The 65,832-nt window shown below is 34.9% G+C and overlaps 4 protein-coding genes across 6 annotated transcripts; 2 read left to right on the top strand and 2 right to left on the bottom strand.

Moving 5' to 3' along the window:
• The first annotated feature begins 13,991 nt into the window (after positions 1-13,991).
• On the top strand, positions 13,992-25,674 carry LOC107465355 (putative UDP-glucuronate:xylan alpha-glucuronosyltransferase 4). 3 transcript variants are annotated; one of them, XM_052254584.1, is made up of 3 exons: positions 13,992-14,801; positions 19,174-20,173; positions 25,614-25,674. In XM_052254584.1, the coding sequence occupies exons 1-2, from the start codon at positions 14,024-14,026 to the stop codon at positions 20,154-20,156; spliced, it is 1,761 nt and encodes a 586-aa protein (XP_052110544.1). In that variant the 5' UTR covers positions 13,992-14,023; the 3' UTR covers positions 20,157-20,173; positions 25,614-25,674. The 3 variants fall into 3 exon arrangements, with proteins under 3 accessions (XP_052110544.1, XP_052110543.1, XP_015939822.1); XM_052254583.1 differs by lacking the exon at positions 25,614-25,674 and adding an exon at positions 21,654-22,138; XM_016084336.3 differs by lacking the exon at positions 25,614-25,674 and having other exon boundaries at positions 19,174-20,206.
• Positions 25,675-32,029: 6,355 nt separating this feature from the next.
• Positions 32,030-37,338, top strand: LOC107465393 (mannosylglycoprotein endo-beta-mannosidase). The gene is made up of 11 exons (XM_016084361.3): positions 32,030-32,319; positions 32,856-32,994; positions 33,182-33,409; positions 33,493-33,551; positions 33,643-33,691; positions 34,018-34,248; positions 34,583-34,752; positions 34,873-35,077; positions 35,267-35,956; positions 36,038-36,265; positions 36,498-37,338. The coding sequence occupies exons 1-11, from the start codon at positions 32,117-32,119 to the stop codon at positions 37,221-37,223; spliced, it is 2,928 nt and encodes a 975-aa protein (XP_015939847.1). The 5' UTR covers positions 32,030-32,116; the 3' UTR covers positions 37,224-37,338.
• Positions 37,339-37,340: 2 nt separating this feature from the next.
• Positions 37,341-42,042, bottom strand: LOC107465394 (uncharacterized). Its single transcript, XM_016084362.3, has 9 exons — positions 41,624-42,042; positions 41,175-41,262; positions 40,620-40,733; positions 39,553-39,635; positions 39,219-39,333; positions 39,027-39,118; positions 38,425-38,490; positions 38,044-38,137; positions 37,341-37,581 (listed from the first exon to the last, which is right to left on the bottom strand). Exons 1-9 carry the CDS (start codon positions 41,905-41,907, stop codon positions 37,477-37,479), a joined length of 1,041 nt encoding a protein of 346 aa, XP_015939848.1. The 5' UTR covers positions 41,908-42,042; the 3' UTR covers positions 37,341-37,476.
• A 5,670-nt stretch (positions 42,043-47,712) lies between these two features.
• Positions 47,713-49,400, bottom strand: LOC107465354 (uncharacterized). The gene is made up of 2 exons (XM_016084335.1): positions 49,179-49,400; positions 47,713-48,537 (listed from the first exon to the last, which is right to left on the bottom strand). The coding sequence occupies exons 1-2, from the start codon at positions 49,398-49,400 to the stop codon at positions 47,713-47,715; spliced, it is 1,047 nt and encodes a 348-aa protein (XP_015939821.1).
• Between the last annotated feature and the right edge of the window lie 16,432 nt (positions 49,401-65,832).

Here is a 65,832-nt window from a genome sequence, read left to right as displayed (position 1 = left end):
GAATGGCCAGCCTCCCAATGATCTAAGATAGCATCAGAACAAAGATAACTACCTAGATATCTCAATACAATGGTAAAAGGTCCTACTTATAGAGAACTAGTAGCCTAAGGTTTACAGAGATGAGTAAATGACATAAAAATCCACTTCCGGGCCCACTTGGTGTGTGCTTGGGCTGAGCATTGAAGCATTTTCGTGTAGAGACTCTTCTTGGAGTTAAACGGCAGCTTTTATGCCAGTTTGGGCGTTTAACTCCCATTCTTGTGCCAGTTCCGGCGTTTAACGCTGGGAATTCTGAGGGTGACTTTGAACGCCGGTTTGGGCCATCAAATCTTGGGCAAAGTATGGACTATCATATATTGCTGGAAAGCCCAGGATGTCTACTTCCCAACGCCGTTAAGAGCGCGCCAATTGGGCTTCTGTAGCTCCAGAAAATCTGCTTCGAGTGCAGGGAGATCAGAATCCAACAGCATCTGCAGTCCTTTTTAGTCTCTGAATCAGATTTTTGCTCAGGTCCCTCAACCAGAAAATACCTGAAATCACAGAAAAACACACAAACTCATAGTAAAGTCCAGAAAAGTGAATTTTAACTAAAAACTAATAAAAATATACTAAAAACTAACTAGATCATACTAAAAACATACTAAAAACAATGCCAAAAAGCGTACAAATTATCCGCTCATCAGAAGCTAATCGACTTATCGCTTGATTTAGTTGATATAGAGTTGCATGAAATCGATCCGCTGATTCCTTGAGATGATCCCTTGATTCTTGTTTCACTTGGATTGCATGATTAGGATCATATGGCTCTTGGGTAGATGGATATGGACATGGTGTATATGGAAGTGGTTGTTCCTGGGAGTAATTGGGTTGAAATTGGGGTGGTTCTAGATATGGTTCATATGGCTCATAAGGTGGTTGGTGTGGTGGATAAGGGTTAGGATCATATGAGGGTGTTTGGTGGTAAGGGGCTTGTGAGTATGGTAGTCCAGAATCATGTTGAGGAGGGGGTTCATAGGCATATAGTGGTGGTTGTTGATAATCAAAAGAGCGCTCACCATAGCCATTGCCTTGATATGCATTACAAAATGGTTGTTGATAGTCCATTGGAGGTGGTTGTTGCCATGAGGGTTGATCAAATCCTTGTGGCTCCTCCCATCTTTGATTGTCTCACTTTGATGCATGTTCTCATTGTAATCGCCTCTTCCTGCAATATAATTGTAACCAGACTCAAAGCCAAAGGGGTGAGAGTTCATAGTAGAAGGAAAAAATAGAAACAAAAACTAACAAAAAGAAAATATTTTGAAAAAGATATGAATTTTGAAAAAAAAATAAGATAAGATTTTGAAAAAGTTATGATTTTTGAAAAAAACAAAATAAGATTTTGAAAAAGATATGATTTTTGAAAAAAAGATAAGATAAGATAAAAATAAAAACAATATATTTACAATAACCAATAATAAGGCACACGTTTGCAATTCCCCGGCAACGGCGCCATTTTGGCGATCGGAATTCCTGCTCGGTCTAGAATTTTCACAAAATAAATTCTTGTTGCAAGTATACTTCTAAACCAGCAAAGAATCCCTTTGTACAAACGTTTGGTTGTCACAAGTAACAAAACCCAATAAAATTTATAAACCGAAGTATTCAAACCTCGGGTCGTCTTCTCAAGGAATTGCAGGGAAGTATGATTTATTATTGGTTATGGAAAACAGTATTTTTGGGTTTTTGAAAAGGTTTGAACAAGAAAAATAAATTGCAGGAATTAATAAATTAATAACTAGAAAACTCTTGGCAAGGTATGAGAATTGGAAATCCTATCCTAGTTATCCTTATCAGGTGTGATGAGTATTGTCCGTTGCTCCCACTTAGTTAACCCTTACTAAATAAAGGAAAGTCAAGTGGACCAATTAATTTGATTCCTCAAGTCTTAGTCAACTCCTAAGGAAAGACTAGCTTTAGAGGGATCCAAATCAACCAGCAAACTTCAAATATTACTCAACTGCTGAGTTTGATAACTCAAGAGTTACCAATTACTCAACCAAAGGCAAAAGGGAAAAATCCAAATTATTTATATAATAAATAAAAGAAAGCAATCATAAGTCTGAAATACCTCAAATTGTATTAAATAGAAGATTAATCTAAACATAAAGAGTTCATAAACCAAATTGAGAAAATAAATAAAAGGAATATTAAACCTGGAAATTGAGAAGAACAAATCTTAAATCCTTTAAGAGGAATCGTAATCCTAAATCCTAAGAGAGAGGAGAGAACCTCTCTCTCTAAAAACTACATCTAAAAATCTAAAATTGTGAGTTATGAGTGTTGTATGAAGTATTTTTTATGAATGGATGGACTCCCCCACTTTATAGCCTCTAATTTGTGTTTTCTGGGAACAGCCCAGAAATTGCTGGGGACGAAATCTGCCACGCTGATTTTCGTCACTGCGATGCATCCGCGTGAAGCATGCGTTCGCATCGCCTAGATATACGGCCACTATTGCAAATTATATATCAAATCGAAGCCCCGGACGTTAGCTTTCTAACGCAAGTAGAAGCGCATCATTTGAACCTCTATAGCTCAAGTTATGACCATTTGAGTGCGAAGAGGTCAGGTTGGACAGCTTTGCAACTTCTTCAACTTGTTGTATTCCTTCCACTTTTGCATGCTTCATTTCCATCCTCTGAGCTATTCCTGCCCTGTAATTTCTGAAATCACTTAACACACATATCAAGGCATCAAATGGTAATAAGAGATGATTAAAATACACAAATTAAAGACTCTTGGAAGCAAGTTTTCAATCATAGAACAAATTCTCGGAAGAAATTGTAAAACCATGCAAATAGTATGAATAAGTGTGCAAAGGCTTAATAAAAACCACTCAATTGAGCATAAGATAAACTATAAAATAGTGGTTTATCACGGTGTACAACAAACAGTTTTATACACATTCATTAAATTATTGCATTTGTAAATTTAAGATATTTACACAGAAATACCTTTGTATATAATTAGATATTTACACAGAAATACATCCAAAATTAAATCCAAGATCTCAATTCCGTCACTTGTTTGCATCATTTCACCAGTAAATATTTGTATATACATCATGAATTTAAATTTGTATCTACTATTACGTTTTTGGACTCTCGAGTCCCTTTAGGCCTCTTGTGAACTGGCCCACCCAAAGTTATCCGAGATCCTAACTAACTCGTCTAGAATCTAGTGTAACGGGATCCACTTTATCTATAAGAAAGATAACTTATGCCATATATAAAAGGAGAGCTTAGCTACTCTTTTAGGTACGATCCAACCCTACCTTAACACTAAAACCTTACTCAATAACTATTTAATTTGCACATCGGAGTGTCTTTGTAGGTATTAGCACCGCCGTTTCAGAGATCTAGTCACGACATCTGTCGAGACCAACGAGTTCTCGATCCGTCTCTTCAACTCGTTCAAGATCATCTTTATACATTGACACCGTCTGTGGAGACGTTGAGATCCCAGTAGCATGGCAGACGAACATGAGGAGCCACCCAACCAAAACTTATAACCTAACCCCTATCAATAGCCTAATCAGCTTGAACATTAGAACCACGATCACCCCCAGACCACGAGTGGGTGTTCAGCATGGTCCATAACCACGCGACACCTAATCAACTGAGATAGCGGTCACGAGAAGAAGATCATCGGTCTAATAGAAACAGGCCATTCGGCGGCCTAGGAGAAGATACAAATCGCATAATCCAGGAGCTCTGCCACCAGATTCAAACCCTACAAATGACCGTTACAAACTAGAGCACATGGGTGAAGCGGTCTCCCGAATCGCCCTTAGAAGGGAGCACAGAGCGAGAACCCCGGAGCGACACCACAAGGGACATAGGAATCGCAGTCGATCTCGAGATTCAAACCAAGACAACCGTGGAGAAAGGTACCAGAGAGATTCCAAGCGAAGGCGACACAAATGAGTGGTAATGAGAGCAACCCCATTCACCAAGAAAGTCTTAAGAGTGAAATTATTAAAAGGATTCGACAAACCAACCGACATGAAGTATGACGGTACCAAAGACCCCCAAGAATACATAACGGCCTTTGAGGCTAGGAGAACCTAGAAGGACAGTCGATGCCGTCTAATGCCAAACTTTTCCGGTAACCCTAGCCAGCCTGGCTATCAAGTGGTTCAATGCACTCTCGAACGACTCGATATCATGCTTTGACGACGTCTCCTGGAAATTCCGGGCGCAATTCACCACACGTATAGCCAACGCAAAGCATCTGATCAGCCTACTAGGCATAACACAACACTTAGAAGAGACCACCAGGAAGAACTTAGACAGATTCAACGATGAGTGTCTAACCATCAACAGTCTAACTGACTCAGTAGCTAGTCTATGCTTAACTAACGGGTTCATGAACAAGGACTTCGGGAAACACCTCACAACTAAACTAGTCTAGACAATGGATGAAATCTGGAATATGGCAATAGAGTACATAAATGACAAAGAAGTGAGCCATGTCGTGGTGACCAATAAACGGCACCACAACAACACGGCACCACGAACCAACCCCTACCAAAAGAACAGAACAGAGATCACCCGAGATTTTCTGTCCATAATCGAATACCAAGGGTGGGAAAATTCATCAATTACACCCCCTACCATCCCCAATCTTCGAAATTTACTATCAAATAGAAGAAATAGGTGTGCTCCCGAAGGCTAGACAAATAAAATAACGCACAGGTGGCAACAAAAGTCTATACTGCGATTATCACAGAGGATACAGGCATAGGATCTAAGATTGTTTTGACCTTAAGGACGCACTTGAACAAGCCATCCGAGACGGCAAACTCCCTGAGATCACCAAAGTCATTCGAGAGCCCTATAGAATGGAAAGAGAAAATTCTCTGGAATAGGAAGGGCGGAACCTAAGAGGTGTAAAAATAGTCTGTCGAGAAAGCCTAGAGGCTGATCCAAACATAGTAGTAAACATCATTACGGGAAAGAACACTCTTGAGAAATCCAAGTCAGCATTGAAAAAGAACCTCCAATTAGCCATCAAAGACAAACAAGGAGGTCACCCTACCACACCAACCATGACGTTCTCATTTGACGACTGTCAGAACGGCATGGCCGAGGAAGACACCCCTTTCGTCATGTCGGCAAGTTGGAATGGGTATAGTTAAATGGATATTAGTACACATAGGTGCAGACTCAAACTTCCTCTTCAGAGGGGACTTCGACAAACTCGGCCTCTGAAACGTGGACTTGCAGAACCATCTTATCGGGGTAACTCAACTCAGGGACAACTTCATTAAACCGGACGATTCCGTGGTGCTCTCAATCACTATCAAAACCGGAAGCCAGAAGAAAACAGTGCTTTTCGAGTTCATAGTCCTAAAAGACTCCCAAACCTACAATATCATTCTTGGAAGAAAAACCATCAACGACCTCACTGCTGCTATATTCATCAAATTCTTAATAATGAAATACCAGGTAGAAGTTGAAACCATCGAAACTATCCATGGTGACCGGCAAGTTGCGGTAGAATACAACAACGCAAGCTTGGTGCTCCAGAAATGGTCTTGCAACATGGCAAGAATCTTCCTCGCTGACCTAGACACATGGCAAGACGACCCGCCGAGACTAGAACCGAAGGAGTACCTAGAGAAACTACAGATCGAGCACTACACTGAAGAAGTCACCTATATTAACCGAAACCTTCCTTTTGACTTGAAAAGGCGACTCATAGAGTTGCTAAAGGAGAACAAAGACCTATTCACTTTTACTCCCGTCGACATGCCGAAAATAGATCCAACAGTAATATCCCATCGGCTGGCCATGGACCCTAAAGCCAAACCAATAATCCAAAGAAGGAAAAAGATGTCCTTAGATTAGGCAAACGAAGTACGAAAACAAGTCAAGAGCTTGCTCGAAACCAATTTCATTCGGGAACTACCTTGCGCCACTTAGCTAGAAAATGTCGTACTAGACAAAAAATCAAACAGCAAGTGGCGAATGTGCGTCAATTACATGTATGGACTTGAATAAAGCTTGTCCAGAAAACAACTTTCCCTTGCCCAACATCGTTGGCCTAGTGGATGCCGTCTCTAGACACGAATACCTCAACTTCATGGATGCATACTTCGGGTACAACCAGATACCCATGCACAAACAAGAAGAGGAAAAAATAGCATTCATTACCCTCGAGGGAACATACTGCTATATGGTCATGCCATTCAGTCTAAAAAATACGGGCGCTACATACCAGAGACTCATAATGAAGGCCTTCAAGGACCTCTCAATAACGAAAGTAGAAGTCTACATAGATGACAAGTTAGCTAAGATAGAAATTAGTGACGAGCTCATCAGCAACCTTAAGCTGATACTCAAAACATTAAGAAAGTACTGGATGTGGCTCAACCCGGCGAAATACATGTGCGAAATTGAGGCCGAAAAATTCTTGGACTTTATGATCATGCAGTGAGGGGTGGAATCCAACCCGGAAAAATGCTGAGCCATCCTCAAGATGAGAAGTCTTGAAAACCTCAAAGACGTCCAAATGTTGACTTGGCGGCTGGCCATCCTTTCCCGCTTCCTTGGAGTTTTGGTACATAAAGCTCTCCCATTCATTAAACTCATGAAAAAAAGCATATGGGAACCAAAGTGCGAAGAGGTCTTCCTACATTTCAAAAGGGCATTAATGGAACTCCCCATTCTCTCCAAATCTAAAATGGGAAAAATGTTGTACCTCTACCTATCCATAACGGAAGAGGCTCTGGCAGCAACATTAATCCAAGTAGACAAGCTGATGACCAAATAACCAATATAATTCATAATCATAGTGTTCCAGAGTGTTGAAACATGGTATTCTCAGATTGAGAAAATCGCCTATTCCATACTCACGGCTTCCCGACGTCTCCGTTAGTTCTTTCGGAGCCACCCCATTACGGTCCAAATGAACCAAGCCGTCAGACAAATACTTTAGAAGCCAAACTTGGTAGGATGAATGCTCTCTTGGTTAGTAGAACTATCCCAATACAAAATTCAGTTTGAGCCTAGAAACGCAATCAAAGCTCAAGCAATGGCAAATTTCATCGCTGAGATGACCCACGGGGGTGAAACACCCAAACCATGCATGGAAGCTACACATCAACGGGTCGTCGAACGCCAGCTCTGGTGAAGCAGGAGTAATATTGGAGAGTGAAAATAGAGCTTCCATCGACCAGTCAATTCGATAAGAATTCCTAATCTCCAATAACCAAGCTGAATACGAAACCCTCCTCATGGGATTAACGCTAGACAAGAAAGTCAGAGTAAAAACTTTGGAAGTCTGTAGCAACTCTCAAGTCATTATCCCAAGTAAAAGTAGATTACCAAACATGGGATTCCCTTTTACAAAAGTACATATCCACGGTTAAAGAACTGATCGCAATATTCGACGCAGTTACGGTGCAACACATCCTAAGAGGGAAAAATGCAAGGGCTGACCTACTCTCTAAACTAGCAAGCACTAAGCCACTCTCCGAAAACCAAACCTTAATCTAGGAAGTCATACGAACAGCTTCTATCTCATCACCAGGTCCGACCTACATGCTTTTATCCAAGTTAGCCACTTGGATGACCCCCATCATCTAATACCTAGAAAAAAGCAAACTACCCGACTGAAGCAAAGCGCATAAAGTGCAAACGGACCAAAGACACCATAATAGCATGACAACTATACAAGAGGGAACTCTCCCAATTTCCCCTTAAATGCATCGAACCAAACCAAACAGACTACGTCCTGCCAAAAATTCATGAAAGGTGTTGCGGTCATCATATCAGAGGTTGAACCCTAGTCCAAAGGATTATCTGAGCTGGATACTTTTGGCCGACCATCATCAAAGACTCCTTCCAACTAGTCAAGACATGCAAGTAGTGTAAATTCATGCCGACCTCCACCAAGCGGCTCCACAGCAACTCAACACCATATCAGCTGACTGCCCCTTTGGGACATGGGGAGTTAACCTTATGGGGCCCTCCATAATAGTCCTGGGACAACTTAGGTTCCTCATTGTGTCCATCAACTACTTTACCAAATGGATCAAAGCAGAGGCATTAGCTACAATCACAACCACCCAATGCTAAAATTTCTTCCGGAGGCACCCATTTTGGTATCCCTGAAATCATAATCTCGGACAATAGAACCTAGTTCACAGATAAGTGATTTAAACAATTCTTGGAAGGACTTGGAATCACCTAGAAATTTAGCTCGGTAGAACACCCATAGACCAACAGCCAGGTTGAAATGACCAACAAAATAATCCTGGAAGGACTTAAGAAGAGGCTAGATGAAGCCAAGGGATTATGCGCCTACGAGCTAGGATTTGTCCTCTAGTCATACCAAACTTCACTTCAGAGCTCAATTGACGAAACACCTTTTAGGATGACATATGACATGGAAGTTGTCTTCCTGGTTGAAGTTGGAGAACCAAGTCCTCAAAGAACCGTCGGAGGACACGACAAAGCCACAGAATGAGAACTCTTAGATGAGGTAAGAAACATAGCCCACCTATGAAAACTCTACTTGAAACAAAGAGTGAGCTTAAGGTATAACCATGACGTCGTGAAACGAGAATTCAAACAAGGAGACCTAGTCTTCCGACGTAATGACATCAGTCCCCCAACTCCAGGAGAAGAGAAGCTAACTCCAAACTAGAAAGGATCCTACCGAGTCAAAGCTGTGATTGGGAAAGGGGCCTATAACCTGGAATGGCTCAACAACACCGAACTACTGAGGTCATGGAACACCGCCAATTTACGACGCTATTATTTGTAAACCGAACTTCCGAGTGGGTAACTTAGGAAAGTTATTTATCTTTTCCCATATCTATAGATATTTATTCATATTACTTCCAATGAGTGATATCCAAAAACTATAAAACGGAAACTCAAAAAAAAAATCAAAAGCAACTACCTCTGGGTACCAATCACCCCCGAGGCCAATAAAAAATGGATATCCAAAACAATAAAACAAATTAATAAAAAATGGCCCACCATGAGGCCCAAATCTTTCACAATGACGCTATAAGGCCCTAACAACAAAGTATATATGTCGAACACACGTCGTACAAACTTAGCAAAATACTTCTTTTTTCTACAAAGCACTAACAAATCATTTGAATTCTAGAATCTGACCATCCTTCACAGTTCAGAAGGCCTTCCATTACTGACACAACCACATTAGGAGCCAACACATGGACTTGAGCTTTTAAAGCCTCCTTAGTCGCCAAAATAGCTTCCTTGGCATCGACGAGTAGGCTTTCTTTATCCTTCTTCAGATGGGCGATCTCGGTCTTCAGAGACTCCACCTCAGAATTGGCAGAAGATACCTTTATCTCAGCATCAACAACCTACTTTTGGGGTTGAGCCAGCTGGGAAACAAGCTTGGTCTCCCGTTCAGAAAGAAGCAGAATCTCCAAGCTGAACTCCTCCAAATCCTTCATGGCCTTCTGTTAGGCAGCCTCAACGTCCTCCAACTGCTTCTTTAGTTTACCGACCTTCGCTTGAGAATGGCAAAACTTGCCATCCAGAAGGAGCATTTGAGATAGCATCGGCTCCGTCTTCTACACAATTGCAGCAAAGCAGAGAAGGGCCCAATACACAAACTTAGCCTGGCCTGCAAGGTCACAATCACAAAAAACTCCTCGGTACCCAGTAATAGATGTTGATTAATAAAGGTAGAGCATCAAAATCCTTATCCATCATGGAGGTAACATCCATTTCCTCTTCAAAATTTTCCCCACTACTCCCCTTGACCGGCCCCTGCTCTTCTTACCAGACTGAGGGACGAGGTTCTCCACGACTTCGGCATCGGCACTACTAGCCTCGGTAGTAACCACCTCCTAAGATACCGTTTGCGAGCACGGCTATGAAACCAGAGGAGTTGATGGCAAGGCCCTGTCTCCCCCACCTTTTGAATCATGAAGAAAAGCGACATTCAACCTCACCAATGTTGTCTGCGCGCCAACCATTTCAACTACAAAAACAAAGCAAAAGTCACAAGTTATAAACCTAGAAATACAAGCAACAAAACCACAAACTTGAAAACTCAAAATGGGGGGAGACCCACCCACATAAGATCTACCCACCTTGGGATCCCCCCATAGCAACGTAGGATTCAATGACTTATCCCTGAAAATTGCCTACAAAACACCAACTCGGTGCCCACTCCTGGGTCAACCAAAAGGAGATCCCCTCATAATATCGCTAAGATCTATCCACCTCGGGAGATGAACCTTCATAAGTCACCCTAGTCAGATAGGAAGCCCCCGTCCCAAAATTCCAATAAATGTCAATTCAGCGCTCGCCCTCTTGGGTCAATCAAAATGGGTGATGATTTTAGATGGGGAGAATTGATAAACCATTATTTTATGGTTTATATTGTGTTTGATTGAGTGGTTTTATCAAGCTTTTCACCCACTTATTCATATGATTAGTATGTATTTACAATTTCTTCCCAAATTGTTCTATGATTGAAAACTTGCTTCCTAAAGACCTTTTAGTTGTATATTTTTATTTTCCTTCGTACCATTCAATGCCGTGATCTGTGTGTTAAGTGTTTCAGGCTTCATAGGGCAAGGATGGCGTAAGAAATGAAGAGGAAGCGTGCAAAAATGGAAGGAACACAAGGAATTGAGGAGATGGCCAGTGAGAAGTCACGCGGTCGCATGGCTCACGCGACCGCGCGAAAAGGAAGAAATCATAGTGACGCGCTCGCGTGCCTGACGCGACCGCGCGGACTGGAAGCTGCACGATCGACGCGAATTCGTGGACGACGTGCACACGTGGTACAAAAAATGATGAGTGACGCGATCGCATAGACAACGTGGCCGCGTGACGTGCGCGATCTGCAGAATTACAGAAGTCGCTAGCAGAGATTCTGGGCCGCATTTCAACCCAGTTTTCGGCCCTGAAACACAGATTAAAGTCAGAAAACATGCAGAGACTCAAGACATACTTCTGATCAAATCATAATTCACTTTTCATAATTTTAGATGTAGCTTTTAGAGAGAGATGCTATCTCCTCTCTCTTAGGAATTAGGATTAGGATTCCTCTTAAAGGATTTAGGAATATTTTCATCTTCTTTATCTCAGGTTCAATGTTCTTTTTATTTATCTTCTCTTTTATTTGTTTATGAACTTTTCATGTTAGGATTCTTAATTAATATAATTTGAGGTATTTTCAGACTCATGATTGCTTTTCCTTATTTTTAATTTAGATTATTTACTATTGGCTTTGGTTGATTAATTGGTGACTCTTGAGTTATCAAACTCATCGTGATTGATAATTATTATTCTTGCTGATTAATTTAGATTCCTATAACTTTAGTCTTTCCTTAAGGAGTTGACTAAGACTTTAGGTATTAAATTAATTTATCCACTTAACTGACCTTCATAGTTAGAGGTTGACTTAGTGGGAGCAACCGTATAATTCTCATCACCATTGATAAGGATAACTAGGATAGGACTTCCAGTTTTTATACCTTGCCAAGAGTTTTATTAGTTATTAATTTATTAATTCCTACAATTTATTTCTCTTGTTCAAAACCCTTTCAAAACCCAAAAATACCGTTTTCCATAACCAATAATAAATCATACTTCCCTACAATTCCTTGAGAAGACGACCCGAGGTTTGAATACTTCGGTTTATAAATTTTATTGGGTTTGTTACTTGTGACAACCAAACATTTGTAAGAAAGGAATTCTTGTCGGTCTAGAAGCTATACTTACAACGGAAAATTTATTTGTGAAAATTCTAGATCGCGCGAGAGTTTCGTTCTTCAAGAACCTTGAAATACTCTGCCTTAATACCATGGAACGAATCCTCGAACAAGTCAAAGATCCGACAATTCGACTAAGTCCGGAAGGAGATATAGCCCTTTCGATGCTTCCCCTCTTTGTGCAGAATGGTAAAGAGAAGGAAAAATAGAAAAAAGCTCAACCCGAGCTGAAACCTCCAAAAATTCACAGCTATTCGGATGCAATTGAGGTGGCACTGTAGAAATATGGTTTAGAGGGCCATGGCGAAATCAGAGAAGGGCAACCGAACCCTTAACCCTGTGAATAAAAGTTCCTGTGCCCACATCCAATCGGAAATTCAAGAGGAGTGCAAGTTCAAATAGCACACCCTCTCATTCTCATCGGCGAGCACGAGCTCGTACTATTGCTCCGCCTCACCACCACCACATATGGCCCCCTCGACCCGAAATTTTTGAAGATCGTCCTTGCCCAACCGAGAGGGTGTACCCGACACATCAGAAGTCACCCAATGATAACGATCGGGTACACCCCTGGCCAGAAAAATTAGATCCGAATTTGCCTACACTGCCCTCCGTTGCACCATACGTACAAACAAAAGGGACACTACTGTCAGTCCACTACCCAAAAATACAAAGCGATAAATCCTAACCTATGTTAATTTCACATCAACTACTAAATTCTCTATGTCAAAAATAGTGGCACTCCCTGACTACTAACACAGGTAGAAGAAATACAGAATGGCAAAACATAAAATAGACTACCGGTCAAACCCAAAAATAGTAACCCAGAAGACATAAAACAAAAATGACCAAAGAAGCAAGTAATGGGATGAAAAGCGGCGTACCTTTCGTAGAAATGCAAATGCACAAAGAGGCACAAAACCCAAAGCCCACGATGACCACAAGAAAATTCATAAATAGAGCATAAGCAGTGCATAACATATAGAACAGATGAAATGGGAAAGAAGGAGAAAAGTCTCTAAAAAATAAAAATAAAAACCCTCATGAATATATATGGGATAAAAAAATAAAAGAGGAAGGACAAATATAAAAAAATACCTATCACTTTCATTACGCAAATTTAATGTCATCTCAAAAACTGCTAAACGGTCACGTCACCGAAGAAGTGCAACAGACAGATACGAAACCCATCCGCTCACTCGATCCACCGATCTCACCACCACATGAAGACGAGAGAAATTCAAAACATCAGCGTCAAGACCTCAGCCCGTGAGCCCTTGCGCTCTAGAGGCAACTGTTACATACTTAAACTCCCGAGTCCCCTTAGGCCCCTCGTGAACTGGTCCACCCGGAGCCATCCGAGATCCCAACTAACTCGTCTAGAATCTAGCACAACGAAACACATTTTATCTCCAGAAAAAATAACTTACCCCATATATAAAAGGAGAGCTTAGTTGCTCTCCCAGTTATAATCCAACCTACCTTAACATTAAAACTCTACCTTAATAACTCTTTGACCGGGACATCGAAGTGTCTTTGCAGATACTACCTCTGCCGTTTCAGAAGTCCGATCATGTCATCCGTCAAGACTAACGAGTTTCCAATCCATCTGTTCAATCCGTTCATGATCATCCTGTACATCTACCATGTTTAAAAAGAAAAATTCACATATCAAATAGACTAAATTCATATCATATATTATATGGTAATATATTACATTTTTATTATATATCATGCTTCTTCATCACTAACTAGGCAAGGGATAATTTTCCATAAGCAGTTCACATCCTTCAAGATACCCTATCTATTGATTAGTTAGACACAAACCATCATTCACTGAAAAAATATCACACTAACATTTTGCCGTCAGTGTCTACAACCTTTCTCCTTCCTCCAAACAAAATAATAATATTTCCAATAGTATAAATATTTCAAATTCATTTAAGTTGGTCCCTTGAAAAAGTTTAGAAAGATATCTTGCATCTGCCAATTATGGTTTAATAGGAATATAAATATGGAAAAGAAAATGTATATTGTCAAAACTCAAAAGAAAGGTTATGTGTCACAAGTTGTGCTAAGATTGGTTTTGTACATTTTACCAAGAATATTTCTTATTCAATAAGTTTGTTGTTAGCAAAAAGTTTCATGCAACATTAAATTGCACAACCTTATGAACATATAAACATTACACCAATTATTCAAAGCTTAGTGCATAACGCCATAACTGCACAAAAAATAAAAACAAAAAAAATAAGAGAGAAAATGGGTTCTAAGTACTCTTCTTCCTCCCATTTTCTTTTGTCTTCAAAGCAAAAAACTTTTGTTATTCTCTTGCTTTTGTTCATAATCATCCCACTCATCATTCCTTTTGAGAAGCCAAATAGTGTTCCTAATCTCACAAACAGAATCAAGTTGGTGGAGAAAACAAATTTAAAGCCTCCTTGGTTTGATATCATAGAAAATTCCATTGGTAGAAGCAATAGCATTAACATAGGCCTTGTTAACATTAACAAAAGTGTGGAAACTACCCTTTATCAAGAACTAACTTCACTTTATCCACAAGTGGAGAAAGTGGTATTCGTTGACTTCGACCACGTCGACGGAAGCTTGACATGGAAGGATCTTTTTCCGGTGTGGATCGACGAGGACGAGATAAACAGCAAGCCGAAATGCCATGACATGCCAATGCCAACTTGGGAAGATTATAGGGACATCAATGTGGTGGTTGCAAGAGTTCCATGTGGGAACAGAACAAAAAAGGGAGGGGTTAGAGATGTGTTTAGGTTGCATGTTAATTTGGTAGTGGCTAATTTGGCTGTGGAGAGTGGTTGGGTGAAGAAATTGGATTCTTATGAACAAGTTTATGTTGTGTTCATTGGGCCTTGTGAGCCCATGATTGAGATTTTCAGGTGTGATGATTTGTTGTTGCATGATTCAATGGGTGAGTTTTGGGTTTATGAACCTGATTTGAGAAGCTTAAGGCAGAAGACATTGATGCCTGTTGGTTCATGCCAGATTGCTCCTCCTTATGCTGAAATAGGTATGCTTTTTTTGTCCTAATAAATGTTGGTGGTTCTTTTTATTTTTGGAAAATAATCATGCCATCAGATTCTTGATTTTACCACTCTTCCCATCATTATTATTAGATTGTTTGTTTGTATGAATTTAAAATAAAAAAAATCAAATAGAATTATAAAAGAAGGTTTTGTCTTCAATAAACCAACTAGAATATTGAATGAGTACGAAAGAGTCTAACAGATTTTGTGATTTATAATTATTAATTAGTCATTATAAAATTATATCTAATAGTATAAAATTATTTATTTTTTTATTGATTAAATGCTATTTAGATTTTAATAAAAATACTGTCCTAAACTTTCTCATATTGAATTTTAATAGTCCTTCATCATAAACAATTTTAAATTATATCAAATTACTCTTTTGTTATCTCCCTTTTTTCTTTTTTGAAAAAAAATTACCAAATTACCATTTTTCTTCTTTCTCGTGAGACAACAAAAAAACCATATCACATCAAACTATTTACAGAGGGGGCAGAGGTTAGTTCAAACAAGAGGGTCATGGCTCCCCAAACTTTTATTAAAAAAATTAGTAATATTTTTTCAAAAATTAAAAATAATTTAGTTGGCTCAAATATTTTATTATGACTTAAAATACCAAAGTTCAATCTTCATCTCTTACTTTTATTGCACAATAATTTTTAGTTTTAAACATTCAAAACATGTTAGATTTGGACTGAATTGAATGAACTGAGTGTATTCATATTTCGCAACTCTCTATTCAATAAGCAACATTCATTTTACCTTTGAGTTCAAATATAAAAAATTAGATTTTTTATGTAATTTAATATTATTTTATATTTTACTGTTTATTTAATTTAATTTTTTATATGATAAAAAATATTAAAATATTTAATAAGTATTGATATTATTGTATTTCTATAAATTGATAAAAAAAATTCAATAAATATTATAAATTTTAATATTTGTCCTTCTAACTTTTTTTACATATTTTACCGGATATATATTCAATTTTTTATATAAAATAATCATAAAAGATCAAAGAATTGATACATTTTTTAAGAGGAAGACTAATATTCAAGAAGGAGAACATATAACTTTTACAATATTGGCACCTGTATATAGTTCTTCTACTTTAATGAATCACGAAAAAAAGTGAGATACAACCTTCAAAAGTTTAAAGATTTGCATCTGATGAGTTTGATCTTAATTCTTTGAAACGAGATCCTGAAAAAACGGCTTCAAATTTGGCAATATTACCCAAATAAAAAAGATGAGGTTAGACGAACTTATCTTAAATGAAATCTATATCAAAAACATCTTACAATTATCTTCTATTTAATCCTCCAAAATTTCGTTTCAAGTTCCGCCCACTTATTACTTACATATTTTCTTTTTCCAGCAAGATCACCACCATATGTTCTTTGAATTATGACCACACACACTCGATCATCAACATTATTCTATGTTGACGAACCCGGTAAAAAGATCAATGTCTTCACAATTTACCAAACATAAGACTGGCTTCCTTATTATTCTTTATTTTTAAAATCCATCTATTAACCAAGCGAGACACCACGGTGGTGCAATGTTGTGGAAGTAATTAATTGGATTTTATCACACACAACATAGTAAACTACAAATATTTTCTAAGGCCGTTGAAGCTGCATTTTTTATTATCCTTAAGCAAGCATGAAATTAAAGTTGCCAAAAAGAAAAATACAAGTGGAAGATGGTACAAACGTACATCTAGATCTAGCTATCTTAGAACTTATTATAAATGATGTATTGATCAAGTTGCACAGAAACTGCATGAAAAATAGTGCACCATATCATGATTGTGATCATTTTTCTTTGAATCTTAAAGATGATTATGATTTATAGTTATAAATTTTTATTAATTTTAAAAAATTTCTTTCACAAGAATTGTTAAATAATAGTCGAAAATGGGGTTCTAATTGTATCTGGATTTTTGTGATTACAGAAAGAAAAAAAAAAGAGAAAAAGAAGAAGAAGAAGAAAAGTTTAGAAAAGATAAAGTACTATTCTGTGGAGTATAGATCCCACGCTGTATAAGAGATATATTCCATTCTATGATGATAAAATGATAACACAAGTGAATAAATTATTCTATTATTATTATTATTGAATTTCAATTCAGTTTTTCATGACAATGTTTTGCTTTGAGTCTATGAAAAGTATGGTACATGTTAAATAAAGATGTGATTGACTTTCAAGAACTTGTAGTGGGATCTCTGTTCATATGATCTGAAAATATTTTTATAAATTTTATTTATTTTTCTTTTTTCATGTGATTTGAATATTTGATCACCATGTTGGAGATCGAAAAGTAAGAAATAAAATAATAATAATAATAATAATAATAATAATAATAATAATAATAATAATAACAATAAAAGCAGTTTAATGAAGACATTATAAAGAAAAGAATATAGTACACACGTATTGTAAAAGTATGCTTTTGTTCAATCAATATAAAAATTAACTAATCACAAAACCATGCAGCGATAGAATATGATTCATTTTGGTGATTGTTATTTGTACCATCCTTGAATAAAGTATTAAAGTGTGAGTGTTAGTGAATATTAAGATACATATATATATTTATGTAGATAAAATATTATGCATATTTTACGAAAGCATAGGCTCATCCTGTCATCTATGCTAACACGTGTAAGAATTATTAATGAGTATATATGGTTAAATTAGTTTTTGAAAGGTTATGAGATCTTTTAATTTGGTTTTTAAAAGATTTTTTTAATTAAATTTATCTTTTAAAAATTTTAATTTAGTCACATTAGTTCTTTTGATATTTTTTACATTCACGATATTAACAGAAATTAACATGCATGACACGTTAAATTATATATTTGTATATTCCTCTACATTTTAGTTGACAACCACAACACGATATTTTTATAAATTTTAGTCAAATCATTCTCTAAATAACTAACCATAACCTCAAAATATTGCATATATATCCCTTTCTTATGGAGTATAGTTGCAGTGGTTCAGACGGTAAAATTTGAGGTTACCAGTATGGTTGAAATAGAGGTCGCGGTGGTTGAAATGAAGTGTGGTTGAAAAGGAGGTCACGGTGAGGTGCTGAAAATGTTTAATAAACTAGAACGAAATCCTAACTCTAAAAATATTTTTCAATTTCAGAAAAAAAAAACACTAACAAAAAATAGAATTTAACAATAGTACAATCCTAAAAAGAAGTTTAGTAACAAAAATTTTTTCTTTCCATAAAATTAAATTCCATGAAGAAAATGCAAACACCAAAACTAAACAATAAAACAAACACTAAACATAAACAACGAATAGAGAAATTGATAGCCAGTAAACTCTTTTTTAATATTCAAAAAAATAGACTCGTGAACAAATTTCATGAATTAACAAAGAACAAAACTATAACCCTATAGACGATTTTCAATTCTAACAAAAAAAAAATACTAACAAGAAACAAATTTTATTAATGGCACAGTCCTAACAACAAGTTTAGTAACAAAAAAAACCTTTAAACAACGAGGAAAATGGCCGTCAGTCACATCTGCAATCACTACACCAAAGCCACCCCTCAATAACAAACTCACAAACACATTGCGTTGGATGCTTCAATCGGCGGCGATGATAAAAATTTTTTCGTCTTTTTCTCAGCGATGTCGAAAAGAAAGTGAGAGGGAGAGTTTTGTGAGAGAAATGTCGTTTCAATCACTACCTCTCATCCTTTTTTGTCGTCCCGTGTGTGAAACGTAAATAGATTCTCGCCGGAGAAGAGGCACACGACATCCGCCATTAATCGCGCGTCAAAATCTAACCTAGTTCGTCTTCCAGTGAGCATCACTGCTGGAATTATAGAGCAATGAAGAACAAGAGTTCTTTTTACTGAGAGTGAAGGGAAGTGTGGTTGAAGAATGAAGACTAATCCATACGACACCGTTTTAATGAATCAGTTCTCCTTGACTTAAAACGATGTCGTTTTATATGGTGAGATGTAATTTAACATGCTAGATCAGTTTTCGTTAACGGCGTTAGTGAAGAAAGTGATGAAAGGACTATCATGACTAACTTAAAATCTTTCAAGGATGAATTTGATTAAAAAAATATTTTAAAAACCAAAACCGAATGTGTTTACTCAATTATTAATTGTGTTTTATCTTATAAATAACTATCAAGAATGTGTTAAGTAAGTTATTCAAATCTGGTGTTCTATCTAAAAAAAGTTGTTTAGAAAAATCATAAAAGAATACTTTATATTTTCATTTTTGCTTTCACCTCTAATTGTCTTTAAAATGCTTAAGAAAAGAGTTGGACAAGTAACAATTGTTGATATGATTGATGATTTGCAAGGCAAAGAGGTATGGAGGGGCTACATGTCACAATCAGCAGCAACAGAAAATTACAATCAAACCATGATGAAGTTACCAAGATTTGCCTATGTTACAATTCTTCACTCATCAGAAGCATATGTTTGTGGTGCAATAGCATTAGCACAAAGCCTCCTTCAAAGAGAATCAAGCACCCTTCAATACAACAATTACATCATAGATCTTGTTCTTCTTGCAGATGATTCAATTACTCCCAAATCCATAAGGGGTCTCAAAGCTGCAGGGTGGAAAATCAAGCGCATAGAAAGGATCCTTAACCCTTTTGCTGAAAAGGGTACCTACAATGAATGGAACTATAGCAAATTAAGAATATGGCAACTCACTATGTATGACAAAATCATATTCCTAGATTCTGACCTATTAGTCCTCAAGAACATTGACGATTTCTTTAGTTACCCTCAATTATCCGCCGCGCCTAACGATTTCACGTTGTTTAATTCGGGGATGATGGTGATCGAGCCGTCGCAATGCATGTTCAAACACTTGCTAGACAAAACTTTAGAGATCAAATCATATAATGGTGGTGACCAAGGTTTAATCAATGAAGTAATAACATGGTGGCATAGGTTACCAAGAAAAGTTAATTTCCTTAAGATCTTTGAGCCTTTGCCAGGGGAGAATGAGAGACATGAGATACCAAACGAGTTGTATGTGATGCATTACTTGGGGTTGAAGCCATGGATGTGTTACAGGAACTATGATTGTAATTGGGACATGTTAAAATTACATGTTTTTGCTAGTGATTCAGCACACCAAAGGTGGTGGGAGGTTTATGACAACATGCCAAAAGTGTTGCAAAGCTATTGTGGACTTTCTAAGAAGATGGATGAGAGGAACATGAAGAGGAGACAGAGGGCAAGAAATAATAGAAATTTCAATGATGATCATTGGAACATTCAGGTTAAGGATCCAAGAAGGAACCGTCTTGCGGATCATTATAATTAATTAATGATTAATGTTAGGTAATCAATTTATTATTATTATTATTATTATTAGTCCATTTTTTAAAATTAATTTATTTATTTTAAATTTTAAATTTTAAATTATAGAATTTTAAATTTTGTATCCTAAATTATAAATCCTAAACTATAAAGTTTTTATAGGAAAAATATAGATAGACAATTAAAATATTAAATAATATGAACAATATATATGTCGGATGTTCATTTTACTAGTGTACAAATGGTTATTCTAATATTAAGATTTAGGTGAGTAATTTAAAAATATATGTAGTATATTTTTATTTTATTGGTAGTTATTCTTGTTGTTCAAAAAAATTATTAGTTATCTAACATAACCCTATTTTATATGACTAAATTTTAATGGATACATAATATAATTATAATATAATAAGATCATGATATGTATCTATATATAGATTCTGATCACACTTGAAATTTTTTACAACTTATATATGTATTAATTCATGTTTATACCAAAATATGGTATTATATAAAAAGCTTTACACTATAATTTTTTATTATTATTTTAGAAAATTATAAGAATTAAATAGTTTTTTTAATAATTCAAAATGTTATAATTAAGTAGTGGTATAAAATAGTTTTAACTATTCCATTAAAATTAAAATTTAAAAAGGTAGCTAGTTGTAGAGGTTATAAAGAAAAAGAAAATATAATTGTTGTTGTTAAAACTATATGCACAAAATTATTGCCGTTAAAACTATTATATTATTGTAAAATAAATAAAGAAAAGGTAATAAAATATAAATAGAAAAAACACTACCATTAATATTTACTAATACTATTATGTTACTATAAAGATAATAATATAATAATATTATATTAGTAGTATATGAAGAGAGAAAGTAAAGAAGTATTTTATAGTATAAGAAAGAGAGAATATTTGTTTTATTATTTCTATGTGTGTTTGCCTGAGACTTAGCCTTTTATTTATAGGTATACAAAAGGTAACATTTTCAACTTTTATTAAATTCATTCTCTCTCGAGAATGGACATCCACCTATTCAATCTTATCAAACACTCCCTCTTGGATGTCCATTTAGGATTATGTCTCCTTAAAACCTTACTAAAGAAAAACCCAATGGGAAAAAACTTTAGTGAAGGAAAAAGAATACATTATACTTTGTGATGGGAACTGTTTCGTTAAAAACCTTGTCAAGAAAAATCCAATGAGAAAAAATCTGACCAAGAAAAAAAGAGTACAGTCTCCCCCACATCATTTAATGTCTTAAAATCGGCACATCCAAATCTCATGTATCAATCTTTCAAATGAGGATTTTAGGAGTGACTTTGTAAATAAATTTTTCAGATTATCACTTGAGCGGATCTGTTGGACATCAATTGTCCCTTGATTTTGAAGATCATGAATGAAGAATGATTTGGGAGAAATATGCTTTGTTCTATCGCCTTTGATATATCCGTCTTTAAATTGAGCAATGCATGCTGTATTATCTTCAAACAGGACAGTTGGAGGTATCTTCTGATCAATCAATCTACATGATGACATAATATTTTGGATCAAACTCTTGAGCCAAAAACACTCGCGACTAGCTTCATATATCGCGAGTATTTCAACATGATTAGAGGAGGTTGCTGGTATCGTCTGTTTCGTGGACCTCCATGATATAGTTGTACCACCATATGCGAACAGATATCCTATTTGAGATCTCCCTTTATGTGGATCAGACAAGTATTCAACATTTGCATAGCCAACTAATTGTGACTTGGATTCATATAGATAATACAATCCCATGTCAACCGTTTCTCGAAGATATCTAAAGATTTATTTAATTCCATTCCAATGTCTTCTGGTTGGAGAGGAACTATACCTTGCTAGTAAATTCACAGCAAATGATATATCGGGTCTTGTATTATTAGCAAGATATATTAGCGCTCCAATGGTACTAAGATATGGTACTTCAAGACAAAGGATATCTTTATTTTCTTCCTTAGGACGGAATTGATCCTTATTCACATCCAAAGATCTTACGATCATTGGGGTACCTAATAAATACGACTTATCCATATAAAATCTCTTCGAGATCTTTTTTGTGTATGTTGTTTGATGAATAAAGATCTCATTTTTTGTATGCTCAATCTGCAGGTCGAGACAAAATTTAGTCTTTTCAAGATCTTTTATCTCAAACTCTTCTTTTAGAGATTTTATAGTTGTTGGAATCTCTTCAAGAGTTCCAATGATATTTGAATCAACGTACACATCAATCATAATGAATCTAGATGCTGATTTCTTTATGAAAAGACACGGGCAGATATCATCATTCTTAAATCCTTTTTTTGCCAGATACTCAGTAAGACGATTATACCACATTCATCCAGATTGTTTTAGACCATATAAAGATCTTTGCAATTTGACTGAGTATAACCCTTAGGAATATTCATTGGATGCTTTAGATATCTTTAGTCTTTCAGGGAATTTCATATAAATATCCCGATCTAATGAGCCGTATAAATAGGTTGTTATCACATCCGTTAAATGCATATGCAGTTTATGATATGCATATAAACTGACCAAATAACGCAATGTTATCACATCCACTACAGGAGAATACATTTTTTTATAATCTATACCGAGTCTCTGTGAAAAACCTTATGCTACAAGTCGAGTTTGGTAGTGTACAACTTCATTTTTCTCATTTCGTTTTCTCACAAATACCCATCGGTGTCCAACAGGTTTTACATCTTCTGGTGTACGGATTGCAGGTCCAAAAACTTCACGTTTTGTAAGTGAGTCTAGTTCAGCCTTCATGGCTTCTTCCCATTTTGTCCAGTCATTTCTTTGTCGACATTCTTCGACTGATCTTGGCTCAAGATCCTTAGTTTCATGCATGATATTTAGTGCCACATTATATGCAAATATTTCATTGACAATTGTCTTATTTCGGTCCCATTTTTCTCCTGTAAAGACATAATTTATCGAGATCTCTTCATTTTCACAATTTTCAGGTACCTGAACGTCTTCTGTTGTTAAAACTATATCAGAATTTTGGATAACTGCAAGTGTCTTTACTATGTCTTTTTCAACAGAAATAGTATTTACCTCTTTTCTCTTTCGAAGATTTTTGTTTTTAGAACTGACAGGCCTGCCACGCTTTTGGCGTGGATTTGTTCCAGTGGCTATTTGTCCGACAGGGACCTCAATTCGAATTGGGGCATTTTTTGCTGGTATATAAGATTTGGTTATCCTCTTTGTATCAGAAAATGTATTAGGCAATTCATTTGCTATTCTTTACAAATGTATAATCTTTTGAACTTCTAGTTCATATTGCCCTGATCGAGGATCTAGATGCATTAAGGATGATGCATTCCAATTAAGTTCCTTTTCAGGAAGCTTATTCTCTCCCCCTAATGTTGGAAATTTTAATTCATCAAAATGACAATCCGCAAACCGGGCTTTAAATACATCTCCAGTTTATATCTCAAGATACCTCACTATAGAGGGAGAATCATATCCAACATATATCCCCAATTTTCTTTGGAGTCCTATTTTAGTGCGATTAGGTGGTGCAATGGGAACATATATTGCACACCCGAATATTCTTAAATGGAAAATATTTGACTGCTGGCCAAAAGCTAATTGCATAGGAGAAAACTGATGGTAACTCGTTGGCCTCAAATGGATTAGTGCTGCAGCATATAAAATAGCATGCCCCAAACTGAAGTTGGGAGATTTGTTCTCATAAGTAAGGGTCTAGCAATTAATTGGAGGTGCTTAATAAGTGATTTTACTAACCCATTTTGTGTGTGAACATAAGCTACAGAATGTTCAACACTTATTCCATTAGCCATACAATAAGCATCAAATGCTTAGGAAGTAAATTCACCAGCATTATCAAGACGAATTGCTTTGATTGGATTTTCTAAAAATTGTGTTTTTAATCGAATAATTTGAGCAAGTAATGTCGCAAATGCCAGGTTGCAAGAAGATAATAAACACACATGTGACCATCTCGAAGATGCGTCTATTATGACCATAAAATATCTATAAGATGAATAGGTCCACATATATCGCCTTGAATCCTTTCTAGAAATTCAAGGGACTCAAATCCAATCTTTACTGGTGATGGCCTTAAAATTAACTTTCCCTGAGAACATGCAACACAACAATATTCACTAGATTTAAGAATCTTCTAGTTCTTTAGTGAATGTCCATGGGAGTTTTCAATAATTCTCCGCATCATGGTTGTTTTCGGATGACCCAATCGGTCGTGCCAAGTTATGAATTCATTTGAGCTAGTAAACTTCTGGTTTACAATGGCATGTGATTCGATTGCATTAATCTTGGTATAATACAACCCAGATGAAAGTGAGAGTAACTTTTCTAATATAACCTTTTTATTTAAATCATGGGTTGTGATATACAAGTACTCATGATTTCCCTTATTCATAGTCTCAATATGATATCCATTTCTGTGAATATTTTTTAAACTCAATAAGTTTCTTAGAGACTTAGTCGACAATAGTGCATTATTTATTATGAATTTTGTTCCTTCAGAAAACAAAATTATAGCTCTTCCGGAGCCTTCTATCACATTACCTGAGCCAATAATAGTATTCACATATTCTTCTTTTGACATAAAATGGGTAAAATATATATCACTTTTGAGAATGGTGTGCGAACTTGCACTATTCGCAAAGCAAACATCTTCACTATATGTCCTTACCATTCTCTTCAAAGACAAATAATAATAAAATGAATAGAAATATTTACGTAGTAAAATTATTTCCTTGATTGAAAATATTTTTCTAAGAAGTATAGTATATACTAAAAATTTGATTATTATTATCTTGGTACATTTATTAATTTTGAAATTCAAATGCATAAAATTTAACAAGAAGTTTCTTACTTTATTTATTCACATGAATATTTAACAAACACACATATTAAACAATTCTATCATTGATCAAATGGTCAATATTTTCTTCAAGATCCTCAAAGAAATAAGATACATCATAATGGGTGGTGGAATTTTCAGCAATATTTGAAACAAAATTTGTTTCCTTTCTTTTGTCATCCTTTTTCAAAGATGCTTGATAAAGATCGACTAGGTGCCTTGGGGTACGACAGGTACACGATCAATGGCCATTTCCACCACAACAGAAATATTTATCCTCAATTAATTTATTTTGCCTATTGTTCCTTTTTTTATCCTACTTCTGGTGAGATCCTTTCTTGTGAACATAATTCCTTTTCCTTCTATAATTTTTCTTGTTACCAAAATCTTGTCATTTACCTCTTCTGGAGTTATGATTTACCGCATTTACTTTAGAAAATGGGGCGGCGCCAGTTGGGCGCACTTCATGATTTCTTAAGAGCAACTCATTATTGCGTTCAGCAACAAGAAGACAAGAAATTAGTTCAGAATATTTTTTTAAAACCTTTTTTTCGATACTACTGCTGCAGGAGCACATTCGAGGCATGGAAGGTCGAGAAAGTTTTCTCTAACATATCGGACTTGAGGAAGTATCACCATCTTTTGATGATTGTACCTTTTTTCAAGGTCTTTCCACAGATATGCAGGACCTTTTAATGTAAGATATTCATTTTTAAATCATACGTCAAGATGACGACGAAGGAAAATCATGGTTTTGGCTTTATCCTTTTGGGATACATTATTTTCAGCCTTAATGGTATCTCCAAGATCCATTGAATCAAGATGGATTTTAGTATCTAGTATCCATGATAAATAATTATTTTCAGATATATCAAGAACATTAAATTCAAGATAAGAGAGATTTGACGTAATAAAAATTTGTTACCTAGAGTCTTCCTAAAATTTGATAAGAATCTCGTGCTGATAACATGTTGTAAAATAAATAAGGAAGAGGTAATAAAGTATAAATAGAAAAACACTACTATCAGTATTTATCAATAGTATTTGCTACTATAAAGATAATAATATATTAATATTGTATTAGTAGTATATGAAGAGAGAAAGTAAAGAAGTACTTTGTAGTATAAGAAAAAGAGAGAGAGATAATATTTATTTTATTATTGCTGTGTATTTTTACCTGAGGTTTAGCCTCCTATTTATAGGCATACAAAAGATAACATTTTCAATCTTAATTAAATTCATTCTCTTTTGAGAATGGACATCCACCTATTCAATCTTATCACAATATATATTATTTTTATTGTACATTTTCATTGTTAATTCTGTTGTAAATTTAACCAACTTGGGTTGGTCGAGTGATCATTTCACTCATCCGCTTAAATAAGTAGTGTCAGGAATTTGAACCCTATCTTATGCATGCAGTAACTCATTGGCCAATGACAGATTCTTAAATGAAGCTCAGATCCATAACGAATTAGTCCTTAATATGTCGGATTGGAGATACCGTTTGGGTAAATAAAAATAATCCTGTTGTAAATTTTTAGTATCATTATTGTAGCAAATGTATTATGATGTGTTTTTTTAAATTAAAAAAAAATTGTAGTGTGTATTTAATATATATAGAACGAGAAATTATTATAAGTCAAACGAGAAATTAATACCCCGTGTGCTCTATCCGTCCGAGAGTAATATCCTCTTCCTAATGTAATTAATTTCAGTCAATTACATCATATATTGTGCAATATTTTTATTAATCCACTTTCCCATAAAGAAAAAGGAGTAGTACTCCAAAAGTCCAAATATTTATTTTAAGAAATTTTAATTAGATATTTTAATCCTCAATAAATTTTAACTATTAAATTAGTTTACAGTTTTTATTTTCTAAGCAAATCATCATAGATCATATTTTGCTAAAATATTTAGAAAAATTAATTCTATCATTATTTAATAAATATATAAAATCTCTTAAAAACTTTTTAAAATTCTCATATCAAATTTTTAAAATAAACAAACAAAATAATGCATATTTATCTATGAACTAATAATTTAACAAATGATTCGATAATTAAAATATGTTGACACATAAAGTGCAACAAAAATTCCTTATAAAGTGTTTTCGATATTACTTAAAAAAGAGAAATAAAAACCTGCAATTAACTGATTATTATTCTTTATTCCTTAAGTCATTAGTCGTACATATTCATATTGACCTGTATTTATTTATATTTTGAACTTATTCGTTGATATAGGTATATCTAATGTGTAAAAGAAAATTATTAACTTAATTATTTATATAAAATACATTAAAAAAGAAATTAAATATGAAAAGGATGTGACCTATTATGTACGGATACTGATATGAACACAGAACACCACACAATATGGGACACGTCCTTATGCGAATTTTAAAATATTATAAGACACGCAGACACACATACAAAAATATAAAGTATTTTGAAATATTATTGTTCTTGTATGGATACCTGAAGGGAGAGCTCGGTCCCTGGGAGTCGACGCCGAGTTGTTATCTTCGGTCCCGACCTTTGAGCTTTTGTGGAAGTCCGAGCTTTTCTCCAAGGAGATGTCCAATTGCGCAGAACGTGAGCAAGGAACAAGGGGGGAGTGTACCTGCAAAGGCACTCCGAAGATTAAGTCAGTATTGAGAATTCAATGTATCCTTTGAAGATAAAATATCATACCTTTATAGGTGAGATAAAATAGGTCGGTTACGTTTCTATTGATCATCTGAATTGAAGAGCAATTAATAGGTTTTAACAAGTGATAATGTCTGATTGTAACGTATAATGCCGAGTTATAACGTAAAGTGCCGAGTTATGGTGCATAATGCCGAGTTATTGTATATAATGCCAAATTATGACATCGGATTTATAATGGTCGTATCATAGCCCCCAAACTTAGCCTGACTATATTTTGATAAAGCAGGTTGAGCTTTTTTTAGTTATAACTCGGCGATTTGAGTTATAAAAGTGAATTGGTTGGGCGAGAATATTGAGTTAGTTCACCGTTGTTTGGTGATTTGATTGAGTTTGATTGCGCATGTGTAAACGATGCGACTTTGAATTGAAGAGTTGTCGCGAATGGATAAGTGTTTGTACTTGTATGATATGTGATTGAGTTTGTTGACTGTTTATAGTCATAGTTCGGAATTGAAAACTGGGTTTGATTGCGCATGTGTAAACGACGCGACTTTGAATTGAAGAATTATCGCGAATGGATAACTGATTAAAGATTGTGTTTGATTGCGCATGTGTAAACGATGCGACTTTAAATTGAAGATTTATCGCGAATGGATAATTGATTGAAGATCGTTGATAGTCATAGTTCGGAAGATAGTTGATATAGATCTGATGATAGTTGATATAGATTTGACAAAGAGTGATAATGATTGATATAGAAATGATAATGATTGATATAGCTCAGATAATTATTGATATAAATATGAAAATAAAGATAATAGATATAGATTTGAAAATAGAAAAACAGATATAGGTCAGCGAATAGGGATAACAGATATAGGTCGACAAATAGAGATGACAGATATAGGTCGGCAAATAGAGATGACAGATATAGATCGGAAAATAAAGATAACAGATGTTGATCGACAATTAGAGATAACAGATCTGCAAATAGAGATGATAGATATGGATCGAAAAATAGATATAACAGATATAGATTGGCAAATAGAGATAACAGATATAAATCGGCAAATAGAGATGACAGATTTAAATCGGCAAATAGATATAACAGATATAGATCGAAAAATCAGATTTAGATCGGCAGATAGAGATATCAGATATAATTTGGCAAATAGAGATATCAGATATAAATTGACAACTAGAGATAACTGATAAAGATCGGCAAATAGAGATAACAGATATAAATCAGAAAGTAGAGATGACATAAATAGATCGACAAATAGATATAACAGATGTAGATCGAAAAATCAGATATAGATCGGCAAATAGAGAGATCAGATATAAATTGGCAAATAGATATAAGAGATGTAGATCGAAAAATCAGATATAGATCGGCAAATAGAGAGATCAGATATAAATTGGCAAATAGAGATATCAGATATAAATTGACAACTAGAGATAGCTGATAAAGATCGGCAAATACAGATAACATATATAAATTGGAAAGTAGAAATGACATATAGATCAGAAAATCAGATAACAGATATAGATCGGCAAATAGGGATAACGGATATAAATCGAAAAATAGAGATGACATATAGATCAGAAAAATAGAGATAACAGATATAGATCGGCAAATAGATATATCAGATACAAATTGAAAAATAGAGACGACAGATATAGAATTAAAAAATAGAGATAACAGATATAAGTTGAAAAATAGAGATGACAGATATATATTAGAAAAACATATATAGATCGACAAATAGATATAACTGATATAAATGGGCAAATAGAGATAACAGATATAAATCGGAAAATAGAGATGATTGATATAAATCGGAAAATAGAGATGACCGATATAAATCGGATAATAGAGTGACTGTTATAGATCGGCAAATAGAGATTTTTAATATAAATTGGCAATTAGAGATGACTGATATAAATTGGACAATAGATATAACATATATAAGTTGGCAAATAGGGATAACAGATATAAATCGGAATATAAAGATGATTGATATAAATCGAAAAATAGAGATGACTGATATAAATCGGATAATAGAGATGACTGTTATAGATCGGCAAATAGAGATTTTTGATATAAATTGGCAAATAAAGATGATTGATATAAATCAGACAATAGATATAGATCGGCAAATAGATATGACTGATATATAAATTGAAAAATAGAGATGACTGATATAAATCGGCAAATAGAGATGACTGATATAAATTAAAAAATAAAGATGACAGATATAGATCAAAAAACAGATATAGATCGAAAAAACAGATATAGATCGGCAAAACAAATATAGATCGGCAAAACAGATATAGATCGACAAATAGATAAACCAGAGATGAATTGAAAAATAGAGAGATGATAGATAATGATCGGAAAAACAGATAAAGATCGGAAAATAGATATACCATAGATGAATCAAAAAATAAAGATGACAGATACTGATCGAAAAAGCAGATATAAATCGGCAAATAAATATATCAGATGATTTGAAAAATACAGAAATGACAGATAATGATCGAAAAAGCAGATATAGATTAGAAAAACAGATATAGATCGACAAAATAGATATAGATCAGCAAAACATATATAGATCGGAAAATAGATAAATCATAGATGAATTGAAAAATAAAAGATGACAGATATTGATCGGAAAAGCATATATAAATCGGCAAATAAATATATCTGATGATTTGAAAAATACAGAAATGACAGATAATGATCGAAAAAGCAGATATAGATCGGCAAAACAGATATAGATCGACAAAACAGATATAGATCGGCAAATAGATAAACCAGAGATGAATTGAAAAATAGAGAGATGACAGATAATGATCGAAAAAACAGATATAGATCGAAAAAATAGATATAAATCGGCAAATAGATATACCATAGATGAATTGAAAAATAAAGATGACAGATATTGATCGGAAAAGTAGATATAGATCGGCAAATAAATATATCAGATGATTTGAAAAATACAGAGATGACAGATAATGATAAAAAAAGCAGATATAGATCGGAAAAATAGATAAAGATCGTCAAATAGATATACCATAGATGAATCAAAAAATAAAGATGACAGATATTGATCGGAAAAGCAGATATAGATCAAAAAAACAGATATAGATTGACAAAACAGATATAGATCGACAAATAGATAAACCAGAGATGAATTGAAAAATAGAGAGATGACAGATAATGATCGGAAAAACAGATATAGATCGGCCTTTTTCGGGCCTTAATGATTTACTATATGACCTTTATTTACAAAGGTGCAGGTAAGTTTGAAGCCATTGGAAGGAAATGGGGCCTATAGAAAAAAGGTTGTTTATTTCGAGGCCCCACGGTGGGCGCCAATTGTTCTTGTATGGATACCTGAAGGGAGAGCTCGGTCCCTGGGAGTCGACGCCGAGTTGTTATCTTCGGTCCCGACCTTTGAGCTTTTGTGGAAGTCCGAGCTTTTCTCCAAGGAGATGTCCAATTGCGCAGAACGTGAGCAAGGAACAAGGGGGGAGTGTACCTGCAAAGGCACTCCGAAGATTAAGTCAGTATTGAGAATTCAATGTATCCTTTGAAGATAAAATATCATACCTTTATAGGTGAGATAAAATAGGTCGGTTACGTTTCTATTGATCATCTGAATTGAAGAGCAATTAATAGGTTTTAACAAGTGATAATGTCTTATTGTAACGTATAATGCCGAGTTATAACGTAAAGTGCCGAGTTATGGTGCATAATGCCGAGTTATTGTATATAATGCCAAATTATGACATCAGATTTATAATGGTCGTATCAATTATAAAATATAAAATATTTTTTAATTAAATCGTAATAATATTTTGATATTTGTTTGATATTAAAATATAAACTATTTTTTTAATTATTTAATGTCTTATTTTAATTATATCAAATATTTAAAATATTTTTTATTTTAATAAATAATAATATATTATATCTAAATTTATTTCAAAAATATATGTTAAGATAAAATTGAACATGCTAACACGTGATAATATTTAAGTACGTCTAAATATATTCAAAAAAATATTTTTTATTTTTTATTAAGCCAAAATGTGTCTAATGGAAAGACACGACCATGCTTCATAGGATGTGACTAAAAGTTACGAGACTTAATTACGAGTGGAATTTATTTTAAAATACCCCAAGTGATTTTAAAGTGGATTCAAATGTAACAATGGAAATTAAAGATGATTTTGTGATTGTTGTAATGATATGATTGCATGAAGGACCATAAGAGTAAGTCAACTAGTGACTCGGGGACAGTGGTCACGACACCAATTTCCACACGCATTATCACATAACATAGCAAATAGTGATAATACACTTTCTGTGATTCTCTTGTTGTTACCGACAACATAAATTTCATCACATGGTTGTATCACACTTAAGAGTAAGAGACATGGTGAATAATGTTATGAAAGAGGCACAAGGGAAGATGATTCTTGATTCAGAATGGGTTGCAGCAAGGTCCACTGAGGTTCAATTCAGTGGCATTCAGCTCACCACAACCAACCCTCCTTCCACCGCTGCCCCAACTTCCCCACCATGGATGCATGCTCTTGTTCCCGGAACGTAATCCCTCTTTCTCTTTCTGTTTTCTTTATTACACTGAATTATCTTAAGACCCAAAAAGAAAAGATAGAGATAAGAGTCAGAGACAAGAAAAGTTATGTTTTTGTCTTTGTTTCCGTTTTACTATCTTTAGTCTTATGCTACCTTTAACATTAGAGACATTAACGAGATAGTAGTTAACTCTTTTAGTAGCTTTACTTGCCATTATATTCTGCACATTTGTTAGAATGAGATAGGTATTTTGAATAAACAAATAGATACAAATTTGTAACTTTTAGTAACATTTTTCCAGTTCTAAGTTAACAAACGCAGCCTTATTATTTTAGCTGCAATGATCCATGCACACGCTTTTTGTTTCTTTGATACTCTCTTCGTTCCTCGTTATCGGATTCTGTTGGAGTTACAGATAAAAAGGAACAGAGTTCTCTGTTGAAACCTGCTTCCTTGTGAAAGTTGAGTTTTGAACATGATTTGAGAATTAAATTGAATTGGTTTAAGTGAGTTTCATTCATTTTCCATTTTCTTTCTTGTGACAGTGTTTTGGGAACCTTGGTGAAGAATAAAGTTGTGCCTGATCCTTTCTATGGACTTGGAAATGAGGCAATCTTGGATATTGCTGATTCTGGAAGAGACTATTACACTTTCTGGTTCTTTACAACCTTTCAGTGCAAGCTGGTAGGGATTCTCCTCTCTCATATGATACAATTTCAAAAGTTTGAAACAGTATCATGATATATAATATTTATATAATTTTATTATTCAAGTTCGACTTTGGTGTAAGGCCTTTTCCCCCATCATAGCATATAGACTCCAAATTCTAACCGAATTCAGTTTATCCTTTTCTTGGTTGAGCCTTTTGCAGTCAGTTAACCAAAAGTGTGATCTGAACTTCCGTGGAATCAATTACTCTGCTGATGTATATCTAAATGGGCACAAAATGGTTCTCCCAAAAGGAATGTTTAGGAGGCATTCTCTTGATGTCACTGGTATTCTCAATCCGGATGGCAGTAACTTGCTTGCTGTTCTAGTTCACCCACCGGATCATCCGGGGACAATTCCTCCTCAGGGGGGACAAGGTGGCGACCATGAGGTCAAAGATTAAATCACTGGATTTAATCCATTGAATTTTTCCCTCTCAATTGCTTAACTTTTCTATTTTGTTGATTTTTATAGATAGGAAAAGATGTAGCCACACAGTATGTTGAAGGTTGGGACTGGATAGCTCCTATAAGGTAAAGTTGATGTTGCTTTTAATTTGATTATCTGAAATTTGAAGAGTTTCTGGACTATCTAAAGCTAATGCTAGAGTTAATTTGATTGCAGAGATAGGAACACTGGAATATGGGATGAAGTTTCCATTTCTATTACTGGGGTGAGTTTTAAGGAATGATTTAAGTTCCTTGCAAACTTCTTTTTCTCTTTTTTCCAATAATGTTGTGATCCATATAAAGTACATGCCTTTTAAAAAGAAAATGCATTTTAGCTTTCCAAACTTTCAGTAAATCATGATTGAATATTAAAAATATTTCCAAACCATCAAAGAGTTGATTTGTTAAGCTTGTTTTTTCCATGCATCCCCTTATAATTAATTATTTGATAAATATGATCAAGCATATTTGCATTTTTATTTTTAATATAGTTCATAGTACTTCTAGCTGCTCTTTGATAGGATGATTCTGGTGTCTATATTTGGCGCAGCCGGTAAAAATAACCGATCCCCACTTGGTGTCCTCATTTTTTGACAATTATAAGAGAGTATATCTACATGCCACAACTGAGGTGGAAAACAGAAGCTCCTCAGCTGCTGAGTGTTCTTTGAAAATTCAAGTGACAACAGAACTCGAGGGGAGTGTCCAATTGGTGGAGAAGCTTCAAACTCAAATGCTATCAGTTCCTCCAAAATCTCGAGTGCAATTTACTTTTCCTGAGGTCAGTGACTGCAATCATTCTTCCTGGGAAAATGCTCAATCTACAGCTTTGTTGTTTCTGGTTTAACCTTTTGAAACATGAAGAACTTAATCCTTAATCATGACATCTTTTTTCAAGAACTTTGTTACTTTGAGTTAGCTTTCCATTTTCATAACTTATTTGTTATGTTGTCTATGTTACTCACTTAGTTCTTTCTAATTTTTTTTCTCCCTATGTTGATAAAAAAAATGTGATCCTTGATTGATTTCTAACCTACTTTTAGTATTGATCCAATTAAGTTGGGTAACTTGAAGTTTCGCTGCTTCTATCAAGTGTTAATGGTCTGTAATGGCAGCTCTTCTTCTACAAGCCCAATTTATGGTGGCCAAATGGAATGGGAAAGCAAAATTTGTACGACGTTGTTATTAGCATTGATGTTGAAGGATTTGGTGAGTCTGATACATGGAGCCATCTCTTCGGATTCCGCAAAATTGAAAGCCATATTGATGATGCTACCGGTGGAAGGTATGGTAAAATTTCCAGTATTTCTTTAGTAGCACATACCATTTTTTTAGTAGAATTCCAAACTTAAATTGTTTTCAGATTTTGCATGATATGTTTTGTTGCATGTTTATTATATCATAGGCTGTTCAAGGTCAACGGAGAACCAATTTTCATCCGAGGCGGTAACTGGATCTTGTCTGACGGGCTACTACGACTTTCAAAGAAGCGGTATGAGACGGAAATCAAATTTCATGCGGATATGAATTTTAACATGATTCGTTGCTGGGGTGGTGGACTGGCTGAAAGGCCAGAATTTTATCATTATTGTGACTATTATGGCATTCTGGTAAGATTGGTTTTTGCTCATTATGTTGCTTTATCATTCTTTCTCCTTGGTTTATTTGTGTCCTTTTTTATTGGTATAGTTTTTTCGGAGATCTCAATAGTTTGTTTGTAATTAAGTTCTTATATTGTTGTCATGATACAGGAAGTAGTAGCTTTATATTTGATGACATTAATGATTTGACTCTTGCAGGTATGGCAAGAGTTCTGGATTACTGGGGATGTTGACGGGCGCGGCATTCCAGTGTCAAACCCAAATGGTCCGCTAGATCATGATCTTTTCTTGTTTTGTGCAAGAGACACAATCAAACTTTTAAGAAATCATGCTAGTCTTGCACTTTGGGTTGGTGGAAATGAACAGATTCCACCAAAAGATATAAATGCTGCTCTGAAAAGTGATCTGAAACTTCATCCATTTTTTAAGCATGTAAATGAAAATGGAAAACCTGGAGTAGTTGAATTGACCCCATCATCTGCCACGACGAATTCATCAGGGGACCCTAGCCAGTATCTTGATGGCACTCGCATTTATATAGAAGGATCATTATGGGATGGATTTGCAGATGGGGAGGGGAACTTTACTGACGGACCATATGAAATTCAAAACCCTGAAGATTTTTTCAAGGATAGTTTCTACAAATATGCATTCAACCCGGAGGTCGGTTCCGTAGGAATGCCAGTTGCTGCTACCATAAGAGCCACAATGCCTCCAGAAGGATGGCAGATACCATTATTTAATGAACTTTCCAATGGTTATGTAGAAGAAGTTCCAAATCCCATTTGGAAATACCATAAATACATTCCATACTCAAAACCAACCATGGTTCATGATCAGATTCAGCTCTATGGTATAGCGAAGGATCTTGATGATTTTTGTTTCAAGGTATGAGAAACTTTTATCTGGTAGCCACTCATTCATGTTGAGTTTTCCATGATATTATCTTTGTTGTGCAGTTGTTTTCAGGCTCAACTTGTAAACTACATACAATACAGAGCTCTTCTTGAGGGATGGACTTCTCGCATGTGGCGCAAGTGTACAGGTGTGTTGATTTGGAAAACACAAAATCCTTGGACTGGTCTGAGAGGTCAATTTTATGATCATCTTCTCGACCAAACAGCTGGATTCTATGGCTGTCGATGCGCTGCAGAGCCAATTCATGTACAGCTTAATCTAGATACATATTTTATAGAAGTAAGTATCTAAGAGACTATGACTAAAGTTGTTCTTTCAATAAGATGAGAAAGAAAATAACACATTATTAACAAAACAAAATACTCCCTTGTCTCTTGATTGAAAATTGAGATAGGAAGCAAATGGGAGCAAGCTAAAAGGATATATCTGCAAATCATCAAGATTTTCCAGTTCTGAAGAGTTTCTGGAAGGTCTTGCTTTAATTTTTCTTTTATTTTTCTTCTTAAAACAGGCTGTTAATACTACATCAGAGAGATTGTCTAATATGGCTATTGAAGCTTCAGTGTGGGATCTAGATGGAATGTGTCCATACTACAAAGTTCACGAAAGCTTCACCATGCTACCTAAAACAGTCACACCTATTTTCGAGATGGACTATCCCAAGTTGGAAAACGCAAAGCCGGTCTACTTTCTTCTGCTCAAACTCTACGACAAATCGGATAACAGAGTTTTATCAAGAAACTTATATTGGCTGCACCTTCCTGGTGGAGACTACAAACTACTGGAGCCATATAGGAAGAAGAAAATACCACTCAAGATAACATCAGAGATTTTTGTTAAAGGATCCACTTATAGATTTAAAATGCATGTGGAAAACATATCTAAAGGACCAAACACCGAAAACAGTTCAACAGAACATGAACTGGGTTGGTTTAAGAGATTACACAGATGCATTGGTGGTAAAAATAATGGTTTGAAGGTATCTGAAATTAAGGGAAATGGTATAGGTGTTGCTTTCTTTCTTCAGTTTTCTGTGCATTCTTCAAATAAGGACCACAAGGAGGGAGAAGACACAAGAATTCTCCCTGTTCATTACTCAGATAACTATTTTTCATTGGTTCCAGGAGAGGCCATGACTGTTAAAATTTGCTTTGAGGTCCCTGAGGGTGTCACTCCTAGAATTACTCTGCAGGGCTGGAATTACAGTGAAGGACACACTGTACTTGAAGCTCTATGAGGATGTCGCAGAGAAACACTGAAATTGATCAACTGTGTATATATTACCATTAATAAATGCATTTGAAATTCAGAACTAAACAAGCCCCCTTCTCTCTCTCTACATTTGAAAATTCATCTTTATGTAGCACTGTAGCATATTATACAAGCTTAATGTTATTTTAATATGAATTTTGAAGTGATCACACAAATTGACATGAGCCACAATTTAAGGTCGGGACGCAACAATGATGAGAAAATGTATTAAAAGATCATCATATCGCCTTCATGAACCTATTAATTGAAGAAAAGATGCTTGCTGCTTTTCCAAATAAACTTTGACCTTGTCCTGACTTCTGTTCATCCTCGCCAAATAAAATCTGGACCACATAAAGGTCAATGGACTATCATATTGATATATGGGATTAAATTTCATCCATAATCAATGTAAAAGTTTATACTGATATCTAATCACGTGTGTGTTTGTAATAGAAGGGCACCACCTGTGTTAAATGCTTTTACTAATGTAATAATTCATGATTGACTTTTTGCTAAAACCCTGCTTATACTCGCAGGTCACATTGCATTGAAATTGAATTCTTTGTATATCACTGCACAGAAAAACTCTTAAGAAACTTCTGGTTTTGTATTATTTAATGCATGCATAACATCTTTTGGTTCAGGTTTTTATTTTATTTTTTCACTATGAATTATTCACCATCCTTTGCTTGTCCTTCCTCTTTCCAATAATTTATGCTTCTCCGAATCTCCCTCTATTTTATATAGGAAAGTGGTTGTATCCATAAGATCTGGCAATTTAATCTGGAACTAAAGCTACTAACCTCAAGATCTGCATAATCAGGACGGTTGATGAATTCCTTGGCAAGCAAATATCTGTCTGGCCTATCCTTGTCATCACTGAACACTTTCCACATTCTGAGTGTGATCAAAACACGACAGGAATCAAACAGCAGATCAATGTGGTTAACCAAACAATTTAACATATTGCCTACAGCATGAAATTTGACCAAATTTGAATAAACAAAAATGACCGTGAAACATCTGGGGGAAAAAAGATATTGATTATTGAATCACATCTAGCAAAACAAGTGGACCAAATAATCCACTTTTACGGTGGTCTAAGGTAGTCTGGGTTTGGGTAAGAGCAATATGCAATTTTTTAAATGTGATACTTCTTATGAGAGGGAACAGAAGAGCCTTACCCTGGATAACACCTGAAGATTGCACCGAATGGCATTGGGCGCATGTGATAAACTGTTGTAAAAGTGCTGCGCAAAAATTGATCAGAGTTTAGTCTTCTGATAGTGTCAGAATAAGCCAATTCTTCAAAATAAAGCACATGAAAAAAGACTTTTATATAGTAAATTACTTGGTTGAAGATAAACATAACATTTATATAATGCTAGCTACTCTGATTTTTTACTTCAAGCTTCGTAACAAATGTTAGCTTGGCCTGCCAAAAATTACTATCACCAGAAAAACATTAAAAAAAAAAAAAAACATGTACATGTTTCCCTGTGATTATGTGATATTATATATGAAAATCCTCTAGTTATAAAAGTATTCATTTAACTCCATAATATTTAGGGTATACTAATATCACACTAGACATGCTTGTATTTTGTAAAATATGACTCTAATCTCCCTTATAAACACGACACTGACTTCCATAGAGGGGAGGTTAGTGTTGGAGGGACAAGTCGTAATATCGTCTAAACTCAGGGGAGGTCATGTAATTTACACGATATTATTTCTCCCAACAAGTTTAAGATAAAAAGTAAACAAAAATAGCTCAGAACCAAACCTTAGAAAGAAGCGCCTCAATCTCCGGACATTGATACCAACACCAACATCCTCGCTAATCAGGCGTGGATTCCACATGATAAGGGGTCTCACCTACCAATGTGCGAGAAGTTTGTATGAAACATATATGTGCACAAAAACGCAAGAGAATGACATCAGTAATAAAACAGGAGAATTCAGTGCAGGGATGTACTGGATCACTTGAGAGATTGGATGCGATTCTCTCCACACTTTCTAACATCTGATAATCAGGAACAACCATAACCACAATCTCATCGTCACTCTCTATAGGCTTCCGGTCACTTAAGCTGGATATACAGAAGACCGGAATGTGAGATATATGCAGCATGACTATAAGTACAGAGAAAAACTTAAATTCTACAAATAGAAATGTAACTGAACAACCATCAAGCCTTAAGTGAAATACAAAAGAATCAAATGCTTACAAAAACTACACTACCTAACTATGCTGCTCGGGTGGAAAGAAAAATAAAACATAGAGCGTTAATTGATGTGATGGCAGTTACCTTGCAAATCTAAACTGAGCATCCTTCCACCGGTATTTAAGAAGAGCAGCTGCGCCAGCATCTGGAAATATGGCTTTAACTCTCTATCAATCAAACTCACAAACTTAGCAACAAGTTTACAGTGTATAAAATAGATTCATTAAGGTTTAATTACTCTGCCGTCGGTCCTTACAGTTTCACTGAATTTTCAATTAGGTTCCTATATTTTTTTTTCCTTTTCAATTAGATCCATATATCATATCAGATTTTATAACTAAATCCCTACCATAACAAAAATGTTAGAATTAATAGAATATTTTGTTAAACAAAACGGAATATTTAGTCAAGTGTTAGGCATATTTGTTTTGTTTAACAGAATATTTTGTTAATTCCAATGTTTTTGTCACATTAGGGATTTAATTACAAAATCTGATATGGTATAGGAGCCTAATTGAAAATCCAGTGAAATTATAGAGACTGACAGAATAATTAAACCATTCATTAAAACACAAATTGCAAAACCTTATTGAATTTGAATCATCATAATCATAAAAGCATGCCTAAGTTTAAGTATTTGTCAGCATCTATTTTGTGAATCCTTATGTCATGTAGAAAATCAGTCAAAGCACAACTATCGCTCTATTGAATCATTATGTCAATGAATTTTATTGCATTTTCTAATACGTGTAGTTTACTTCAATTAGTGGAACGGAATATAGCTATGGCTATATTTATGAGTTATTTAATTTTTCTCTTCATAACCAAGAACTACGGGTCTAGAACAATTCAAATAAATCAAATGACATATTAGTAGTCTTCTTATTAGAAATAAAACTATGGACTAAGTAGGAGTATAAGTTGGATGCTAAAGAAAGCATAAATACATTTGCACATGTAGCAGCAGAGAAAGCATTAGTGTTGACCATAACTCACAGGTGTCAATAATGTAGGTTACATCAAAAGAAACCAATTTAACTTACATGAACCTAACAAAACAATGGATCATATATAGAAGTATTTCTAAGATATTGAATAGAAAATGGCATTTAAAGTTTAGCAAATTCTTCACACATTTCAATTCCACTAACCTGACATTCTGTTTCTGCGATAAGTGTATCCAAGAAAATCCTTGACAATTCCCAGAGTTCTACCTGTGCACCTTCATCATCTAAAAATTGCAGTTGGGGGATTAAGAGTTCAACCTGTGAGCAAGTTAAAAATAGTTAGTTCAAGAAAAATGAGGTGCTAAAGCAACTCAAAAGAACAAACTAAGCCACCCATTAACCTGCCTTTGCTTAAAAAATCTCAGTTACATGAGACACAAAATGATAAAAATTTGAATGCCAATCTCAAAAAAAGAATAAAACTAGCACTATCATAGTCTTTTTTAATTTAAACATGTTAAATAAAGTTATGAAGTTGATCTTAAACAAAATTTTCAGTACAATTAATCAAAGTCAAAACACCAGGATTCACCCAAGAATATCCACAGAGAAGCATTGTTCTATCTTCTATAAATGAAACCACACCTTAAAAAAAAGATCTGCGACAAATATCCAATTGATTACAGCAAGTAGTACCACAAAATTGAAAGCATAAAGTATAAAAAAAAATTAATAAGGACATGAAATTTTGGCACATACTATGGCTCTCATCCCTCCTGAAGAGACAAACAATGCAGCTGCCTCACTTGATTGTCGCACCGCACCCTCCAAATCTGAAGGCAAACAACTGAAAACACAAAAATTGAGTTAACATCTTCTAGACACACATTATCACAATTTAGACCAAACTCCAAGGCTAATAAACGCATCATCATCTCAATAAATTCATATTTGGACTTCACCAAAAAATTGTTTAATTAACAGCATAAACTTTCAGCAACAAACGATCATTTACATAAACGAACTGAAGATAAAGCACTATTGAAAACATAAATATAAACACTATCCAATACAATGTTTCATGGCTTACAATTTTCAAAAAGCTACGATAACACATAAGTTGGAAAAGGAAAGTAATATTAAATATAAATTAATCAAATTAATTAATTAAGAAAGGTAAGGCTAAAAGGTGGTCGAAATAGAAGTACCTGTCATCTTCTTCCTTATCGCGATCAAGATAAGGTTCTGGTTCTGGACTCTGAGGCGTGTCTGTGTCTAGGGGAGTTTCACCTTGGAATTTATCAAACTTGGCAAGGATTCTAGTGGAGGTGGCACGGTGGAGGGTGTAGCGGTGAAAAAGGGAAGAAGAAGAAGAAGAAGAAGAAGCAGATAAGGGAAAAGAAGAACGAGTGGCTGTGGATGAAGCTGAAGCTGCGAGGGTTGAAGGAATGTAGGTATAGTGGAAGTTGCAGGTTATAGTTGATGAAGCCATTTTAGTTTGTTGACTGTTAGTTACCCTGTTCCAACATCCAAGGCCCTGGAATGGATCATCAATTCATCATCATTCACATTCCATAATCTCACACAAGTGCGTCTCGCTCTCACGCTCTCACAGTTCCACTTCAAACTTGAAAAAAAAAATAGAAAATGAAATATAAAAAAGAGATTTAAAAATTCTTTATTTTCTCAATTTTTTTTAATTTGTGTTCATTTATATGAGTTTTAATTTTTCATGCAATAAGTCAATTAACAGAGTTTTACTGAGGGAAAAATATAGGATACTAAGATATAAATTTGGCAACTGTTATCAACAATAATTAAAAATACTTAAATATAATTTATTGTTTATTGAGACATCTAATCATGTCATAATTAGTTTTTAAATTTATTATTTTAAAAAATATTATCTCGATTTAATTTATAAAGAAAACTAATATATTATTAATTGTAGTATCTATCACTTAAAAAGAGAAAAAACATGTTTGTCTAAAGTCTAAGCTTTCAGAGCTTCATCTTTTAATTATATATTTAACAATGCTGAAATATTATTATTTTATAATCTTGCCCTTAAAAATTATCAAGAAAGAAAAACCCATGGCATGAAGAATCACACATAAAATATTATAATATGGCAGTGTATTATGATTTTGAAAAAAAAAGTAAATAAGTCTCTAATTTTTTGTTCTGTGAACATTTTTGTTTTTGACAATTTAAAAATATTTTTTACGTTTATAACCTCTTTAAAAGTTGGACTATAAATCCCTCCATTCATATGGATCCTCGAACTTAATGAAAAAGTTTGACATAACTTTCATTGTGCTGTTACAAAAAATACGAGAGAATTTTTTTAAAACGGCATAAATAAATTCCTTTGCTACAAAACTACATCATTTTATAGACAATCCTTCCTTTTCACATACTCCCATCCCTTACAGTATATGTAATACCTATAATACTCATACCACACTTAGAGAATTACATAAAATTCTAAGAATACAAACGATAATAACAATCTGTTTTTTCCTCCAAAAACTCCATTACCTAGGTTGAGAAAGTTGTGATGTACAATCGCTGTTGGAGAGGGTGAAGAAGATTTCATTGTTGTCGTAGTTGCTATCTTCGTCATCAAAGATAAGATTAAATTGCTTAGTGACTCGATTTTCAGATTAAATGGTTATGTAAGTATGAACTGTTTTGTAAAAAGGTTGTTTGTGCATGTTGAGAGTGATGTAAAAAAAAGACAAAAGTATAATTGTCAGTCGATTGGATTGAATCGCATTTGTGGGAGTTTTGCTTTAAAATTTATTTTCGGTTAGGACAAAGGTTCTTGGTTAATTTCTTTTTTTATTTTTAAAATTAACGCACAACTTCATTCTAGTTCAACTAATTCTGCACACAAGAAGTAATTTTCATATTTCAAAAAGCAATGCCTTTCATAAAATAGAAAAGAAATCAACCAAGAACCGTTGTTCTAACATGGAATAAATTTCAAAGCAAAAATTTCAAAAGCGCGATTTCAATCCAATCGCTTCACAATATTATACCTTTTTACATCACTCTCAGCAGGCACAAATAACCTTTTTACAACACAGTTCATATTTGCGTAACCATTTAATTTGAAATTTGAGTTACTAAGCAAAGTAATCTTATCTTCGATGACGAAAACAACAACTACAATAACAATGAAACATTTTTCACCGTCTCCAAGCAACTGCACACTACAACTTCCTCAACCCACGTAGTGAAGTTTTTGGAGGGAGAAATAGAGTATTGTTCATTTGATGGTTGGTATTCTTAGAATTTTATGTAATTCTCTAAGTGTGGTATGGGTGTTATAGGTATTACATATAAGGTAAGGAATGAGAGCATATAAAAAGGGCTACTTATGAAGCGACGGAGTTTTGTAATAAGGGGACTTATTTGTCCCATTTTAAAAAGGTTCACTCCATGTGTGCATCCGTAACGGCCAGTTCAGTACAACGGGAGCCACATCAATCTTTTTCATTAAGTTCGACGGACCCATATGAACTGAGGGATTCGTATGTCCAACTTTTAAAGAGATAAGAGATTTAAAAATATTTTTAAATCGTTATGGATAAAAAAAAAACAAATATATTCTTAAATTATTTTTTTATTTTTTTATAAATATATATTTTTTTAATTATCTATCATACTCAAATTCTGATTAATACATTTTCGTTTTATTGACACACCTTTATTCATAACTCATAACAAAGTTTTGTTGGTGCGAATCAAATAAAAAGCTGAAAGACTAATAAATGTGTCTTAATTGTTTTATGCTTTGACAGATTATATGAATATTGTAGCTTAGCTTTGACTAATAAATCAATGTTTTATATGAATAATATGGCCTTGAGGTTTGAGAAGAACTAGTTCATGAAACCAAAAGAGGAGTATACTCCCCGAGTCTTAAGTTGTTATTACTTATTAGTAACCTTATTAGCTATTCCAAGAAAAACGATTTGCAGGTCTCTAGTGTTATTAGATGATATATATAAGGAATATAAGTCTAATATAATAATATGGTGCTGTGCCTCTTATTTGATTTTGAGGCCAATTTCAAAATAATTACCGACCATGATTCGCGTCATGCCATGCCTCAAGAACCATGCATGATAAATGTGTGACATTTGGAAGATTCATAAATTCAAATTCAGCATTCATGATGCTTAAATCAATTTTGAGACTTGAAAACAGTGATTGAGAATGTCACGCCTTATAACTTATAACCCTAAGTACTGGGACATTGCTCTATCTCTGTGTCTATCTCTTAATTACTCTATTATCAATGTTTTTAAAAATTAATAATTAGTCAATAAATAAGAGAAAATAAGAAAAATTAAAAGACTTACTAATGACGAATTTGTGATTCACAGTAACAAATTTTTGTTATGAGTTATGGATCAAGGTGTATTAATAAGAAATTGAGCATAATAGATAATTAGGGAAAAGATATATTTACAAAAAAAATAAATAAAAATAACTAAAAGATATATTTATTTTTTTATAAAAAAAATTTGATCATTTTTTAATTATTATAAAAATTAATAGTTTTAAATAATTTTAATATTAAAAATCTTTTTTAATAGTTAAATCTTCTTAACTCTCTTTTGTAATTTTTTTTACTTTTATTTTATTTTAGATATATTAAATAATTTTTATTTTCATATAGTATCGATATAAAAGAGCTTAACACAAATAATTAATTATATATTAATATTATTGTTTCGAGGGTTAACTGAAACTGGTTGTTTTTGGGCTTGAACATGTGATCCAGACTCCTTTTGAGGCATCATTCGACTTCTTCTAGTATCGAAGTGCTGCCGTCTGAGTTCCTCGTGAGGAGGTGGGGGTGGTACTTGCAAGGGACTCTGATGTTTAAGTTAACAAGGGTTTTAAACAAGTTTTTAGTAGATTGAGTTCTGAATATACTCGAGGGTGTCAATGTATTTATGTAGAGTAGATAACTACCTTTTAGCGTAGTTCCATCTTTGCTCATGGATAACCGTTTTCTTTTTCTAGGGAAGTTGTTGAGATATCCCTTCTAAATAAATGGGACATATCTTAGGAGTTAGTTATTTATTCAAATAAATAGAGTTGATCCGTCATCGTCGAGCCTGACCTCTTTGAGGTCGGGTAGGTGTGAAGGAAGCATGATCTCTTGCTTTGACCTCTATTCTTTTTGGGCCTGGCAATGTCTTTGGGCTAGGGTATGAATAGTGCCCCTACTTGAGTCCAAGCTTTTCACAAGGTCAGACTCGAGCATTTGTAGATTTACCTGATCTTTAGGACATAGCCACATTACGTCTGGCATGCCGCCTTTTTGGGATAGGTCTGGTACTCAATGTGGTTTTCAAAAATTCAAAATGTTGCGGCTTTTCGCTGTACTGTGCACGCTATTTTTAAGGTTACCTTGTGGTGTAGAATTTCTAACCACAACTTACCGGCAAGTGCATCGGGTCATACCAAGTAATAAACTCAGGTGAGTGAGTGTCGATCCCACGAGAATTGATGGACAAAGCACGCAATGATTGATTAGTTATTCTAGTTAGACAAGTTGAAATGAAAATTTTGAGTGTCGAATAGCTTAAAAGACAGTAAATTAAGAAAAACAAACAGTGAATGGTCGAGAAAATGATATGAGAATAAAAGTTAAAGCTTTGGAGATGTTTAAATGTCTGCATTAATATTCAATGTCAACTACCTTGATCATACAATGATTAAGTTTATGGCAAACCTAAGTGCTTGAATTCCTATTCCTAGGCAATTCAATCTCCTCTAATCCAACCAACTGTCAATTCCTTGATCAATCGATTGTATTAGAAAGTTATATTCAATTTCTAATTTATAAGGCACACAAATCCTAAGAACCCAAAAATGATGCAATTATATATCACGTACCATATTAAGTCCAAATAATTAAGGAGTTGTGAAAAAGTGGTTTCAAGCTGTATTTCTAATGATATAACTTTTCCAAGACTCAAGAGAATTCAAATTAGATTAGAGTTATTTTCCAATAATCACTAATTCGTAGGATGAAGAACGAAACCAATTCTTAAACATAAATCAATGTATTAATCAAGAGTATAGCAACAAATAATTATTAATCCATCAAAGTAAACAGAGCTCCTAACCTTAACAATGGAGGTTTAGTTGCTCATAGCGCAAAGAAAACCCTAGGAAAGAAAAACTGTAAATTGCAGAATGAAATTTAAGAGAGGATAAGTCTCCGCGAGGGCGAATCTCTATCTTATTTCTAGTCCTAATTGTAATTGATTTGAAACTTAAATTAAAGCCTAACAAATCTTTTCTAATTAAGATTTGATTTAGAATCAATTATAAGGGCCTTCCGTTGATTCCTGCTTGCACGTGTGGTCCCCATTGTGATTCATGCTCTCGGCACTAAACGTTGTGACTGGGTGTTTAGCGCCACTCACACAAAATGGTTTTCACGAAATCCAATGGCCTTGGCGCTAAATGGTGGTGACTGGGCGTTTAGCACCCAACGTCCAGAAACTCTTGCATAATTTACGAGGCTTTCCGCGCTAAACGCCAAGTCGTGGCACTTAGCACCACCTGTCCAGAGAGGAATTGGCCTTGTTTGAGCTTGCTTAGTTGTGTGTACGCACAGCAGATGCGTATGCGTGACTTTCCTTGTTGTGCCAATGATACGTACACATGCATGACGCGTACACATGACTCTTTCTTTGCTTCTTCATGGGTTTTTCACCAATTCTTCATCCGAATGCTACCTGTAATCAACAAACAACTACAAAAACTCAAAGTATCATCCAATAGGACATAATCCACTAAAATCCTCTAATAAATCAATAGAATACCATGTAAATCATATAGAAAAGACATAATGATGCTCACACATCACAACACCAAACTTAAAGTGTTATTTGTCCTTAAACACTGAAAACCAAATGGGTTCGGTTAAGAGTTGAAGCTCCATTGAAGCCCATGCTTGTCCTATGATTGGGGTTTAGCACATTGTGACCATGAATGCTTTGCTACTTCTCATTGTTCCTTAAAAACTTGGGAATGTCAACACCTTAAAGAAATTGGAACCCTGATGATGTTATGAAATATCACTCTCATTAAGTCCTGATTGATCCTTGAATTCCTTTCTTTGAACCTAGCGAGAACTTTTCTGTTGATGATTCTAAATGCTCCATCTCAAGGCAACTCTTGATAGTGAGCGTTGGATCGGTAATCCCGGACCAGTTAGTCCAAGTTACCGGGTGATAAGGCACCCCGCGGATCTAGTTACTCATGCCTCTTCTTGACACGGTTGCACCACAAGTCTCTCCGGTGGATGCCTCATAGCTTCCTCCAAATTAAACTTGATAATCTTATCACCCACCTCAAAAGAATATGTACCAATGAAGGCATCCAACTTGAACTTTGAGGTCTTCAAAAAGGGCCTACCAAGTAATATAGATGAAGGTTTCCCATTATCAATTGGAGACATCTCAAGAATATAAAAGTCCACAGAAAAAACCAAATTCTTGATCCTCACAAGTACATCCTCTGTTATTCTGGCCACAATAATCACACTTTTATCGGCCAAAAGAAACTTTGTAGCTGACCTTTTCAATGAGACCAAATTCAACCTTACAAACACCAAAAGAGGCATGATGCTAACGCATGCACCTAAGTCACACATGCAATCATAAAAAGTAACTCCACCAATCCAACAAGAAACCAAGCATGGTCCCGGATCACTACATTCCTCTGGAATAGAGTTCATCAATGAAGATATAAAGCTACCCAAAGACAAAGTTTTAAGCTCACCAATTCTATCCTTATGTGTGCATAGATCTTTTAAGAACTTGGCATATTTGGAAATTTGTTGAATAACATTAAGGAGTGGAATTGTTACCTCAACTTTCTTGAAAATTTGCAACATATTGAGGTCAAATTCTAGAGTCTTTTTAGCTTTCTTAACCATAGAAGAAAATGGAATGGGGATGGACTCATCCATTACGACCTTCCTCATAGGCTCCTTGAAGTTCAGCTCTTCTTCTTCTTGCCTTGTTTCTTCCTCATCATCCACCTCTTGTGCCACAACAACTACCTCTTCATCATGAATATTCTAGATAGCATCTCAATTATGGAGGTCATTATGGTTTCTTGTCTTTCTACCATAGACCGGATTCTCTCTTTTTTTAGAGGAATGGACGGAGGAAATCCTTAATAGATGGTTTGTTGGAAGAAGAAAAAAGTTGGTTGGTTAGAGCTTGTTGTCTTTCATGGGGTGGTTGGTATCTTTGGTTGTTGGGTTAATTTTGTTGTTGATGTTGGAATGGTTGATTGTGGAGAGTTTTATTGCCTTGGTAAGAGTGGTTGTTAATGATGGTTGAGGAGAGGATTGGTAACTTTGTTAGTGTTGAGAAGGAGGGTTGGGTGGCCCTTGGTTCCACCTTTAGTTGTAGTTATTCCCATGAGAGTTATCCTGCCACCCTTGATTATAATTGTTACCATGAGAGTATGAGCCTTAATTTTGAGGGTGGTAGGAAGAATAGTTGTTATAGGGGTTAGCTACTGTAAGAGTATAATCTCCTTGAACTTGAGGGCATTAATCGGTATAGTGTGAAGTGAAATAATACACACCACACACCCTAGGAGGTCCCTCAATTTGTAAGACGTGGGGTAGAGCTTAAATAGCTTGAATGGATGAATATGATTTTTGCCCTTGATGAATTTTTTTAGAAGAATAGCTATCTCCCCAAGTACCTTGGTCAAAGCCGAATCGGAAGAAAATACTTCCCCTGCACTTTTTGGCGAATTGTTTCTTACTCTAGCATGTTGAGTAGCTTCAACAACATCATTAATCAATCTCCATGCTTCATCCGCCGTCTTATATTTCACAAGAGAGCAACCACTAGATGCATCAGGGAACCTTTTGCGTGCACAAAGGCCTCCATAAAAGTAACTAATAAGCAAAGGATCATCCATCCTATGATGGGGCAAGACTCTAGCAATCTCTTGAAGTGAGTCCAATACTCATGGAGTGATTCTTGATCCTTTTGCATAATGCCAGAAATTTCCTTCTAGATGTAATCAGTCCTTTTTGGAGGAAAGAATTTATCTAATAAATCTTTTCTTAATGAATCCCAAACAGTTACCACATCATCAGGTTGAGAATAAAATCATTCTTTTGCTTGCCCCTCAAGAAAGAAGGGAAAAGCAAAAACCATAACCACCACTTCATCAGCCCAATGTCTCCTAGAAGTAGAGCATACCACTTGGAAATCCCTCAAGTGTCTAATAGGATCTTGACCCGGCAACCCATGGTACTTAGGCAACAAATTAATCAGACTATTCTTCAATTCAAAGTTTGCATCCAAGTTAGGGTACCATGCTTAAAGTGGTTTAAAGATAAGATTAGGTGCTCCTTTCTCATGCAAGGTAATCTTGCGAGGCTCAGCCATATGATTATCACCTGCAATACTCAGAGGTATGTTAGCAGTCCCAACAGAAGAGTAAGATGTCCCTTCATTGAATAAAGAGTCTAAGTCACTATCGGATTGAACTAATATTTTAGAAGGTCCGTCAAAAGAGGTCGATGCACTAGTTGTGTAATCCACTCGACGTCTAGCTTGCCGAATGTGAAATAAAGTCCTTTCAAATTTAGGATCAAATTCGGCACTAGGATCCGGTTGTGATCGAGTCAACATGGAAACCATAAGCTCATGCATTAAAAAGACTTAAAATAAAAGCAAACTAAAGCAGGTAAACTATATACACTATTTATATATTCACATAACCAATAATAAGACACACATTGAAATCATTCCTCGTCAATAGTGCCAAAAACTTGATGGCAGCTGATCGTCGGTCTAGAATTTCTCACAGAAAATACGATCAGTCGAAGTATAGTTCCAAACCAACAATTAGCTCTAGATCAAAGTTTAATTTGGTTGTTACAAGTTCAACCCAATAAAAATAACCGAGAGTATTACTCCCGAGTTGTCCTCACAGGAATGGGCAAATGTGTGTATCAAAGTTGGCCAAGGCATCCAGGGTTGAAAGGCCAAAACAAGAATTTAAACTAACAAACTTAACATACAAAAAACTTAAATGACAAGAAATTAAATCAAGGCAACTAAAACAATATATAAGTAAATGATAATCTAACAAGACAATATATGAATCTAATTCTATTCTAAAACTATTTAAACTACTCAAGATAACTAAGGCAAGAATTGAGTAAATGAGATTTGGATTTTCAAATATAAGTTGCAAAAGAACTCTTGGCTAAGGTATAGGGATCAAGATCACTATCCTTGTCTAATAACTATATAATGACAATTGTGAGAAATTAATCCCATTAAGTGTACTTCTATAATTGAAGTAAGTCAAATAGTTATAGGCAATATCATCCCATAAGTTCTAGTTTACCTACCAATTAGCTTAGTAGAAAACTAGCATCAATGGAATTGAATTGACTAATATAGACTTTCAAATCATCAATTCAATTAGACCCAATGACTCAAACTCACTTAATCCCTTTAACCTAGGCCAAGAGTATAGAAAACTACTCCATAACTAGAGAAAATATGTTGTCAAACACTTAGTGTGTAATAGTTAAAGGCATGACTAAATTGCAAAATTAAATAGAAATTAAAGCTAGCCAGTAATAATTATCAACAATGGAAACTCAAATAAAGCTTATGAAACATAAAGGCATCAATGTATTAATGGAAATTCAAGGTTAACAAAATCCACAAATATTCAAACTAGGAATGTAAGTAACAATAAAGAAATATTAACAAGTAACTATGAAATTGCAAGAATAACAACTACTAATTTAAGGAGAAAATTGGAATTAAACAAGACCCAAGTCAAATTGCACTAACAAAAATATGAAGAACATATGAAAACCTAGAGAGAAGATAGAGTTTTCCTCTCTAGAAAACAAGAACCAAAAACTAGCTAATTACTATCCAATTGTCTATGTTGTGTCATGGTTTGCTTCTTGTTTGACCCCTATCCATTCTCCTCTCAATTGGCTTCAGATTAGGCTTGAAAATGGGTCCGAAACCCGAAAAAATTATGAGTCACGTGTTCTCTTTAATGAGGCACATTTTGATTGACTCGCTTACGCGGATGCTCGCGTATGCGTCTACACACTCGCATACGTGGGACCATCAGAACTCCAAGCTCCTAAATTTTTGTGATTCCTCACTTTAGCATGCTATCTTCTTCACTTTTTTCATGCCATTCTCACCCTATGTAGTTTGGAACACTTGAGCACACATGTCAAGGTACCAAATAGAATGAAATAGTAAAATAAATCAATCAATTTAAGCTTCAGATAGCATGTTTTTATCATTCAAGCACAAATAAGAGGAGATCATAAAAACATGCAAAATTCAGTGAATAAATGTGAGATAAGTTGATAAAACCACTCAATTTAACACAAAATAAAGCACAAAATTGTGGTTTATGACATGCCAAGCCTTTGTCTTCTCCTTGTAGAGCTTGGAATTTTTATATGCTGTGCTTTGGAATTCATAAAACTCATTGAGTTAGAGGAGCCTCTTCTCTCTAGTAGCCTTGGCATCAAAGTATAGGAGCTTTGTAGCCCAGTAGACTCTATGCTCCAACTCCACAGGTAAGTAATAGGCCTATCCATAGACCAGCTGGTAAGGAGACATGCCGATAGGGGTCTTGAAGGTTATTCGATAAGCCCAGAGAGCATCATCAATCTTCCTAGCCCAGTCCTTTCTTGAAGCACTGACAATCTTCTCTAGAATCTTCCTGGCTCTCTATTAGAGACCTCCATCTGTCCACTTGTCTGAGGGTAATATGGGATAGATACTTTATGTTGGACTCCATATTTCTGAAGAAGAAAGTCCAGCTATTTATTGCAGAAGTGACTTTCCCCATCACTGATCAAGGTTCTTGGAACATCAAACCTGTTGAAAATATACCGTTGCAAGAAGCTCATCATAACTGGCATTTTTGGTGGGCAATGCTATATCCTTCACCTACTTGGACATATAATCCACAGCTACTAAAATATAGTTATTTGAGTATAATGAAGGAAAAGGTCCCATGAAATCGATCCTCTACACGTCAAACAACTCAATCTCCAGCATAGCCTGCTGTGACATTTCATTGTGCTTAGATATTTTCCAGATCTCTGACATTGGTTACAATTCCTTACAGATTCTCTGGTATCATTGAATAGGGTAGACCAATAAAAACTGCACTGGAGGACTTTTGCTACAGTCCTCTCTCCACCAAAATGACCACCATACTCGAAACCATGACAGTGCCAAAACACATCCTTTGTTTCTTCATTTGGAATGCACCTATGGATGATTCCATCTGAGCACCTCTTAAATAAATAAGGCTCCTCCCACAAGAAATACTTGGCATCATGAAGCAACTTCTTAACTTGTTGCTTAGTGAAGTCCGTGGAAATGATCCTGCTAGCCTTATAATTTGTAATGTCCGCAAACCACGTGGCTCCAAGTATAGCAAAGAGATGCTCATAAAAAAAAGTCTTCATTCACTGGGATATGATTAAATGTGGCTTCTTCAGGCTCAATTCTGAAGAGGTGGTCAGCTACTTGATTCTCTGTACCTCTCCTGTCTGTAATCTCAACATCGAACTCCTGAAGAAGGAGCACCCATCTAATTAACCTGGGCTTAGCATCATGTTTGGTCAGAAGATACCACAAAGCAGCATGATCAGTGTAAACAATAACTTTTGAACTAATAAGATAGGACCTAAAATTGTCAAAATCATATACCACAACTGATAATTCTTTTTCCGTGGTTATGTAATTCTTTTGTGCATTATTTAAGGCGCAACTTGCAAAATATATAACATTAACAAGCCTTTCTTGCCTTTGCCCCAGAACAACTCCATTGGCATAGTCACTGGCATCACACATCAACTCGAATGGCAAATCCTAGTTAGGAGGAGTTATGATGGGTGCAGGATAAGCTTTGCTTTCAGAGTTTCAAAAGCACGCAGACAGTCATTATCAAAACAAAAAGGTACATCTGCAACTAAAACGTTGCTCAAAGGTCTAGCTATTTTTGAAAAATCTTTTATGAACTTCCTATAAAAACTTGTATGGCCTAAAAAACTCCGTATTGCCTTCACATTAGCCGGTGGTGGTAATTTCTCAATTACCTCCACATTGACTCTATCTATCTCTATTTCTTTGCTTGAAATCTGATGCTAAAAAAAAAATACCTGTAGTCATCATAAAATGATATTTTTTCCAATTTAAAACAAGGTTTGTCTCTTGGCACTGTTTCAAGACTAAGGATAGATGGTGTAAGTAAGAATCAAAAGAATTACCAAACATTGAAAAGTCATCCATAAATACCTCAATAAACTTTTCAACCATGTTAGAAAATATGGAAAGCATGCACCTTTGAAAATTTGCTGGGGCATTACACAGACCAAACAACATCTTCTAGTAAGCAAATACACCAAAAGATCACTAATGTTTTGGATCTTCTTCCTTCTGCACTTTTTAGAACCCTAGTTTTCTCTATAAGTTGTGAGCAAGTAAACCACTTGGTTAAGGTTAGGAGATCTGTTTATTTCTATGGATTAAGACTATTGATTTTCTATTTTAATTTATGTTTGATTCAATTCTAAGGATTGTTTTTGTTCTTAATCTTATGAACTGGGTGGAACGAGAGTATGATCCTTTTCTACATGAGTTCTTGTGATTCTCGAGAGAGTTATCTCGCTTGAATTACAGCTTGAAAACAAATTCCTCTTAAATCGCTAATTGCATGAACTAAATTAGATATGTGACATATAATACACTACAAGAAAAAGGTGTATTTGTAACAAAAAATATTGTTACAAAACGTCGAAATTTTGAAACAAAATTTTTTTGTAACAAAAAAAGGGTCAATTGCAGTAAGTCCCGTTACAAAAAGTTTTTGTAACGAAAAATGGAACTGTTACAATTCAATACCATATTTTGTAACAATTTTTCCTGATACAAAAAATCACAGTCAATTTTTTTTCTATCAAAAAATTTTGTTACAAAATGTAACATAATTTTGTAACATTTTTTTTTCTTTAGTTACAAAAGCAAATTAATTATTTTGTAACAACTTTTTTTTATTACAAATTACATGCATAATTTATTAAATTATTTTTTAAATTAACTAATATATTAACGCTTTTAATAAGCAAGTTTACTTGTATATAATATGCAAAAACATACATAAGTCAAACAAGATCCTTTTAGCTAAAATTGTCTTGAAACAAAATAACATTAGCTAGTGAGTACATTGATTAGTTCAACTAAAACATAAAAGTTCTAACATAAAAGTTCAATCAAAACATAAAAGTTCTAACATAGATTAGTGTATCTATGCATCAAAACATTCTTAAGCCCTCAAGGTAGCATATGGTCACCATTTCAGCACTCCTGTAAATAAGAAAAACTGAAACAAAAAAGTTAGAAACAAGATATAACACTAATTATAATTTTTCCACTAAGTTTTATCCAAAATGTTTAGAAAAATTTCGGCAGAACCTCCCATAAAACTTGGATATTTCCACCGTCTACGGTTCCAACAAATACAACCAATTCACAAATTGCACCCTTTCAAACAACACAATGTAGTTTAATTGAGCAACTAAATAGGACAACAACCAAATAGTGAATAGCAAAACCCAAAGCTTCCAGCTTCCAACAATCAAAACAGTGAAGCACTTAGCTGGATAATCAATCAATTGAGCTTAGCAACAGTTGAAAACCAAAAGCAATTAAATACCAACTCAATCAATTAATTGAATCAAAGATGAATATTGAAAACAACTTAAAATAAATTCCGACAGCATTTCAGCAGTAAATTTGCCTATTTCACAATTTCAATCAATCAATTCAAATTCCATATGAATTCTTTGACAGTTAAAAACACAAAAAATCATAATGAATTCATAGGAAGGAAGTAAATAAGCCAATTCCAGCAAGAAAATATGAGGAAACAATTAAAACCAATCCAACCAGCAAGAAGCAGAGCAGCACTCAGCAGAACAGCAATCAATGGCCCATCATACAACACCCAAAATAGTAAAATGAACAAAGGTAATGGATTTAGGCAGCATTCTATTCATTGAAGTCAATAACCATTACACTTGCAAGTAGCAGGGGCATAGCAGTTTATCCATTAATTCAACAGAAAATCAATCAAGTCAAACTAAACAATTTCAGCAACAGATTTATCAATAAAACCAATCTCAGTTCAGCAACCATCATCTATTTCAACACAAGCAACAATAACTCAGCAGCATTTCCTTTCTCATTGAATTTAGCAATCATTCAATAAGCAAGCAATGAGGGGGAAAAATCAACAGCAACCAACAGCAAGTATAGAGCAGCAATAACAACTTAATGTGAGAAATTATTCAACAACAAATGCACACACAAATAGAAGGATTACTTAAATGACTAATCATGCTTATCCACATAAGTCTGCAGTGAAAACACTTACCGTCTCACTTAAGAGGCTTGTAACAACAGCTTTTTTATTAACTTCTTTCTCATTCTCCCTTTCAGGCTCACTGTCAGTACTGGTAGGAGGTGGAAGTGATGAAGCACCAAACATGGCTTCGTCATGAGCAGCTTGGATTTGTTCTTCCCTTCTTGCCTTGATAAGAAAATAGATTCGATCTATGTTTAGTCTTTCATACATAGATGATGCATGTATGTTAACAAGGAACAAAACTGACTATTCATGAATATAAAAAGAAGAATATACCTTTATTTTAGAATACTGGAAACTCTGGCCAATTTGCTTGACCAAGGAAGCATCATCTTCAGCCACTGCAGATAGGTGGGCAAATACAATCAGTTCAATTAAGTTTTAGGCTTCAAGCCAAACCCCAAACCATTACTCATTATCATTTATAAGAAAAAATATTATTGGCATTCAATAATTAAAAGAATCACCATGACTAAGCAATGAACAATTAAAATCAGTAAGTATTGGTGGTATTAACAAGCACACAACAACATTACTCAACATTGGATCAATTAAAAATGAAGTTTACATTATCAGGAAAACATAGGAAGACTAAAAAAATTGTCCATTTTAAAACAGATTGTATTTGTAATGAAGAAAGGGCAAATTTATTTAGAAAATGAAATTGGCAAACAAGTCCAACCTTCAATTTCCTCATCTTCAAGAGGCGCATCCTTGTCAAACTCAAATCGCTTCTAGCCCTTGCCTTTTTCTGAGTCTTGAGCAGCTGCATTAAAAAATATCCCACGAAATCAAGTTAGTACAACATGTATAAACCAGCACACTTGCACACTGTGCGGTTTTTTGAATCAAATCCTTTCCCATGATATGTTGATGTTTTGCAGTTCCCAGATTTCATCTCATCATTCTTCTCATGATTTTCATTGCCATCTATAGGGAGTCCACATGGCCCATCAACAAGGAATGTTGCGGGAAACGCACAATCCTATCCAACTCACCAAATGGAGGCAAGTTTTACTTTGTAGCTGTAACTAATATTGTTCAATTTTCATTACCATGGAGCTATCCATTTATGATTTTTAGTACTTGTTCAGATTTCTATGCAGCCATTATATTAGCATCTATTGTAATAAGAATGATTTTTAGTACTTGTTCTTGTTCAGTACTTAAATTTATACACACATTACTTAAGACGAAATGCATATCCAGCATATGCCAACAAGACCCTATTCTGGAATCTTAACCAAATCTCCTTGTATCTTTCCGTTAGTACCTTTCAGATTTTGTGAATACTAATAGCAAGTTCTATATATAGCTATTGTACCAATCATTTGTTTTCTGAAGAAAGCAACAATACGATCCGTTTTTCCTATTCTCTTCTACTTCTTCTGTTTCAAATTTTAATTTACTTATTTCATTAAATACCATAAGAAACACCACTTAACAAAGAGATAGATATAATCCAATATAGGCTAGAGATATGTGATTACTAAACAACGAAACTAAGTTATATTGGATAATCATTACCCTCTTGGCCTAACTAACCTTCAAAATGGAAATCAAAGAAATTTCTAACTTATAACATGTGTAGAAACTTGTTTGAAATATTATTAACTTATTTTAATCTCAATCTTTAAAGTAGGATAACAGGGTCGTGCCTCAATGTTTACATTGTTTTCAAAATTAGAACCATAACAACTAATTCCAATAAATAAATAAGAATTTACAAATAAACCTAAAAAAATCCTAAGGAATCAGAACAAAGAATTTGTAAGTTTCAACAAGTAAACACAATTTACAAACATAATTAAATAAATTAAAACCTAAAGCTTGAAAATTTTAAAAATCATAATAAACAAGAAATCAGAACAAAAAATGAACAAGTGATTTGCAAGTTTCAGCAAGTAAACACAATTTACAATCAGAATTAAATAAATAAAAACCTAAAGCTTGAAAATTTTAAAAATCATAATAAAAGGAAATCAAAATCAGAGGGGAGAACGCCCTTACCGGCAGTGGATCCCGGTGAGGCAATGCTATTTTCTGGCGACAGGGGCTCAGTGACGCAACTCCTAACAGCGGCGACGACGGTGACTCCACGAACGGCGACTGGGCGCAGCAGCACGAACAGCGCCTCCTCCTTCTTCCTCGGTCTTTCTCCCTCCACGCCTTTGTCTCTCCTGCGCGTCCTCAACGTCGTCGGTGAAGGGAGATGCGACGGCGGTGGAAGCTGTAAACGACCCACTCGAGATGAAGACGACTAAGACGGTGGCTTCCCTCGACGACAGTAGAACATGAACTGACGGCGGCGATGGAGGCACATCGACACTCCTTCATGGAGCAGCTCTTCCTCTCGCTCAACGTCTCCCCCTTCCTGACGGCGACACGATGGTGCAGCGGCAGTGCCCGCCGGCGCCGTCCTCCCTTTTCCCCTCTCTTTCTCTTGCTCTCTGATTCCAGCTTTCCCCTTTCTTTTCCTTTCTTTCCCTCTCCGTTCTTCCCTTTCTCTTGCTGTGTGTGTGCTTTTGTGTTGTTAGTGTGCATTTGGGGACTTGGTGGTGTGGCGGCTGGGAGGGTTTAGAGTTAGGGTGAGTGAGGATGAGTGAGTAAGTGTGGGTTGAGTTGGGGTAAAATTAGGATTAGGATTTTTAATTTGATAATTAGGGTTTGCTTTTTAAAAAAATGTAAAATTAGATATTTTTAGATAAATTGAGATTTAGTAATTTTAATTAAATTAGACTATACAATATTAACTATTAAGTATTTATGAAAATTATATAAGTTTTAATTAATTTTAAATTCAAAAATTTCATTATTTTGATTTAATTACTTTTTGATAAATAATAATTTGAAAATAAAATCATGAATTAATTATAATAAATCATAAATAATTTATTATTTATTTTTTAACAACCAAAAATTTTAAAGGTTTAATAATGAGTGTTGGGTTATGGTGGATTTAAAATTTTATTAAAAAGAAGGATAAAACTAGAATTTTATATTTTGTTTTTAAAAAAGTTTTTTAAAAATTTATTTAAATGTAAAAATACGTTAAATTTTAGAGTGGTAATGAAACAAAAAAAATATTTGTTATCAATTTATTTTAAGTAAGAGGAGGGTGACCCAGTGAGCGATTTTGTCTTACCTTGAGTGTGAGAAGTAGAGTCGTGCAGACAGTAAAAATGGAAATCAAAATAAAATTATCTTAAATATTTTAATATTTTAAAATAATTTTTTTAGTTATAAAAATTCTTGCATTTTGTGACAAACAAATAACTTGTTACAAACAGTATTGAATTTTGTGACAAATTAATTTTTTGTTACAAAAGAATTAAAGTTTTTGAAACAAATGGATATTTTGTTACAAAATATTTTGAACATTTGCAACAACTTCATCTTTTGACACAAAATATTATAAAAATTTGCAACAAAACATCGATTTGTTACAAAAGCCAATATAATTTGTAACAAGAAAATCAAATCGTTACAAAATAACAAAACGTTTTGTAACAAATTATATTGTTGTTACAAAACATTATTATTATGTAACAATCACTAATTTTTGTTACAAAAAAAAAATAATTTTTGTACAATTTTAAATTTGTTACAAAATTTTTGTTACGAATGTTCCATTTTCTTGTAGTGTAATCCTGTTAGTCTTGGGTAATTAGGATTTTTGTGGCACTAAACTAGTTTTCTGAACTTCACCCTCTAATTGGAATTAAGTGACCACGAGAGTGGCAGTTTATAAAGGTTAGAGGAGGCTAAATTACTAAGAGATTAGGGTTTAGACATTTATGGTTTGCCATAGAATGAATCACTCATTGTTAAAATAGTTGGTAAGACCTTTTAATCTGGAAAGATAAACATCTCCAAAACCTTAACTGTTTTTTCATTATGTTTTCACAGCAAACTATTTTTTTTCTTTCTTTATTTCCTTGTCACATGTCTATGTGCTTTTTACCATCAACAAACCCCTTTTCTGATTTGCCTGACTAAGTCCAACCAGACAACCATTGCTTGCTCAGTCCGACAATTCTCGTGGGATTGACCCTCACTCACCTGAGGTATTACTTGGATGACCCGATGTACTTGCCAGTTAAGCTGTACGAGTTCACAATTCGTGCACCAGTGATTCCTCCATCTTAGATTGTATGTCTTAGAGAAAGGATCATTATGAGGTGATGTTGAAGAATTGCCCATGAAATTAACCTGCTCAGTAGATTGTTGCTCAAAGCCAAAGCTTCCAAATTGAGACACTCCACCACTCATGTCATAAGAAGGATCTTGGGTAGTAATAGATAAAACTTTCATACCTCCCAAATGTTGAGTGATGGCATTAATTTACTTAGACATAGCTTTGTTCTGAGTCGAAATAGCATCTAAGGCATCCAATTCCATGACATCTTTCTTCACAGTTACTTCTGAAGAATACAAGTACTGATTGTTGGCAACTATCTCTATCAAATCCAAGGCCCCATCAGTGGTCTTCATATGCAAAAAACCTCCTGCAGAGTTATCCAGAGAAAGTCTCGAAGCCGGAATGATACCATCATAGAAAATCTGTAATTGTTCCCAGTCCACAAACATGTCTGGAGGGCACTTTCTCACCATAGCCTTGTGGTGCATGAAATTGCAATCACACTTTTGCAATCCACACAACTAACCAGCAAGTGCACTGGGTCGTCCAAGTAATACCTTACGTGAGTAAGGGTCGAATCCCATGGAGATTGTTGGTTTGAAGCAATCTATGGCTATCTTGTTATTCTTAGTCAGGATACCAATTATGATTATCAGTTGACTTGCAAATGAACAAGAGGACATGTATTAAATAATACATAGTTGGAATAAAAATAGTAAATGATGTTGAAAAATTTGAATTACTTATTATGCAATAATGGAGAATATGTTGGAGTTTTGGAGATGCTTTGTCTTTTGAATTTCTGTAACATAATGCTTCCTCACTTTCAAAAGTGCAAAATTCCTTCCATGGCAAGCTGTGTGTAGGGTGTCACCGTTGTCAATGGCTACTTCCCATCCTCTCAGTGAAAATGGTCCAAATGCTCTGTCATAGCACGACTAATCATCTGTTGGTTCTCGATCATGTCGGAATAAGATCCATTGATCCTTTTGCGTTCGTCACTACACCCAACAATCGCGAGTTTGAACCTCGTCACAGCCATTCAATCCTTGAATCCTACTCGGAATACCACAGACAAGGTTTAGAATTTTCAGATTCTCATGAATGCCGCCATCAATTCTAGCTTATACCACGAAGATTCTGATTAAGAGATCTAAGAGATACTCATTCAATCTGATGTAGAACAGAGGTGGTTGTCAGGCACACGTTCGTGGATTGAGGAAGGTGATGAGTGTCACGGATTATCACCTTCTTCATAGTGAAGCGCGAATGAACATTTTAGATAGGAATAAGCATGTTTGAATGGAAAACAGAAATAATTGCATTAATTCATCGAGACGTTGCAGAGCTCCTCACCCCCAACAATGGAGTTTAGAGACTCATGCCGTCAAAGAGTATAAAATTCAGATCTAAAAATATCATGAGATACAAAATAAGTCTCTAGAAGTTGTTTAAATACTAAACTAGTAACCTAGGTTTACATAAAGTGAGTAAACTAAGATGGATTGTGCAGAAATCCACTTCTGGGGCCCACTTGGTGTGTGCTGGGGCTGAGACTTAAGCTTCTCACATGCCTGGGCTATTTCTGGAGTTGAACGCTAGGTTGTAACCTGTTTCTGGCGTTGAACTCCAACTTGTAACCTGTTTCTGGTGCTAAACGCCAGACTGCAACATGGAACTGGCGTTGAACGCTAGTTTACGTCGTCTACCTTCACGCAAAGTATGAACTATTATATATTGCTGGAAAGCCCTGGATGTCTACTTTCCAACAGTATCAGCAGTCCTTTTTCAGCCTAAATTAGATTTTTGCTCAGCTCCTTCAATTTCAGCCAGAAAATACCTGAAATCACAGAAAAACACACAAACTCATAGTAAAGTCCAGAAATATGATTTTTGCCTAAAAACTAATAAAAATCTTTTAAAAACTAACTAAAACATACTAAAATCTACATGAAATTACCCCCAAAAAGCGGATAAAATATCTGCTCATCACAATGCCAAACTTAAACTGTTGCTTCTCCTCAAGCAACTAGATAAATAAAATAGGATAAAAAGAAATCAAGAAGCAATAATATCTCAGAGTTTTAAGTGAAGCTCAGATTCTAATTAGATGAGCGGGACTTGTAGCTTTTTGCTTCCAAACAGTTTTGGCATCTCACTTTATCCTTTGAAATTTAGAATGATTGGCATCCATATGATCTCAGAATTCAGATAGTATTATTGATTCTCCTAGTTTAGTATGTTGATTCTTGAACACAGCTACTTCATGAGTCTTGGCCGTGGCCCTAAGCACTTTGTTTTCCAGTATTACCTCCGGATACATAAATGCCACAGACACATAACTGGGTGAACCTTTTCAGAATGTGACTTAGCTTTGCTAAAGTCCCCAATTAGAGGTGTCCAGAGTTCTTAAGCACACTCTTTTGCCTTGGATCACGACTTTAACCACTCAGTCTCAAGCTTTTCACTTGGACCTGCATACCACAAGCACATGGTTAGAGACATCTTGATTTAGCCGCTTAGGCCTGGATTTATTTCCTTGGACCCTCCTATCCATTGATGCTTAAAGCCTTGGATCCTTTTTACCCTTGCCTTTTGGTTTTAAGGGCTATTGGCTTTTTCTGCTTCTTTATCCAATGATTCCTTGTAATTTTTTTTTCACTGCTTTTTCTTGCTTCAAGAATCAATTTCATGATTTTTCAGATTAGCAATAATATTTCTCTTGTTCATCATTCTTTCAGGAGCCAACAATTTTAACATTCATGAAATTCAAGATAAAAAATATGCACTGTTCAAGCATTCATTCAGAAGACAAAAAGTATTGCCACCACATATAATTAATTAGAATTTTTCTTATTAAGAACTCGAAAAATATAAATTGCCTCTTTATTCTAAAAATATACTATTTTATTCATGTTTGATGATGATGAAAAAAATAAATTATAACTTAATTGAAAATAAAATCAAAATAGATATACTAATTTACCACTACTTATATATAACTTCTAAGGTAAATTCCTATAATAACAACTATCACAGAGTTAAAGCAAAAATTAAAACTCAACAACCTTTATTTTGGGAAGTGGATGTTCCTCTAGTCTGTGGGGTGCTTGGTCTTTCAAGAGATAATTTTTTACGCTTCAGTTCCTTTAAGTCATGCCCTTGCTCTTCTTGTTCCCTAAGCAATTTGCAAAACATGCTATTTTGATTATTCTGTTCTTCCTTTATTTAGTCCAAAGCTTCTTGCAACTTGGTAACAGATGCTTCAAGATGCTCCCAGTATTCAAATTGAGGGATTTCTGGGAGGAATTCCTGTGCTCTCCTTTTGATGGGGTCATCCTGAACTTGTTGTTTTTCCATTGATATTTTGGTGATTGGCCACTCAACTGAGATATATTCAGTTATTCCCATCTTTACTCCAGCATCTTTACATAGCATAGAGATTAGGCTTGGATAAGCCAATTTGGCGTCTTTGGATTTCTTGTTTGCTATTATGTAAAGTTCACACGAAATTAACTGATGAACTTCTACTTCTTTTCCCAACATAATGCAGTGAATCATCATTGCTCTTTTAACAGTGACTTCAGAACGGTTGCTAGTGGGCAATATAGAACGCCTAATGAAGTCCAGCCAGCCTTTGGCTACTGGTTTGAGATCTTCTCTCTTGAGTTGATTTGGGACGCCCGTGGTGCTGGTGGTCCACCTGGCTCCAGGGATGCATATATCCTCTAGAATCTTGTCCAGGCCCTTGTTTGTTCTCATCATTCTCCTATTAAAGTAGTCTGGGTCATCTTTCAGCTGAGGCAGCTTATAGATCTCCCTGATTTTGTCAGGGTGGATGTGAACAATTTTTCTTCTGACCAAGGTCCGATAGTCATAGAGGGCAGTTCCAGATATTCTTTGCCTGTCTGTTTGCCACAGATTAGTGTAGAACTCCTGAACCATATTCCTTCCCACTTTTGTTTCAGGATTAGCTAGGATTTTCCAGTTCCTGTTTCGAATTTGCTCTTGGATCTTCGGATATTCATCTTCTTTCAGATCGAATTTGACTTCCGGGATCACTGATCTTAGACCCATTATTTTGTAGTAATGGTCTGAATGTTCTTTGGTTAAGAACTTTCCTTGATTCCAAAGTGGTTTTGGAATACTCTCTCTCTTGCCTCTTGGAGTGGGTTGTTTTCCTTTAGGAGCCATGATCTTAGTGGGTATGGTTTAGTGATCACGGATAAACACACCAAACTTAGAGGTTTGCTTGTCCTCAAGCAAAAGAAAAGAAAGGAGATGGATAGAAGGAGAGCTAGTGTCGAATGGTGGATGAGAGGAGGGAGGCCGAATGTGGATTTAAAGGGACGGGGGTGGGTTTTCAGTTGTGAATGATATTTGAAAAAGATAAATCTGAATTTTTATTTTGAAAAAGATTTTAAAAGATAATTGAGTTTTGAAAAATTTGAAAAAGAGTTGGATTGGATTGGAAAAAGATTTGTGTTTATGGATTAAGACACATTTGATATTTTTGAAAAACGGTTTTTTGAAATTAGGATTAAAATTTTTGGAATTACAAGATGAGAATTTGTAACATGTTTATGCAAGAAATCATGAATTGAAATGTAGAAAATTAAAAAATTGTGAAGTAAAAACGAATTTACCTCCTCCCCACCATCCTGGCGTTAAACGCCCACACGCTGCATGTTTTGGGCATTTAACGCCCATGTGCAGCTTCTCTTGGGCGTTCAACGCCCATCTGTTGCTTCTTTCTGGCATTGAACGCCAGGAACTCCTTTGTCACTGGGCATTTTTCTGAACACCCAGGACGCTGTAAATCTGGCGTTGAACGCCCAGAAGGTGCTTCTTTCTGGCGTTCAACGCCCAGAAGGTGCTCCTTTCTGGTGTTCAACGCTCAGAAGGTGCTTCTTTCTGGTGTTCAACACCCAGAAGATGCTTCTTTCTGGCGTTGAACGCCCAAAACAGCTCTTACTGGTATTTTCGCATCAGTGAGCTTCTTTTTGCTGTTTTTATCTTTTGAATCCTTCTATAACTCTGTGAACTCAAGCAATTGCTATTTTACCTTAAAGATAATTGACATATACCTATAAAAATCAATTATTTAACAAATAAACTTTGTAAATGGCTGGGTTGTCTCCCAGCAAGCGCTTCTTTATTGTCTTTAGCTGGACTATTACTGAGCTTTAATCAAGTCTCAGTTTTGAGCATTCTTGCTCAAAATTGCTTTCAAGATAATGTTTGACTCTCTGTCCATTAACAATGAACTTTTTGTTAGAATCATTATCCTGAAGCTCTACGTATCCATATCCATATGGTGACACACTGGTAATCACATATGGACCTTGGTGCATGAAATTGCAATCACACTTTTGCAATCCCGCACAACTAACCAGCAAGTGCACTGGGTCGTCCAAGTAATACCTTACGTGAGTAAAGGTCGATCCCACGGAGATTGTCGGCTTGAAGCAAGCTATGGTTATCTTGTAACTCTTAGTCAGGATATCAATAATTATCAGGGTTGATTGTAAAAAGTAAAAGAACATGAACTCAATACTTGTTTTGCAGTAATGGAGAACAGGTTGAGGTTTTGGAGATGCTCTATCTTCTGAATCTCTGCTTTCCTACTGTCTTCTTCTTCAAGCACGCAAGACTCTTTCCATGGCAAGCTGTATGTAGGGTTTCACCGTTCTCAATGGCTACCTCCCATCCTCTCAGTGAAAATGTTCAACGCGTTCTGTCACAGCACGGCTATTCAGCTGTCGG

The sequence above is a fragment of the Arachis duranensis genome, chromosome 9 (genome assembly GCF_000817695.3).
Source record: "Arachis duranensis cultivar V14167 chromosome 9, aradu.V14167.gnm2.J7QH, whole genome shotgun sequence".
Lineage (NCBI taxonomy): Eukaryota > Viridiplantae > Streptophyta > Magnoliopsida > Fabales > Fabaceae > Arachis > Arachis duranensis.
This window is presented reverse-complemented; position numbering and strand designations above follow the sequence as displayed.

What these genes read in the sequence shown, in the direction of transcription:
- LOC107465355 (XM_052254584.1), top strand. Translation starts at nt 14,024, where the DNA reads ATGGGTTCTAAGTACTCTTCTTCCTCCCATTTTCTTTTGTCTTCAAAG. An exon ending in TCCTCCTTATGCTGAAATAG is followed by an intron (nt 14,802 to 19,173) that starts GTATGCTTTTTT and finishes ATGATTTGCAAG; the next exon opens with GCAAAGAGGTATGGAGGGGC.
- LOC107465393 (XM_016084361.3), top strand. Translation starts at nt 32,117, where the DNA reads ATGGTTGTATCACACTTAAGAGTAAGAGACATGGTGAATAATGTTATG. An exon ending in CATGCTCTTGTTCCCGGAAC is followed by an intron (nt 32,320 to 32,855) that starts GTAATCCCTCTT and finishes TTCTTGTGACAG; the next exon opens with TGTTTTGGGAACCTTGGTGA. An exon ending in TAGATACATATTTTATAGAA is followed by an intron (nt 36,266 to 36,497) that starts GTAAGTATCTAA and finishes TTCTTAAAACAG; the next exon opens with GCTGTTAATACTACATCAGA.
- LOC107465394 (XM_016084362.3), bottom strand. Translation starts at nt 41,907, where the DNA reads ATGGCTTCATCAACTATAACCTGCAACTTCCACTATACCTACATTCCT. An exon ending in GATAAGGAAGAAGATGACAG is followed by an intron (nt 41,263 to 41,623) that starts GTACTTCTATTT and finishes TTGTGTTTTCAG; the next exon opens with TTGTTTGCCTTCAGATTTGG. An exon ending in TTGAGGCGCTTCTTTCTAAG is followed by an intron (nt 38,491 to 39,026) that starts GTTTGGTTCTGA and finishes ATTTTTGCGCAG; the next exon opens with CACTTTTACAACAGTTTATC.
- LOC107465354 (XM_016084335.1), bottom strand. Translation starts at nt 49,400, where the DNA reads ATGGATGATCCTTTGCTTATTAGTTACTTTTATGGAGGCCTTTGTGCA. An exon ending in CCGATTCGGCTTTGACCAAG is followed by an intron (nt 48,538 to 49,178) that starts GTACTTGGGGAG and finishes GATGCTATCTAG; the next exon opens with AATATTCATGATGAAGAGGT.